At 52.3% G+C, this 60,948-nt stretch overlaps 1 protein-coding gene and 1 long non-coding RNA gene across 4 annotated transcripts; one reads left to right on the top strand and one right to left on the bottom strand.

Moving 5' to 3' along the window:
* The first annotated feature begins 7,540 nt into the window (after positions 1–7,540).
* Positions 7,541–44,812, top strand: CHST3 (carbohydrate sulfotransferase 3). Of its 3 annotated transcripts, none has more exons than XM_053206885.1 (3): positions 7,541–7,670; positions 36,791–37,016; positions 38,531–44,812. In XM_053206885.1, the coding sequence occupies exons 2-3, from the start codon at positions 36,877–36,879 to the stop codon at positions 39,828–39,830; spliced, it is 1,440 nt and encodes a 479-aa protein (XP_053062860.1). In that variant the 5' UTR covers positions 7,541–7,670; positions 36,791–36,876; the 3' UTR covers positions 39,831–44,812. The 3 variants fall into 3 exon arrangements, with proteins under 3 accessions (XP_053062860.1, XP_026918024.2, XP_026918025.2); XM_027062223.2 differs by lacking the exon at positions 7,541–7,670 and adding an exon at positions 8,308–8,448; XM_027062224.2 differs by lacking the exon at positions 7,541–7,670 and adding an exon at positions 8,464–12,668.
* Positions 11,450–19,269, bottom strand: LOC113600178 (uncharacterized). Its single transcript, XR_003421131.2, has 3 exons — positions 18,769–19,269; positions 18,449–18,507; positions 11,450–11,836 (listed from the first exon to the last, which is right to left on the bottom strand). It is a non-coding gene; the product is annotated as an uncharacterized LOC113600178 (long non-coding RNA).
* Positions 44,813–60,948: the final 16,136 nt, after the last annotated feature.

Genomic DNA, 60,948 nt, shown 5'->3' on the forward strand with positions numbered 1-60,948 from the left:
TTATTAAGGGGCCATCTGCAGGGGAGTAGATTTGTAACCCCACCTCCCTTAAGACCACCCAAAAGAAGAATGTTTAAGAGCAGGCATAATAGTCATATCTCCAGGGCAGATCAAGGACGTTATGCCCAGAGGGGAAGGTGTGTTTAGCGAGGTGGTTAAACAAAAGGAAAGAATGTGGGGAGGGGGGCTGTGCTCAAAGTTTCAGATCACAGCCAGGTCATCATGGAGGATTTGTCCAAGGTCTAGTCTGGTGTCACACACCTGGGATATTTCCTAAGACTTAATGCCAATCATTCACCAATCTTTTTTAATTTTCTGCATCTGATCCCTAGTGGATTATCCAGGAAGGGTTCAAGAGAACAGTATTGCTCTGGCTCTCCCATGTTCATAACAGCTTGATTCCCACACTTGATGGTCAGTTTCACTCCATAAAATCAGTGGCTCACAAGTCCTGAAATACTATATTGTTTTATATTAAACATTATATTGGCTTCTGACATAAAGCATTGCTGTTGAAAGTAAGATGACAACTTGTATTTTTTTTCCTTCGCCAGTGATGTGGTCTGTTGGCTAGGATTCCCTCTATTTATTTTATTTTTTAAAATATTTTATTTTATTTTTAAAAATTTTTTAATGTTTATTTTTGAAGGAGAGAGAGACAAGAGTGTGAGGGGGGGGGGGGGCAGAGGGAGAGGGAGACACAGAATCCGAAGCAGGCTCCAGGCTCTGAGCAGTCAGCACAGAGCCTGATGCGGGCTCGAAATCACAAACCGCGAGATCATGACCTGAGCCGAAGTCGGACGCCCAACCAACTGAGCCACCCAAGCGCCCCTAAAGATTTTATTTTTAAGTAATCTCTACATCCAGTGTGGGGCTTGAACCCATAACCCCGAGATCAAGAGTCACATGCTCCACCGACTGAGCCAGCCAGGCACCCTGTTTTCTTAAAGTCCAGCAGTCTTCCTAGACTTGAGTCTCTGGGTTACCTAGCCTAGTTTTTTAACCTAGTTTGTTGTTGTTGTTGTTGTTGTTGTTTTAAGGTGGGGGTGTTGGTGTATTAATCTGTTAGGACTGACATCATAAAACACAACAGGCTGGGTGACTTAAACTTATTTACTCAGGGCGCCTGGTAGCTCAGTTGGTTGAGCATCTGACTCTTGATTTTGTCTCAGGTCATGATCCCAGGGTTATGGGATCGAGCCCTGTGTCAAGCTCTGTGCTAAATGTGGAGCCTGCTTGGGATTCTCCCTCCCTCTCGCTCTCTTTCTCTCTCTCTCTCTCCCTCTGCCCCACACCCCACCCCCCACACTCACACTCTATTTCTCCATAAAATAAAAATTAAAAAAAAACAACTAAAAAAAACCCAAGAAATTTATTTTCTCACAGACATTCTATCTTCTGCCATCTTTCCAGAAGAAGAGAGGCTTTGCTTGGCTGGAGTCCACACTGGCCAGTCCCCCTGGACAGGGAGCAGAATGGAGAAGGGTGGGCAACACTCTTGGCGGTGAAGGGAAGGCATCCAGCAGATGACAAAGGCCCTCAGTGGCTGGGCTTCTACCTATGTCTTCCTGCCCACTCTTGACACCCACTGGTTTTTTTCCCCAGGTGCTCTGGAGACAACAAACTGCTTCTCGGGGTCCCCAAGCACACCATCCTGTTTCTGGCCTCTTTGCCCTTGTTCACCAAGTCACGACTACCTGGAATGCCCTCCCTCACTCCCCCACCCACTTCTCTCGAGTTCAAGAGCTCCTATTTATTTCCACCTGTAGCATTCACCTCACCTCGGGCATCTTCTCTAGAATATCTTCCTAAAAGTCTTGCTGGTGGCAGGGACCCACCTCCATGCTTTCACAGCATGCATGTGGGCACTCACACACTCCCATGCACAGGACGCAAAACACAGACACAGACACATAGTCACATACACACTCCCATGCCACCCACCCACGCCTGCTCCTTGCACCCTACCTGACTGCATTGCAATTGTGTCTCTCTCTGAGTAGTCACAGGTTGCTGTGAGCTCCGGGAAGGTGGGAGGTCTCACCCCGTCACCTGGAATAAGAACAGACCAGTTGTTATTCCCCTGGTCCCAGAATTCACTATCTAGGTCATCACCGTGGCTTCATAGTGGGTATGATGACTTCTTTGCCTTAATGCCTTTAGGTCTGAGCATGGCATTTGCTTTACCCAGTGATGTCAGCAGAGCTTTTAAGAGTGCGGGGGTGGTTTGCTTTGTCTCTTGTACTGCTGTGATCTACCCTGAGAAGTGTCGCAGGTAGCCACTGGACCACGTAGAATGTGGGGACGTGAACAGTAGAGCTGAAGCCAACACAAAGGCTGACCCCAAGCCCAGTCAGCTCGTGGCCTGAAGCAGAAATCCCTGTTCAACTGCTGACCTACTTATGAATGAAGAAAACCAACGCTTGTTGTAAGCTGCTGAGATTTGGAGGATGTTTGTTTTGCAGCATTATTGCAGCAATAGCTGACTAAAACATCATTCATCCTTGTGTTCCCAAGCCCAGGGCAGTCCTGGGGCCAAACCTGTTTGTTGGATAAAAAAGCAAAGACATTCTTTGATTCAATACCTTTGCAGTGTGGGTTGGCTCAAGTCACTGCACCACCCGAGACCTTTGCTATGTCTTCTTTCCAAAGGGCATCGTAATTGTTTCTTTGTGGGGTTGCTACGAGGATAAATGAAATAATGTGGGGAAAGCTCCCGGCACTTGGTGTTCAATAAGTGACATTTTTCTTCCCCCATCTCTGCCCCTTACCATCTTTTTTTTTTTTTTTAATATATAAGGGTTATTTTTTTAAAGTTTGCTTATCTATTTTGAGTGAGAGACGTAGAGTGTGTGTGCAAGCAGCAGAGGGGCAGAGAGAGAGAAAGAATCCCAAGCAGGCACCGAGATGTTAGCACAGAGCCCGATGTGGGACTCGATCCTGTGAAAATTGAGATCATGACCTGAGCTGAAGTCAAGAGATGGACACTTAATCGACTGAGCCACCCAGCCCCCTGCCCCTTATCATCTTTAAGTGAGCTCTTTGGTTAAAATGATCAGGGAGTAGAGGAAGCTGAGATGGGGCAGGGTGGTGGGGAAAGGGGAGAGTTTACTCTCTGTTCTTGAGTCTCTGGGCCCTTTTACTCCAGCTGGGGAACCTCTTTATATTCTTCTTTCCTTCCTCCTTTACCCCCAGAATTCTTCCTTAAGTCACTGCCAACTTGCTCTTCTGGACCCAGAGAGGAAGATTTACCCCAGATCCCAAGAATGGCTCAGCGATTCCCTGGCCCAGCACAGGACTGGGCTGCCTTACGAGGACAGGCAGCTTATGCTTCCTGTCCCAGAAGCCAGCTGCTATGTAGGGTCTGTCTACTCTGAAACTGCCGTAATATGAGGACACCCAGGCTGTGTTGAGGAGCACTGTGCTGAGGTGACACCCTTGGCAGTGAAGCCTTCTTGGGCTTTCCAGCCCAGCCCAGCCCAGCTGCCAGCTGGGGGCAGCAGGGTGAGTAGCCTCAGCTGATGCCAGATGGAGCAGAGGAGCCTTCCAGATGTATCCAGTCAATCCACAAATTTGTGGGAAATAGTACATTTTTGTTGTTTTAAGTCATTAAGTTTTGAGATAAATTCATAGATAAATAGGGGTGACTGGGTGGCTCAGTTAAATGTCCAGCTGCAGCTCAGATCATGATCTCATGGTTTGTGAGTTCAAGCCCCGCATCGGGCTCCGTGCTGACGGCTCAGAGACCAGAGCCTGCTTCGGATTCTGTGTCTCCCCCTCTCTCTGCCCCTCCCCCACTCAGGCTCTGTCTCTCTGTCTCTCAAAAATGAATAAATGTTAAAAATGTTTTTAATTAATAGATAAATGAAACTCTTTCTCTATGACACCTATGTTATATATACTATGTGTAATGTTTATTTTTTTAAGATTTTGTTTTTTAAGTGATCTCCACACCCAACATGGGACTCGAACTCACAACCCCGAGTTCAAGAGTCACACGTGCCACCGCCTGAACCGGCCAAGTGCCCATAATATTTATTTTTATTAGTCTTTCTGAACCATTTGACAGGAAGCAGCAGAAATCATGACCTTAAATATCACAGTGTGTATCTCTAATGAATCAAACATCCTCCCACATAACAGTATAGTTCTCAAATGCAGGAAATTGAACACTGACACAATATTCGCAATCATTTGGCCCCTATTCGTATTTTCTCAATTATCTAAACAATGTCTTTCTTAGTCTCTATTTTTTTATTTTATTTTTATTTTATTTTTTTCAGTTCCAGGATGCAATCAGGATAATGCATTGTACTTTGTGGCTGTTATCGGCTGTATGTAGCTGCATATCAAGTCACTCCAAAGCTTTAGTGGCTTAAAACAACCATTTTTATCATCCCTCAGTTTCTGTGGGTCAAGAATCTGGATGTGGCTTAGCTCTTTCGCTCAGGGTCCCTCAAGGCTGCAGTCAAGGTGCTGGCCAGGGTTACTGCGATCTCAGGGTTCAGCAAGGACAGGGTCCACTCCTAGCTCATTCAGCAGTTGTTGGCAAGATTCAGGTCACAGCAGAATGTTGGCCTGAGGGCCTCACCGCCTTGCCACACGGGGCTTTCCACAGGGAATCTGGTAATTCCAACAGGCTGAGAGGAACCAGAGAGAATGTAGCAAGACAGAAGTCACAGTCTTTTGTAACCTACATTACCGTCTTTTGTAATCCAGAAATGACATTCCATTACCTCTGCTGTAGTCATTAGAAGCAGGTCTAGGCCCACTCAAGGACAGGGATCCCACAAGTGTGTGAATGTCAGGAGGGACGTCTTTGGGACCATCTGAGAAGCCTGCCTACCACAGTGCTCACCTGCTCATACTTCCTTCATCTCTTCTAATTTGGAGTGGTTTCTTAGTCATTTTCTTTGGCTTTTGGGTCACTGACATTTCAAATATTACAGGCCAGCTGTTTTTTTGTTTTTTTTGCTTTGTTTTTGAGGGAGACAGTGTGTGCGTGAGCAGGGAGGGGGCAGAGGGAGAGAGAGAGAGAGAGAGAAAGAGAATTTCCAGCAGTTTCCCTGCTCAGCCCCAATTCAGGGCTGGATCCCATGACCCTGAGATCATTACCTGAACCTAAATCAAGAGTTGAACACTCAAACACCTGAGCCACCCAGGCGCCCCCCAGGCCAGCTGTTTTATAAATGTCCCTCAGTTTGGGTTTGTCTGATGTTTCCTTGTGATTAGATTCCAGTGATGCATTTTTTTGGCAGGAATGCTTCATGCTCAACATTGTAACCTTCCCAAAGTATCCCATCAGGAGGTACAAGATGTTGGTGTGTGCTCTTATTAGTAATTTTTTAAAATGTTTATCTATTTTTTTTTTAATTTTTTAATGTTTATTTTTGAGAGACACAGAGAGACAGAGTGTGAGCAAGGGAGGGGCAGACAGAGAGGAGACACGGAATCTGAAGCAGGCTCCAGGCTCTGAGCTGTCAGCACGGAGTCCAACACGGGGCTCAAACCCACGAACCGGGAGATCATGACCTGAGTGGAAGTCGGACACTTAACTGGACTGAGCCCACCCAGGCGCCCAGGCTCCACATTCTAACCACTCTGCAATTCTGCCTCTGGCCTGGAAAGTTCTTTTTTCAACAGGGTACAATTTTTCAATTTTTCAAACAGGGTAATAAAAAACGAAACAAAACAAACAAACGAAAAACAAGACCAGATCTCTTGGTGGAGCAATTGTGAGAAGAAGTTAAGCCTGGAAACTATTGTACGATGAAAGTTCCTAATGTCCTGTCAGACGTTTACCCTCTCTCTCTCATTTGCAATCAAGACAGCCTCCAACGAAGGCCCAATTATTAGCTGTCATGCCAGCCCAGAGAAACTCGTTTCTTTCAATTGCTGGTCGCTTTACCTAGAAAGCTCTGTCCCATCTCTGACTTCTCTTCTGCCTGCAGAATTCTGGCTCATCTCGGAAGCCCAGGCCTGGGGCCTTCAGCTCTGAGAATAAGGCTGTAGCACTGAATGATTCCCAGGGCTGACAGTCACATCACATTCCACCTGCCCCGGAGCTGTGCAAGCCTGTGATCTTGTTCTGGAGACACCCACTCCCTTACCCCCAGCCCCAGCCTCCCCTCACATAGCACATTGTATCATTAGTATTTATTTAGACTTGGATCTGTCTCCTCTGGACAGAAGGTGGGACCACAACTTATCTACCTCTGTGGGTCCCAGTATCTAGAATGTGCTCAATAAGTATTGGCTGAACACAGGAATTTCCCAGTGGCCACCTGTGCTGCTCCTCCCCATGTCAGTAGCACAATCCGTTCTCTATAATCTGGCGATGACACAGTCCTAGGTTTCAGCCTTTGTATTCCCTGACGTGCTTACAAAGTTCTGGCACTAAAATCCCAGACTCCATGTGTCTGACAGGAAGGCCTGCCTCATAAGGCCAGCAGGTGCAGTTAAACATAGCTTCTTGACAGATCTGTGTGCCTCAAAGGAGGCCCTCCCTTCAGAGAAGAGATGATGGAGTCTGGAGAATCCTCCCCCCCCCCCCCCCCGAAACTGATTGGAGAACATGCAGACGGATTCCAGAGCACAGGTCCTCGCCCTGTGGATGTTGAGGCTAGGGAGATACGGAGAGGGACTCAGGATGCTTACCCAGGAGGTGATTTATGGTCTAAGCTCTCACCAAATTTCCAGTCCCCTGGAGGTCACAGAACTGTTAATAATAGAACTGAAGCACCCAGTCGGGTTTTTCTTCCAAAACAGACACCAAGGTCTCACTTCACAGTCTGGAGCACTTTGCCCAGGTCCCTCCAGCCCACAGTCCTGGTGGAAGCTTGGGCTGGGCTGGACCCAGATAATAAACAGGGCCCTCTGACTTCCGCCACCTGTGAGGATTTCAGCCCAGGTTAGGCCGGGGCCATGCTCCATTCTGTTCAGGTTTCTTTTCTACACATGGTGAAAATGACCAGGGCGGCATAAGTGTAGATGTTCAGGTTGTTGCTTTTTAAAAATTTTTCCTATTTCTTCTTTTCGGGAAATAACCTCTTGTGTCTAAGCCCTGGACTATCCCATTATAATGTCAGAACCACTGTCTTAAAGAGGCCTGAATTAGCTCATGGCGCTAAGCGTTGAGAAGCCTCAGGAGAAAAACCTAGCAAGCCCAGCTCAAAGCCCGGGAGGCCGGGGCACCACAGGATGCAGGCAGCTGACAAGGAGTCTCGGCTTGTGTTCCAATTCCGAGCACTTCACCACGCTCCAGGCTAAGTTGGCCTTGTACCCGTGAGCCGGCGCTGCCCGGCCGGGCACTGCCCGGCGCGTGGGAGGCAACACGCTGCCAGCCCGACGTCCAGCAGCACCCACCCCACCCTCCGCGGGAGGCGCCGATCGCCACCCCCAGGAGGGTCGGAAGATTACGCGAAGCCGCTCTGGCTGGTCCGCGTGGACCCTACTTCCCTCTTGCTTCGCGGGTCTCGTACTAGGGGAGCCCCGGACTGGAGGCGCGAGAAAGCGGTAGGGCGGGAGGGTGACCTGTGACCGCCCAGAGAGGGTGTGCTTTGGTCTTTGGAAGCCCTGGGGACCGTCACTTGGATCCACCACCCCAACCCCCGGCCTAGAACCAGCGCAGCCAGGGGGATGTCTCCGGCGAGGGATAGGATGGGAGGCCGGTAAGGGCTTGGGAGGCTCTGGCAGGGTGAAGCCGCGAAGATCCGCACGCCGCCTCTCCCCCCACCTACCCACCCCGGGGCCGGGAGCTCCTCCCAGTCTCTCTGCGAGGAGGTGGGGGATCCGAGAGGCCCCCAGCGAGTCCCCGGGGAGGGCGGGCCGAGGTGCAGTGCCCGGAACAAAGGCCCACAGAGGGGTCCCGGAGAGCGCGGCTCCCCGGGGGCGGGGGCGGGCCCCCTCCCTCCCCCCTCAGCTCCTCCCTCTCCTTCCCTCCTTTCAGCCAGAGGCCGGGCCGGCGCGCTGCCCAAGCTGCGCCAACTTCGCCAACGGTTCCCAAGTTGCTGGGCGCGCAGGGCTGGGAGCTGGGTGGGGTGAGGAAGGAGAGGAGGAGGAGGAGGAGGGCTCCCCGGGCGCCTTGGACGCGGTTCAGGAATCCGTCGCCGCCGCGGGCCGCTCGCGGGCTCGGGCCCGAGCGGGGAGGGCGCCAGGCAGGACCGCTCGCTCGCTCGCTGCGCAGGACGGCGCCCGCCTGGCGCCGCTTCCCGCTCGGCGTGCGAACCGGCGGGGCTGCGCCTCCCTCCCTCCCCGCCGCCGCCGCCGCCGCCGCCGCCGCCTCCTCCGGGGGGCACAGAGCCCGGGCCGCGAGGGATCGGAGCCGCTGAGCTGCTTCTGCCGGGCTCTACGCAGAGGAGGGCAAAGTTGCGAGCGGATGCTGCAAGCGCCGGACCCCAGCCGCGGACAGTCGGATCCGCCCCCGCCGGAGGAGGCTCGGCGGCCGGGGTAAGTAGGGCGCCGGCGTCCCGGAACCGCCTCCGAGGCCCGGGCAAGGCCGCCCAGCCGTGCGCCCCCCAACCTTCCCCGTCCGGGCGGCCCGCCAAACTTTGGAGGAAGAGGGGGCGAAACGGAGCGTGGGAGAGGGAGTTCCCGGCCCAGGGAAAACTCCACGCAGGCACCCGCAGTCCCTAGACCCAGCCCGCACCCAGATTCACAGCTGCCAGGTACTCGCAGCTCATCATCATGCAAGCCACAGACACATCGCGCACTCGCTCTGAGCACACGCCACACGGACTCCGCACACCGCGCAGGCCGAAATGTACAATTCCGGGGGCGCCAGGGTTTGGATGTTTAGACCAAGCATGCCCTCTTCCCGCCTGCCCTCAAGTAAATCCACGGTCTTTGTCTGCAGCCCCCCCAGTGAGGAGCCCCCACAGCGTGATGGGCCAGGGAAGAGCTGTCTTGTCTTTACAAGTCGTGGCCGGCACCCCGAGGCTAGAAGTGGGGAGGGGGAAACCAGACACTGCAGTTGGATCTCGGGGTTCGGCAGAAGCGAGTCTGGTGTGGAAAGTCCGTGTCTTGGTGATGTGTCTGGGTGTGCGCAGCCCTTCCGGAGGCGAGGCCGGGAGAGAGGAGGGAGTGATTCATAAAACTCAGACCCGGCATGCTGGGCTCTGAGCAGAGTGGAAAAAGCAGCAGGCCAATGCTGCCCTGCGCGGGACAGCTGGGTGGTGGCAGTGACAGGGCTTGTGAGGAAAGCACACAGACCCTCCCCCCACCCCGGGCGGATGTGCTTCCTCAGAGGGACTTCCAGGAGGACCAGCGAGGAGATTCCAGCCCTGGATGGGTGTGTCAACCGGGGTGGGGGACGTTTAAGGCTCCCAAGGTCTTGAAGAAACCAGGGCAGTGCTGGAGCCCTTCTCATTTTCACTGCACCTGAAGCTGTGTTTATTTTCAGGTGCCCTAGTGTGCTGGGGCCCTGGGATATTTCAAGGATTGTCCTGGACCAAGCACAGTGCTTGGCACACAGCTGGTACTCAATGAGTAGTTGTTTGATGATTAATGGCACCAATATTAACGTTCGCTAAGGACTCACTGTGAGCCAAGCCTGGTGGCCTCACCTGGGTTGGATTTGGTGTTCCTGCAGAGGAGGCGGCCCTGAGTGGTTCCAGGGAGCCCTGCCTGAGCTGTCTGGAGAAGCGGCCCCAGCAGTGTCTTCCACTGTGCCCTGTGGGCTGGCCCTGCGGTCTTGAATCTCATCATTGACCTATGCTCCCCTAAGAGGGGCAGCAGGAAAGCCTCCATGTCTATACCTGGCTAAGCAGGGGATGGTGTTGCACGCTTCTTCCTGGCTCCTGCTGGCCTGGCTGGAAATGGGTCTCACAAAAGGTCTAGGGGCTGTGTCCTCCAGCAGGGGCTTGGCTCGGGTGGCAGCAGGTGGAGGGGGGTAGTCGCAGTCCCTGTACCGAATGTTGGGCGGGTTTCTGTGTGCCCGCGGGCGTGCCTTTCCCAGAGGAGCTGAAACATCTCATGTTCCCGGAACTGGGATCGCAAGCAGTCTTGGGAGTGCTTCCCTACCGGCATGGGATTGAGAGGGTGCAAGGGTATGGGACAAGCTGGCCGAGGAATCACAAAGAGATGTGTCATTCCCCTGCCCCTTTGTGAATAGGTTCAGTCTGCATTTCGAGCTTCTACATGGCCTAAATGCTGAAATTAGCAGAGCACGTGGGCAGCACCAGAACTATGTGGGTGGCCCCAGGTGAGAGAGGGAGTGAACTGGACCTGGCCACCTCCTGTTTCGGGTGGCGTGCCACAACCAGTGCTTCCCCGTATCACCTTCCCACCTTGTGTCTTCTGTGAATCAAGAGCCCTGCATACGTTATCTCATTAAGCCTTTCCATCCCTGTGAAGTTAGCATTTTGTGGCCATTTGGCAGATTAGGAAACCGAGGCTCAGAAAGTTACGTAACTTTTTCGAAGTCGCACTGCTGACGAGGCACAAAGCTGGGATTTGAACCTGGACGGTCTAACTCTGGAACTCACGCTGTCTCCACCATGGGAGGCTGTCTCCAAGGTCCCTACTGGTTCTCCATGGCAACAAAGAAGCCACACTGGCTACTTACTTGCTAACGTGGTCCTGGGGCCTCTGACTGCAGTCCTTTTTCCACACTCTCTGCCCAGACTGGGCTACACCATGGGCCATGGGAAATTAAACTCTGGGTGGCTTCAGGCCTCTGGAGCCTTCCGTGTAGAGCTGGAGTTGGGAAATGATGAGAGATTTGGAAGTGAATTGAGGGAGATGTTGCAGTAATTCCAGTGAGAGATGATTTGCTGCTTCTCCGAGAAGACAAAGCTGTCACTTGTGACCATACAACTCATAAGTTTGGGTTTGGGAGAAATTGCCAGGTAGACATCCTCAGATGGTATTTCCTTTTTTTTTTTTTTTTTTTTTTTTTTTTTTTTTTTTCCGGCCCTCACCAGAGTGGAAATCTGTTAACACGGGGAAATCAGTCCTCACCTGCCCCCGCCTGCCTGGTGAAGATAGAGGGACATGTTGTGGCTGTCCTTCCTACACCTACCATGTGCCCCGGGGCAGTTTCTGGTCCCCAAGAGAGATGGGTGGGACAGAGCTGGGGTGGGGAGTGATAATGCATGGCTCACCTGGTCCCTAGCTTATGCTTTCCCACATGGGCCCCACAGGGACAGCGGTTATCAACCCCACTTTACAGATGAGGAAGTGAGGCTCAGAGAGGTGCAGTGGATGCCCAAGGTCACGAAGCTAGGAGCCGGCAAGCTATCTGCCTTCAGGCCCCCCTGCAGGCACTTAGGGGCCGCCATGGTCTCAGTCTGGTTTGTACTGTGTACCCCCCAAGGGCTGAGAGGGCTACCTCTCACTGCTCTGCCCACTCCCATCTCCGGCCAGCATGTCTATGGTACGGGAAAAACTGGCAACCTTAGAAAAAGGAGCAACTACCCAGCTGGCCCCTCCCACCTTCCCCAGCAAGCCCACTGGGGTGAGCTCCGTGAGCCTTGACAGTGTTGAACTGCAGGTATCGGCATCGTCTTCTGGCTCCATTGTGGAGTGGACACGCCGTCCAGGATAGAGGTTGGGAGACTGGGTGTGGGGAGAAACTGCCCCACCCAAGGGACAGGGGCTGTTCGTCTGTGCACCCTGGCTCCATCCCAGTGTCTGAGACGTGGAGGCACTTAGGAACACTGTCAGGTGATGGGTGAAGCCCAGGGAGCGGCTGCGGGCGAGCACCTCTGCTGGGAAGTCATAAAGCAAGGGGAGCCAAGGGAATCTTAGCTGGAATCTTAGCCGTGAGGAAACCCAGAAGTCTCTGCGCGTCATGAAGTCACGTAGGAGGAAAAGAAAACAGCTCTCCTTTTCATTCCTTAAATAGAAATAAGAAATAATGTCACCTTTTCTTCCCTGACGACTAACTAGATGATAGAATGCTGCTTGTCCTGCCCTGAGCACGTGGCTTCCTCAGCTGGGTGTGGGGTGGTCCCTGTTGGGCTGGACAGTCTGTTCTGCGCTTGGAGGGGGACACACTCAGTCTTTGGCTCCATTGCCCCAAATCTGGCTGCTTGCTCCCCCTGCCCTTATCCACCACCATGGAGAGAGAGGTGGCAGGCAGGCCATGGGAGCGCCCGGCCACCCGTAGCTTCATATCCACCCTCCATTCCTCACCCTCTTGTCTCTCCCCTCCATGTTTCCCTCCCTCCCCTCCTCTCCCCTGCTCCACAAAGATGTCTGTGTGCTGAAGGACTGTGGGTTTCTCTAGGCCCTGGGAAATTTATCACTGGGGTTCTAGAGGACTCTGAAAAGGATTTGGAGGAAAGTGTGGAAAATAAATAAGCCAGGTCCTAGTTCAGCGTCTCCTAAATACCACAAGTAAACAGCCATCTCGAAGGCCAGCCTGGGAAGCACTGTTCTGGCCTCCCGTGGTTACACCTGGCTTACTGGCTGCTTTCACCAGCCCCCTCCTCCCTATCCCCTCCCTGTCCAGCCCCTCCTCCTTGACTTTGGGAGCCTCAAAAGTCAGGGAACACACCGGGCCACCGGGCTGTCCTTATGCTGCGGGAGGCTGGCACACTGGCCACCGGGACCAGGAGGAACATGTGGGAGAAAAGTCCGCCTAGGGTTCCAGCTCAACCCTGTGCCATCTGAGCAAGTCTCGGCCTTGGTCCCACTCAGCGAGGCAGAAGGTGGTCTCTCTGTTGGTGAGTTTTACTTTGATGGTGGAGAATGGTGGGGCTTTTTCCAGCTTTGTGGCACCTGATGAAGCTTTGTGTCTTAAATGTCAGTTTCGAGTGGATGGACCAAAGCTAACTTCCCTCTCTTATGTCCATCCAAGGTGGGGCTCACTTGTGAAGAAACCTTCAAAACCCATACATTTAGCTTGAAGGGCTTTCTGGACTAACTAGAATGTCAAGGCTCTTTGCTTTTGGCCGGAGTCATATCAGATTAGGCCATATCAGCTTAGGGTGCTGGTGGTCTAAAAGGTTTCAAGAAGTCCCAGCACTGTTGTAAGTTACTATGCCTATAGGGCAGGAAGCAAATTCATGATCGCTTCAGAACTTCAGTGCATTTAATTGACCGCTCTAAAACCCAGCACCTAGTGAGGAGAGCGAGCTGGGGCTCTCTGTGGGGGCAGTTGCTGGCTGGGACCTAGAGAGTGGCTGAGGGGCCTTTCCAGTGGATGTGAGCTGGGTCAGCAAACGCAAACCTCCGGGATCTGGGGAGCAGGCACTGCCGGAAGGCTCTGGGTCCTGCCTCTGGCCAGGGAGTCCCTTTCTCATGCTGCTGCCAGGCTGCAACAGAGAGAGTACTTGGGTGTGAGCCCCATAACTTGCAGCCTTGGTGGGTTGATAGGAGAGAGAATGCATACCCATGTACTCACAGACCATCACACGTATCATCATGGGCATTTCAACACACACACACACACACAACACACACACACATTCAGATATGTCCCCCTTCCCCGCCAAACACAAATATTTCAGTAAACAGCTAGACATAGTATATACCAAAACATTTGTAGGCCAAGTGCATGCATACACAAATACACAAACACAGGGACACACTCATTCCAAAAGGCAAATTATGTAATGGTTAAGAGCACATAACCTAAAGCTGGAGTGCCTGCAGTACTGCTTAGTGACTGTGTGACCTTGGGCAAGTTGCTTAACCTCTCTGGGCCTTAGTTTCTTAATCGGTAAGAGATTAGTTCACTGACCGCTCTCGGTCCTAGGTGATAGGGCTCTCAGTGAATTAATATCTGTGAGGAGTTTAGAAACGTGCCTGTACGTTGAACTAGGCCTGTGTTATAAGTATTATTCACCACATACTCTCTGCCCCAGATACTCAGTCCTGCATTTACAAGACTTCCCAGAGAGGTGTTCAAAAGCTTGTTAGTGAATGGAATCAATCACTTTGCACATTCTGAGCCCCGATTTCTCAGAATGTGTGGCATTTGCTATACTAGACACAAATTAGAATTTATTAGGAAAATAATTTCATCTTCCCTCAGAAAGCTCATTATTTTAACAGTGTTGGTCCTAACTCCCCCAGAGAAGGCCAAGATTCCTTTAGCAGCAGAGGTTTTCAAACTAGGTGCCACGGAGCCCCAGAATTCAGTGGGGACCCCTCCGGGGCCTGACGGGAGGGGGCTCCAGGCCTCTCCCCGCCGTGTCTGTGGTATGCATCGGGCTTCTGAGGGAAGTTCTGGTTCAGAAGTCTCCACAGCTCAGCCATTTGAAAGCCCCCCTCTACAGGCAGACCTGCTTCCCTTCTTGTGTGTGTGCATGCCTGTTCACACACGCCGAGCCGGTGCCGGTGTGAGCCCACACAGCCACCTGAGGTGGGGCCCCGGGGCCTCCCCGATCTCCTTCCCTCTTCCCTCTTCTCCCTTGCCCTCCAGCTGCCTCACCATCTGCAGAATTCTGGGAAGTGCTAACAAGTCTGAGCCAAAGCAGCGCTATCTGAGGAAATATTTTGAAAACAAACTGGGCCACCTCCCCTGGCTGAGACTACACCAGTTTTCAGCAAGAAATTTCACAACTCGAATCATGCCTGGGGCACGTGGGCCTGGCTCCCCTCCGGACAAGGCCTGGGGCCTGTAGGGTTAAGGACAGACATACCTGAAAGAGGCCCCAGATAGAAAGCTATAGCACCTGTGAGGAAGGGGAAGTCAGCCTCACAGGGGGGATGAAGAACCGAAACACCCATGACCGTGAAGGTCAGGCGCCCTATCTTATTTTTGCTCTGAGGAGCTGTTTTCCTCTGACGGTTCCTCCATACACATCTGGGTGCAGGTGTCCAGGGGTCAGGGGCACGGGAGGCGTTAGTAATGGCAGCTAGCATGCACAGCACCGTGCTCTTAGAACCTTCCGGGCCTGCGACCGTGTTCTCACAGGAAGCTCTTAAGGGAGGTTTCTTGTTATTGCCATATTACAGACAGGCAGACAGAACCACAGAGGCAGAATGCGTTGCCCACATCCCCCGGCTCGAAAGTGCACAGCGGGGTCTGAGCCCTGTGGCCTGGCTCCCGTAACCAGTACCCGGAACCCTGCCACAACCCTGCCGTGTGTGAACCTGCGTGCTGCCGTGGCTGCGGCCCGAGGAGGGACAGAGAGAGTGCACGCAAGAGCAGGCATTTCATAACTGGCCAGGGCGTGCCGCTGCTCTCTGGCCAGGAAGCTCTGGGGAGGCTGGCTTCAGGGGCAGCTCCGTGAAGGCACTGCGGGTGGGAGTTCGAGCCCTCGGCCTTCCCCAGGCTGACCCGGACGGGGCATTTGTGATGGTCCGTCAGCCTCTTTTGCGAGGCCGGCCATGTGCTTCCCCTTGGCAATGATCTGGCTTCAGGAACTGGCATAGATGGCAGGAGAAGGGATTTACTTTTTTTTTTTTAATTTTTTTTTTAACATTTATTTATTTTTGAGACAGAGAGAGACAGAGCATGAATGGGGGAGGGGCAGAGAGAGAGGGAGACACAGAATGGGAAGCAGGCTCCAGGCTCTGAGCCATCAGCCCAGAGCCCGATGCGGGGCTCGAACTCACGGACCGCGAGATCGTGACCTGAGCTGAAGTCGGCCACTTAACCGACTGAGCCACCCAGGCGCCCCAAGAGAAGGGATTTAAACAAGTAAGGAGGAACTGGCAGATCAGGGCGGTCCAAAAAGATAGGAGGAGCCCCACCCTGGGGTAGGTGCCGAGCTGCTTGGGATGCCAGCGGCTTCCGTGGGCCCTGAGATCTTCCCGCTGGATAGCATGCCCCAGTTTCCCCTTCCCCAGCCCTCACCTTATCTTCACTCGTCCACCTTCCAAATTATCCTCTTTCCCCAGACAGTGCATCCAGCTCTGCCTCTCCAGCTGCCAAGAACATTCTCCTTCCTTCTTTTCTGGTGGCCAGCTCCCATTCAGCCCCAGGCCTCAGCTTAGGTGTCACCTCTGGAAGCCTAGGTCAGCTGCCGGCATGTCTCCCCCTTGTCACACTTTACCCCACTGTGTGGCCATTGCTGGTTTCATGGTCTGTGGTCTCCTATGGGTAGTGAGCTCTGTGAGGCAGGACAGCGTCTGTCTCGTCCCCCTTGGTGTCCCCAGTGCTTCCACAGCTTCAGTGAGTCCCCACCTGACTGTGGAACTGTGAGTGGTGGATAGGACACAAAGCCACACCGTGCAGGAGAGGACAGTGCTCAGCCTCCCGGATGGGATGCGCTTGTTAGGAAGTGGTCTGAGTCTGCCCCCTCCAACTCACCATGACTCCCACCATGACCCAGCCCCAGCCCCATCAGCAAGTGCTTCTCAGTCCTGTCCCCTTGTGGACGGATGTCCGTTCAGCCCCTTCAGCCCCTCCGGGGCTCAGTCCCACCCCCAGGTAACGCAGATCTCCTGTGGCTGAGTCCTTTCCCCTGAGCCCAGAGAAGGAAGCCCAACTGGCAAGCTGCCTGGGGGTGGGGGTGGGGGTTCCGGCTGAAGCCCTCAAGTTACTCTTGCAGAAGTAGTGGAGCCCTGAGTGCTAAGTTCTCCTCTAGGCCACCCAGGGAGACACATTAGGTGCTTCAGCCCTGGCATCGCCTGTCCAGATACTACATGCCTGCTCATGCCTGACACTGTGCAGGGTAGCCTGGGGGTAGTAGCAGAAAGTGCCCTCGGGCCAGACGGGGAGAGGAAACTTGGGCACAGATAACCACCCTGGAGTCCAACTGTGATGAGCCCACAAAGGTGGACATGAGGGAGGACTTGGGGAGGGCTTCATGGATGAGGTGGGCATTCAGGCGCAAGGAGGGAACTTGGGCAAAGGCAGGGATGGGAGAGTTCAGATCGAATGCAGAGAATGGCAAGGAGTCCATTTGGACTGAACTGTAATTTGAAGGATGCACGAAGAGAGATGAGGCAGGACGGAGTTGTGGTTGCAGGTGCAGCCTGTAGAGCCAGGCTGCTTGCAAGGGAAGGGAACCCTGCTCCCCACATGCTGTGTGACCATGCCAAGTTGCTTAACCTCTCTGTGCCTCAGTTTTCTCATTTGTAAAATGGAGATGCTAATAGTACCCACCATATGGGGGTGATAGAATAAAATGTGTCCCTGTGCGAGTGTTTACAGCAGTGCCTCACACAACGGTAAGCATCAAGAAGAATGAGCTATTATTTTTTTAATAAATGCAGCTAGAAAAGTAAATTGAGGTCAGATCATAGAGGCCCTTGAATGTCATACTTTACATTTGCTAAGCACCTGCTGTGTGCCAAGTATTTCACAGACCATCTCACTAAGCCCCATACAACCCAGCAAGGTTGATAGCAATGTTTCCATTTTATAGATGAGGAAACAGGTTCAGAGAGGCAGGTCAACCAACCCAAGATCACTTGGCCAGGAGGAGTCAGGAGCAGTAATGAAATCCAGGTCTTTCTGGCAGTTAGGTCTTCCCTCAATGTGGAGTTTGGAGAGACATGACAGGGAGCACGGGGGTCACAGCTAGGAGCAGAGCACCAATGCTATAGCCGTGGGTCCCGGGGGCAGGGAGGACAGGAGGTGCCAGGGGAAGGAGAGATACCATGCAAGCCTGAAGGGCAAGGAGACAGGGAGGGCGCAAGGCCCAGTACACAGCTCCCATTCACAGCCCAGGGGTACCACTGAGTCATCCTGGGAAAGCATGACATCACTGAGTCTCACGGTCTGCTGCCTACCTGCCAGCCTGCCCTCTGGAGTTCTCTGGTGTCCTTGTGCCCAGAGTCCTGCAAGGGACCTTTGGGTAGCAGAGCCAGGTCTGCCTTCTGGCTTCCTGTCCTGAGTTCTCCTCTCCGGCTGCTGTCTCCCACCTTCCCCGCGTTCTCTTCCCTGCCTGGGGTCTCCCGTACCCCCACTCATAAGCTCAGCTTTGGCAGGAGCTTCTGGAAGTGGTGATGGACATGAAGAGCTTCCAAAAGTACATCCTTGCCAGGCCTCGGATTGTAATTCTGGGAATCTCAGTGTTGGAATCGCTTTTAAAAAGTAAAGTCTGGTTGAGCTGTGTGCCCAGCACTCTGACAGGTCCCAAAGGCCTCTGCCTTCCTTGTAGGTACAGTTGAGTATCTGAGAGCTCTGTGTGTACTAAGCATCCTCAGGTTGAGTGATTTATTTGCATCTGTCTGATTGCATGAGGTAGCCCCATTTTACAGATGCCAACACTGAGGCCCAGAGAGGTTAGGTGACTTGTCCAAGGTCACACAGCCAAGATTCAAACCCTCAGCTGTCCAACTAAAGCTGTGCCTATGCTCTTAGCCACTGCACCATCCAGCTGCACGACAAAGCCATCAGAGAATCATAGATAAGGCGTATGAACCTATGTCTGCCAAATAGTGTGGTGCAGACAGGAAGTGCCATGAAGAGTTTTCATCCTTCAGTGTGGATCACTCCCCAGAGTTTCTTGGAGATTGTGGATCCATTTAGGAGGCGGCAGAGAGCACCCAGCTTCTTGGCCATGCAAACCCTGCTGACATGGCCATTTAGGGGGAGACTCACCTCTCTGGAAGGAGCACGGGGCTTCAGAGGATGCCTGTTCTGTTTTTGGTGGGCCAGACCTGGAAAAGGAGTGTGAGTCAAGAGAGGGGCCGAGTGCCAGCTTCCTCGGCCCGGTCTGCAGGCGCAGGATGCCAGGCTGACGCAGCTGCTGCTGGGACTCCCAGCCCCGTCCCACCCCAGCCGCTCCAGCTGGGAGGAGGGGCCCATGGCCAGCCCTGTGCTGAACGGTGTCCTCCCCCTCCACAACCTCACAAGGGAGGCATGGTCACCCCCATCTTCCAGGCGAGGACACTGAGGCCTAGAGAGGTTTTCTGGCTCACCTGAATTCCCTGGGCTGGAAAGGGGAGAAACGGACACTCTTAAGTCTTCTTTTCTGCGGAGACAGAGGAGGGAGGAGTTCAGCTGCCCTCTGACACCGAGAGTACAGGCCAGCTCTGTTCTCAGGCTTGCATTTCTGCTTCATTCTGCCGTCACTGCGTCCCTGTGTTGCGGAGAGAATGGCCCTCTGGGTGAGAGAGAAAAGCTCGGATTTCCCTTGGGCTGTGAGTTAACCATTTTTCCAGGAGTACTTTTGAAGCCACAGGGCCTCCTCAGGCCTCCAGCACTGGCTCCTTCTACACCAGATAGCCAGCCCCGCCCGAGTCCAGCCCTGGAAACTAAGGGCTTCCACCTGGCTTAGGTGATTACCTAGCATGTGACTCAACCGACCGGTGCTGGATTCTCAGGGGTCCCTAGCCCCTTTTTAATGCCCAAGTCCCAGGTTAGCACAAGTCCAATGGCCCTCCCCACAGCTATGTGGGGATCCCCCAGGATTCCACAGCCTGCAGGGTGGGTCCTCCTGACACTGTCCCCCCCGCCAGCCTCCAGGACCCCTTGGGCTTCAGGGGTGGCCACGCCCCCCCTCACACCTAGAAGGGAGGGGACCCAAACCAGTGACCCCCCCCCCCCCAACATAGTAACAATTTCTGGAGAGTTGTTGCTTTTCTTGCGGGGAACGTAGACTGTTAAGTTTGACTGTAGGGACAATTCTGTTTCCCGTTGCCTCTAAATTTTCCTTCCGGGCTTTGCCTCTGCTTAAATTTTCATACAGAGGCCTGTTAAAATGACTTCTAAAATGGGAGTCTCACCTCAAAAGAACTCTGCCTCTACCTCTACAGGTAGAAAACTGGTACCTGCTTTTAATTTTTTTTTTTTTTTTAGTTTTAAGTTTTATGAATTCAGTAATACATGCCCATGGTCCGAAATTGGAAAGGTAGAAAAGGATATATGGTGAAATGTCTTTCAAACCGAGGCGCTACCCAGAGAATAGCTGCCCCCAGACAGTGTGATCACCGTCCTGGGTCACTGCTAGGCCAGTGAGTGCTCCCTCCCAAGCTGTGCTGGCTGCCGCATCCCAGCCTCCCGCCACCCCTCCTCCCCCAGCAGTCACCTTCGGCTCTTCCACCCACGAGACACAAAGGCTCCCACGTCCTTCATCCCCTCCAACCCCAGCATGGCCCCTCAGCTTCCAGGGGAGCATTCTTCTGTGCCCCCAGCTGCCGCCTCTCCATTTTCCCCTCTTGCCTGGCTGGGCTGGGGTCTGCAGCTGTGGCCTGTGGGGTCAGGGCCTGACCATGGTGATCGGACCGGACATGCTGCCTCTTGGCCAGACTGCATGTTCAGAGTCCCCTGGGTGTGGGGGCTCACATAGACAGGTCGGCCCTTCTCCACTGCCATTTGGAGTGTGACTGAGGGTGACCTAGGCCTCCCTTGCTCCCCTCCCCTCCTCTCCCCCCTTCCTTCCCTTCATCCCTCCTCCTTTCCTTACATGTTTATGTGGTGCTGTATAGCGAACGTTAACTTCAATATGTATGAATGGAGCAAGGCAGAGAAATAAATAGTGCCAGGAGAGCAACGTGCGTGCTAGAGATTTGCTGTAAGCCGACCCCGCCTTTCACTTCGTGGCCTTACATCTCTAGCTGGGTGACCTTGGGCAAGTTGTTTACCTTCTCTGAACCTTCCTTTCTCACCTGGATGATGAAGGCAAGGATGGCGGTAAGGATCCAGACTGTGCACAGGGCTGGCATGAGGACCAGGAGTAGCAGAAAGGCTTTCTAAGGAGGAGAAGGTGACATATGTGTGGGGGTGGGAGGGGGCAGTGCTTTTACTCTGGGGGACTGATGATGGCTGATGGCTGTGGGGGCTGGATCAAGGAGGGCTCTGGGGACAGGTGGGGTTTGGCCTCAGCCTTAGGATAGACTTTGGCCAGACACAATGAGGGAGGGGATGACCCCTGGGTTCTGCCTGCCTTCCCGTGGGAATGCCTTTTCTCTGTTTCCACCCAGTAATGGACCCTCAGCTTTGTTATTTTTTAAGTACTGACTTTATAGTTTTTATAATAGTGTGCAAAATAGATGCTTAGTGTGCAAAATTCAAGTAAAATGGACAAATGCAGAGAAGAAAGCAACAAATCCACCCCCCCCCCCACCGCCAGTCCAACCACCCAGATGTAACCAGCTAGTTATTTCATCCACACACTTCTCCGGGCACATGTACATGGAAGAGGGGGCGGTGGAGAGAAGGTTTTACAAACAAGGGGAAATGCACAGTTTAGTTTAAGTTTTAGGCCAGTGTTGTAAGGAGGCCGTGTTCCAAAGCAGCCCCTCTTATTGTTCAAGGCCTCCGGAGGGCATTGTGTGGGGGAAGGGAACTCACACGCTGTGATCTTTAAAGCCTCCTAATTCAGACCCCTTACAAAAGGGGAGCCAGCTGAAATAGGTACATACCGGCTCCAGAGGAGTGCTTATTAACCTTCAGACCAAAACCTCAAAGATACGCAGAACTGAAACAAAACTCTTACGAAACCCGTGTGTATCTTTATGACACGTGCACTCTGATATTTTTGGTTCTATACAGTTCTATTTTATTTTTTACAAAAAAGTTTGCCGACCTACCAAAGTGATGGCAGGCTGGAGTTTTCAAAGTATTGCTCTAGAAGAGTGATTTTCAAACTTTACAGCAGACTCACCTGCAGAACTTGTTGGACTCCCCCCCAGAAATTCTGATTGAAGAGGTCTGGGGAAGGGCCCGAGAATGTGCATTTCCACCAAGTTCCCAGCTGCTGCCGCCACTGGCCCCAGACCCCACTTTGAGATCCGACCAGCCTAGATTATTTTTTAAAGCAAGGTACTTCCTGGCAGAGACTTCCAGAAGACTTGCTTTATTCAGCAGATGAGAATTGCCGATGGCTAACACGAGAATTAGGTCTCTGGCATTTTTGAAGGTGCTGGTCAGGCACTATCTTTGGGATCTTAAATGCCACCCTCCTGAAATCCAGCTTACTCTATTAATGTCAAGTGCTGCATGCAGAAAAGGTCTGCTAAGCAAAGGGACATTTTTGCCCAGCCCTGGTTGAATTACCTGCCTCTTAAATCCCAAACCCACAGAACATAAAACCCTCCCAGCCCTTTTGAAAACACTGTTCTTCTATGGGGAATGAAAGGTGCCATTTACTATGCAGAATTCACCTTTCTGGTTTTTTAAAGGGAAGAAGGTAAGTCAAGCATGACCACCCCATGGGGAAAGCTGTTCCTCCCACTCCGGTTGGGGTCTGGTGGGTTTCACTGGCTGTCGCTGGGTTCCCAACTTTCACCAGAACCTCGTCCTGACTCTAACTGAGCGCGCATCAGCACTGGGGTTTCCCAGCCCTGCTGACTTGTGAGACTGGCCTAATGTTTTACGCTGCTTCTGCTCCTCCAACCAGGGAACTCTCAGCCCCCACTCCTAATCCTCCCCCTTCACAGCCTTGGGGCCCCCTCCCCAGTCTTGCAATCCTCTAGAAGCCAGCCCTCAGCTGGGAGCAGCCTCGTGAGGGAGGGAAGTGTTAAATGGGCACAGAGCCCCTCTGTTCCATTAACAATGGCCCGTTGATGACTGGATTCAGCCCAGGACGGCCCCCTTGACTGGACTTTGGGGAGGAGGAAGGACTCCAGGCCCCCCCCCCCCACCCCAGGCAGCCATTTCTGGGTGTGAAGTTGATTCCAGTGCTGGCCTCTGCCCACAGAACCTCATTCTTCAGGCCCTGATGCAGCAGTGAGAGACTCCCTCACCCTTCCTATCCCTTCCCAGGGGCAGTTTGGGGCCCCAGGAGTGATTTAGTTCAGTGTGATTCAACAAACATCTATTGAACAGCTGCTGGGCAGGAAGGCTCAGTGCTAAGTAGCTGTGGGGAGTGAGACTAGCTGCTGACACGGGTTCAATGCTTATTATGGTCAACCCCATCCCTGGCTGCCGAGCAGAGTCACCAAGGAGCTTATAAACATTTCAGTGTGCAGCTCACTCCACCCCGGATTTTCAAGAGTGAATCTTAGGCCCTGATGTTTTATAAAAGCTCTCAGTGATTCTCATTCCCAGTGGAGCCTCCTATTGGTTAGACACTGTGCTAAGCATTGAACTTGTAGTACCCATTTTATGAGTTAGTTGCTTGTGGGAGGCTGAATAATGGCTCCCCAAAGATGTCTACACATGAACCCCACTCTGGATGTGTTACTTCCCCATGGTAAAGGGACTTCGCAGTGTGACGAAGTTAAGGATTTTGTGATAGGGAGATTATCTGGGAGATACCCTGGATTATCCAGTGGGCCCAATGTAAGCATAAGGGTCCTGATAAAAGGGAGATTTGAGGGCCACCTGGGTAGTTCAGTTGGTTAAGTGTCCGAATTGAGCTCAGGTCATGATTTCACAGTTTATGGGTTTGAGCCCCATGTCAGCTTATGCTGCCAGCTCAGAGCCTGAAGCCTGCTTTGGATTCTGTGTCTCCCCTCTCTCTCTGCCCCTCCCCCACTCATGCTCTGTCTATCTGTCTGTTTCTTTCTCAAAAATAAATGAACATTAAAAATTTTTTTTTTAGAAAGGGAGATTTGACTATAGAAGAGGAAGTCAGAGTGATGCCTCAAGAAAAAAAGACTCAACCAGCCATTGCTGGCTTTGAAGATGGATGAGGGGGCCATGGGCCATGGAAAGCAGGAAGCCTCTAGAAGCTAAGCTGGAAAAGGCAAGGAAGCAGATTCTTCCCTCAGGCCTCTAGAAGGAATGAAAGCCTGTTGACACCTTGATTTTAGTCCAAACTGACCTTGGAATTCTGACATTCAGAACTCTTTTTTTTTTTTTTAACATTTATTTATATTTGAAAGAGCACGCATTCGTGAGCGGGGGGAGGGGCAGAGAGAGGAGGAGACAGAATCTGAAGCAGGCTCCGTGCTCTCAGTGCAAAGCGAGACAATGGGGCTCGAGCCCATGAACTGTGAGATCATGACCTGAGCTGAAGTCAGATGCTCAACTGACTGAGCCACCCAGGCACCCCTGACATTCAGAACTCTTAAGGTAATACGTACGTGTTGTTTGAAGCCACCGAGTTGATGGTGGGGTGTTACAACAGCTATAGGAAATGAATACAGGGCTATTACTACCTGTTGTACAGGTGAGACACAGGGAGGTGAGACAGTCACCTGGGGTCACACAGCTGGTGGGTGACAGAGCTGGAACAGGAAGAGCTCAGGTGTGTCGGACCCCTCACTCAGTGTTCTCTCCACCTCACTGCACTGCCCCTCTTTGCAGCCAGACAGACATGGGTCTGAATCCAAGCTGCGACCCATTCTTTCCGGTGTCCTTTGCTAATGGTGGGGTCCATTTGGCCAGGGAGAATATATGCAGGGGTGGGCGGGCGGGTGGAGGAAAGCTAGGGTGGGCCAGGTTGTCCCCCAGTGGAATGCCCTGTTTGAACTTCGTTCGATTCTGGAGGAATGGTGCCCATGGGCACTGTCCCCGGTCTCCTCTGCTGCGTGTCATGACGCCATCTTTCAAGGTCACGCAGTCTCTAGGATCTGGCACTACTACAGCAGACCAGCCCCTGTTCAGAACCACAGGGTTGGTCAGGAGCAGCTTCCGCTCAATGTCACCCGCAGCCAGCACCAGCTGCTTATCTGGGACAGCCAGCAGGCTCCTATTTCCTGGGAGGCCGGCAGTGGCCTTGTGCCTTCAAAGGATGTTTCTTCCAAGACTCTAAGAACCTTGTATTTGAGGTCGCGTGTGTCTCTTTGAGGAGTGTGAGACAGAGGGTCTAGAGGGTTGTCTAGAGTCACACAGCAAGTAGGTGACAGGTCCTGGTAGACCAGTCCCAGCCAGAACTCTCAGCTGCCCGCTGCTATATGGCGCCCACCTTTTGGCTAAACCGGTTTGTTCAGTGATTCAGCATAGTGGTTGCATTCATGAACTGTGGAGCCAGACTGCCTGGGTTCAAACCCCAGCTCTCCCTTGTGCCTGAGGGCAGGTTGTTTGGCCTCTCCTGGCCTAGGTGGGGGTGGTGATCAGTACCTAGAAAGGTACTGCCCTACCTTCCTGTAGGGTTGTCCTGAGGACTAAACACATATGTGTGAGGTGCCTTGTTTCTGGTCAGGGTTAACTTGTTAGTATTCAGCTCCCCTGGGGCGCAGGCTGTCTCTTCCCCACTCTGTTCCCAGTGCCTCAGCCCCTGCTTGGCCCAGAGCAAGTACTCTGCAAATGAATTAACTTGTCCAATGTGAGCCTTTATCATCCAGAGAGGTTTCCTAGGTGTTTTCCCCAGACTTTTAACTTTTTACAAGTTCTACCTTAGTTCTTCAAACCCTTCTCCTGCTCCTTCTTGCCTGGGAGCTGCAGAATGGCCCTAAAGCAGCCAGGGGCGTGCCCAATTCTCACAAACCGTGAGTGCCCGTGTTACACAGTTGGGAAGGCCCTGCCGAGCTCTCCCGGGGGTCCGGGCCCTGTGGCAGCACTCTTTGCACACCGAGTCTTGTGTGGCCTCTCCTGGACCCTGTGCCTGTTCCCAGCGTCTCTTCCACTGGGAAGCCAGGCCTTCCAGCTGATGGGGGGGGTGGGGTGGGGGTGGTCACAGACCATGTCAATCCCTCCAGTCCTGCCTCCCTCTTCTGCTTTCTCCTTCTGTAAGGATGGGGCTTCCTCATCAGGTTCTACTTCCTCACTCAGCCTGCCCCACAAAAAGCCCCCAAGGTTTATCCTTGCACCTGAATAGATCCCAGGGGGGTCACCAGTTCATGGTTCTACAAAAAGCCAGACTCAGAGTTCCAGTTTGGATTCAACTGGCTCACTCTCCTGCCCCCAGGAAGACCGTTTCTGCTCAGGCTTCTTGCCCACCTCTAGCAGTATTTTCAAAGACCTCTTTCAACCCTGCCTCTGTGGTGAGAGCCCGTTTCCTTTCTTTTGCTGTTCAGTTAAACTTTTTAAATTGTCTAAGTTTTAAAGTCTAGTTAGTTGACACACAGTGTTATATTCGTTTCAGGTGTACAATACAGTGATTCTATAATTCCGTGTATCACCCAGTGCTCATCGTGACAAGTCTACTCCTTAGTCCCCAATTTTTAAATTTTTTGAGGTTTGAGACAATTATAGGTATACATGCAATTTTAGGAAGTAAAACAGAAAGATCCCATGAACCATTACCCAGTTCCCCTTACGGTAACATCGTACAAAAGTCTTACACAAGATCACGACCAGGACAGTGACGCTGACAGTCGAGACAGAGCCCCGCAAGGATCCCTCATGTTGCCTTTTTTTTTTTTTTTTTTTAACGTTTATTTATCTTCGAGACAGAGACAGAGCATGAATAGGGGAGGGGCAGAGAGAGAGGGAGACACAGAAGCCGAACAGGCTCCAGGCTCCAAGCTGTCAGCACAGAGCCCGACGCGGGGCTCGAACTCACGGACTGCGAGACCATGACCTGAGCCGAAGTCGGACGCCCAACCGACTGAGCCACCCAGGCACCCCTCATGTTGCCTTTTATAGCCCTAACCACGTCCCTCCCGCCCCCACCCCTAACTTAGCTCCTGACAATACTAATCTGTTCTTCCGTCTTTACAGTTTTGTCATTTCTAGAATTTTATATAAATGGAATTATGCAGTACGTAACCTCTTGAGACTGGCTTTTTTTCGCTCAGTGCCCCTGGAATGCATCCAAGTTGTGTGTAGTTATAGTTCATGCCTTTTTTTTTTTTTAAGTTTATTTATTTTGAGGGGAAGTGGGAGGGGCAGAGGGAGCGGGAAATAGAGAATCCCAAGCAGGTTCCACACTCAGCATGGAGCCCAACTTGGGGCTCGAAGTCATGACTGTGAAATCATGACCTGAGCCGAAATCAAGAGTCTGTTGCTTAACCCACCGAGCCATCCAGGAACCCCAGTTCGTGCCTTTTTATGGCTGAGTAGTATCCCATGGTTTAGGGGAGCTGGTTTTAAATGGACTGCTCCAACACAGACCTAGACGTTCCCCCAAGTGCTTGTGTCCTGAGTGAAACAAGGAACACAGACCTGTTCACCTGGCATGGCCATCTGTCCCTGGTCAGCAAGGGATCAGCAGCCCTCCCTCCCCGCCCCCCGCCTCCCCTCCCCCACAACCACCAGTCTGGTCTTGCTCCTGAGCTGGTGCCACAGGCAGGTGCTCCTTAAGCAAGCTGGATGGGCTAAAGCCTGGCTTTCAGTCCTTGCCCATTCTAGGTTAGAATCACCCGCAGAGCTTTAAACAATCAATGCCCAAGCCATACCCAGACTAATTTACTCATAATCTCTGGGGGGGGGGGGGGACCCAGGCCTCAGTAACTTCTGAACACCCCCTCCCCCAAACCCCTGCCCCAGCCAGGTGACTGTCACCTACTACCAAGCAGAGCGCAGGCTGACTCTTAGCAAAGGCACAAGAGCCATGCTGTCTCTCTAGCCATGGCAGACGTCACCAAGCAATCACAGATAGCACTCTTCTCCTGTGAGACGTACTTTTTCAGATACAGCGCGCTGGGCAGCCACTTCCAATTGATCAGCCTTGGCCCAGGAGTTGAAATTGACTTGCCCTCCCAGTTGGGAAGCCTGAAACTATTTGGCGATGGCCATGTTCAGGCCTGAGGCCTGGTGCATTGCATGAGTGTCCCTCCCAATAATGCTTTCTAGTGACCAGTAGTCATAGGGGCAGCAACGGCTACAGTAGGCAAGGATTGTCTGGGCTGGTCCCACAGGAAAAGCAATGAATCCACCCGCACCCTTCTGCAGCAGCCCACACCCGAGCTGAGCGAGAGATGCTCAAGGGGAGTGCACACCAACAGCACTCCTAGCATGGTAGGCTCTGGCTTATAAAGACCAGCCTGTATGCAGAGCCTCCCACAAGCTTATCCGATGCTTGCAACAGCTCAGAACAGTTAAATACCTTGCCCACGGTCACCAGAGTGAATGGGAGAATAGGGACCCGATCCAACTCGGATTCTAAGTCCAGGGTCCTCTGTCCAGTGCTCAGAGTAGGCAGCTGACTACCTGGACCTCTCCCCACCCTCAGACTCTCCTTTCCCAGGGCCGGGTACAGATAGGCTCCGTCGTGGCCATAGATCAGCTCAGACCATAGCAGAAGTCAGTGTGGGCTAGGACCCCTCTGCCCCTCTCTCTCCTACCCCTGGCTGCCCCCCACAGATGCAGTAATGGTTGCATGGTGGGCAGAACTCCCTGGTGAAAAAGAGAAGAGGCTGGGTCCCTTTTTTTTGGTCACAAGGAATAAAGCCCCTTCCTACTGCTAATGCACCATTATATGGGGGCTTGAGGAAACTGTAGGACTACAAGTACCCCAGAGGATCCAAACTCTGTTTCTTCTGCACAAAAGCCAGGAGGGTTGGAAGAATAGGGAGCAAAAGAAATTCTGTCCATCCTGTCCTGTACTTGGAGGTTTTCTGGGCACAGAACGTTCCGGAGTCCCCTTAGGAAGTTCAGTAAGTAGGATAGAGCAGGAAGGGGGTCCTGGGCTTATGTATTGAGAGTTTTTCCTCCCCGGTGATCTCAGAAATGCTGTTGTGGACTTCTCTTCACAAAGGCACAGAGTGAGGTGGGAAAGCTGTGTGACCATATTGAGGGGCACCCCCGCTCCCCCCCGCAGCAGCCACAGGCTTCTCCTGAGCGTGTTCACCTACGACGTGCCCGTATGCGTGTATACATACTGGCACACGTTTCTGGTTGAAAGGTTGCTGATCAATAAAACTAACAAAAGCCCCCAAACCCGCAAATGAACACAGCCCTTTGTAGTAATGAGCACGACCAAAAACAGAAATCAAAGGGCACATAAGGAATGAGGGAGGAAAAGAACTCCACGGCCCAGAAGATTCCTAGCCTTCTTAGGCTGCTCCTCCTGAAGTAAGAATGGCAAATATGTGACACACGTGTCACCCCGTTCCCCTCTTACACACGTGGCAGACATCACTAATCAACCACCACATTCCTTCTCATGGAAAACAAGCTTGACCTCAGTCTTCTCACAGGGCTCTAGGCAGTCAACACCAGTCTTCGGCTCATGGCTTTGGCTCGTGGGTTGAGAATTATTTGCTGTCCTCAGCTTCACAGCATTCTTCGGTTTAAGATACTGGAAACCCGGTATGGTCACCATCTTTGTCAGGGCTCCCTCTTCCTCATGCTGGGTTCAGTTTCTCCCAGAGCTTCTTAGACACACTTGGTCGATCAAGTAAATATTAAGCACTAACTGTGTAGCAGGCAGTGGATTAGAACACAATTCCATATACTCTTTTTTAGTCCAGTTTATTTCATAACCACTTCCTTTTATTCAAGCAATACAAGAAGGTATCCGTGAAAAGTGGGTCCCCATTCCCGCCCCTGTTTCCCAGTTTCCCTCAGCCACTCTTGCCAGTTTCTCGTTTTTCTCTCTTAGAGGCATTCTGTGTACCAGCATTTGTGCACGTCCACCCCCGATTTTCCACAGATGGTAGTAAGACCTCACACGTTCTTGCTCCTTGCTTGTATCACTCATATCTTGAACAGCATTTCACATCAGCCCATAGAGAGCTGTCTCTTTCTTTTTAATCAGCATAGAGTATTGTGCTGATAAAGGTACCATCATTTATCTAACTAGTTTTTTGTTTTGGGGGTGGGTCTTTCTTTCTTTCTTTTTTTTTTTTTTTTTTTTTTGCCTATTAACACACACTAAGGTTATGTTCAGCCTTTTGCCATTAGAAACAGTTTACTGTTGTAGGTATCCTTGTAACTGTGACAGTGTATCTGCAAGTGTTATCTGCAGGATTAATTTCTAGAAGTGGTATTGCTGGGTCAAAAGGAGTGCGTATTTAAAATTGTAATGGTTTGGGGCGCCTGGGTGGCTCAGTCAGTTGAGCACCCGACTCTTGATTTCGGCTCAGGTCATGATCCCAAGGTCGTGAGATTGAGCCCTGCATTGGGCTCTGTGCTGAGAATAGAGGCTGCTTAAGGGTCTCTCTCTCTCCCTCCCCCCTGCCCCTCTCCCCCTGTTTTCTCTCTCTCTCTCTCTCCCCCTACCTTTCTCTCCCATTCTCTCCCTCTCAAATAAATTAAATTTTTAAAAATTGGTGATGGTTTTGCCAAATTGTCCTTCAAAAAGGATACTCCCCAGGGGCGCCTGGGTGGCTCAGTCAGCTAAGCGTCCGACTTCAGCTCAGGTCACGGTCTCACGGTCCGTGAGTTCGAGCCCCACGTCAGGCTCTGGGCTGATGGCTCAGAGCCTGGAGCCTGCTTCCGATTCTGTGTCTCCCTCTCTCTCTGCCCCTCCCCCATTCATGCTCTGTCTCTCTCTCTCTCAAAAATAAATAAACGTTAAAAAAAAATTAAAAGAAAAAGGATACTCCTATCAACAAGAGGGTCCTACGTATCAGGACAGAACAGCTTGTGCTGCAGTAACAGTCAGACCCCCTGATCTCAGTGGCTACACCCAACAAAGGCTTATTTTTCACTTACGCCACATCTGGCTCAGGTTGGGGGGCTCTCCAGGCAGCAGCTCAGGATCTGTACTCAGCCAGCTGGAACATGTGGCCTCCAGTGTTGCCACAGCAAGAGAAGAGAGGGCCTGAGGAATGTGTGGGATCATCTGGAGGACCAGGCCTTGACGCGGCTCACGTCACTTTAACCTACGTCCCACTGATCCGATCTGGGTCATGTGCCTCGACGGGCTGGTGAAGGTGGAGGGCACGTGGGCACGTGATGAGCACCAGGTCCTTGCTAGTCGTTTCCCCATCCTTTGACCTGCACAGTATATTCCAGAATACGTTGTCCTCTGATCTGATATGTGAGAAAACGGGCACCATGCGTTATTCTGATTTGCCCTTATATGCTTTAGGCAATTGGCCTCAGCCTTTCTCTGCCGTTGTTCCCCTAGCAGATTATGTTCACACTCAAGACGCACTCCAGTGGGCTTGCCCCAATTTTCCCAGAACCCAAAAAAACATTTTGTGGGGAAGCCCTAAGACTTTTAAAATTTTGGCTCTTATTCATAAAAACATATAAAGGCATGCGAGTAATAATATAAAATTAGCCGTGTAAAGATCTTTGCCAGCTGTGGTATGGAATGGATTGGCAGTGGTTCTGTGCAATTTCCTAGGCTCTCTGTAACTCCGCCTCCACTCTCGTTCATGGAAGCACAAGCCAAGTGAGGGAGAAAGGTGGAATTATAAGAACCTTGTGTCCATTCCAGTTCTTTTCAAAAGGCCTTTTTTTTTTTTTTTTTTTTTTTTTGCAAATTTTGGTGCCTTAACTATTCTTAGTAACCTCACCATTAATTATAACCTGTGGTGTTTTGTTCAGTAAAGGGCTTTATGGACTAAATCAAAGGCTTGGAGAATAGATACACAAGGCACATGTGCTTGAATAGAAGGTTTATGTAAGAGGAGACCTGGAATTTGGGCTGGCATTGCAGGGTGATGTCAGATCATGGCATGCCAAACAAAGGGGTGGTGAGGAATTCTGTTTGGTAGCCAGTAAGGATCCTGTAAAGTTGGGAGGGCAGATTGGTTTTATCTCACATGATGACCCGAATGGATTGGCATTGCAGTGAGAAGTGAGGCTACATTCAGTCTTAGCTGAAAAGGGGACGTTGATTGATTAGTGATGTCTGCTTCGGGCGCAGGGCTGCTGAGTGGTGACGTGTGCCACGTATTGCCATCCCTGTACAGACGCTTCTTAAGTGGGCTGAGCTGTGAGCGTCAGACCGATGACGCGGGGCAGGGCCAGCACTAGCCGGCGAGACAGGAGACCTACGCAGTCGAGTTTTGTCACCATCCACTTTGTATGCCTTGGTCTCTCTGAGCCTGAATTTCTACAGATGAAAAATGAGGAAGGGTGGATAAGAAAATCACCAAGTCCTGACATTCTGCAGTTTTAGGGCAAGAGCCATGTTCTTTCATGATCCATGGGGTGGTATGCAGGACAGATTTCTTTTGGACATCCGGGACACCAGCTTCCCCTGGAGCCCCTGTCTGGGCAAGTGCAGCAAAGCCCAGAGCAGGACTCCGCTCCGACCCAGCCCAGGCCCCAGGTTCAGTGTGAGAGGTGCTGGAAGTGTCTTTGCTGACAGAGAGGCCTGGGACCATTCTCTGGGGCCCTGTATTTCACGAACCCGTTTTACACAGGCTCTGGGGTTTTACACAGGATGTTTTGCCCACAGGCTGAGCAGGCCCTGATGAAGCGACTCTCAAATGGGGGTAGAGCGTGTGTTCCCCCTCATCCCCACAGAGCGAAACAGGGCAGGCTCCCCGAGAGTCTGTGGCAGCCCTGCCCCCACCAGGCTGGCCCTCAGCCCCCAGGTCCACCTCGTGGCTGTGGCCCTCAGCTTCTCACAAGTTCTTGGCTGTCCATGGCCGCTCAGGTGATACACACCTTCACCGTTGGCTGCTTCTACTGTCTCTGTCTTGGCTGAGGCGGAGCGCACGCCCGTAAGGAAGTCACAGAGGGGTCTGTTCCTGGGAGAGGAAGCTGGAGCCCTGGAATGTGAGCAAGCCCGAGGAGTAATGACAGCCCCAAGCTGCAGCAGGGGGCATCAGCCAGACGTTCGTTCGTTCACTTCATTCTTTTATTCCTTCCCTTCTTTCTTCACTCACTGATGCATCTAACAGCCCCCCTAGGCATCTACTCTCCTGTTAGACACTAAGCTTGAGATGCAGGGGGGCCTTGGTTCTTCCCAAGCCATCCTTGCTGATGTGGAATGGAACCTAGCTTGGACAGGCCCCTGGCTGGGCTTCTGCATTCTCTAAGCAAAGATCGCCTACCTCATGGGCAGGCCGGCGTTTGAACTCCTCCTCCCTGCCCTGCCCTCTGTTCTGCTCTCTGGGGGATTCCGAGACAACTCACAGAAACCCTCCTTATGGGCTTTGGTGGCATGGCACACTTGGGGCACCTCCTGGCCCCCCAGGGCTGTGGCCCACGGGTTGTTGGTGTAGAGTTCCCCACAGTGGGCTTCACGGCTCCCACGGAGCGCCCTCCCCCCCCATCCCCCCCCAGCTTCTCTTCTCTGGGTGGCTCTTCCTCTGATGAGGCAGCTGTGGGATCGGGGCCTGTGACCGCTGCGGCCCAGCCCCCACTGCGCTTCTGGGCCCAGCAAGTGAGGGGAGTGGAGTTTTGCTGCCTGATGCAATGCCTGGCAGGGCCCGTCCCTTATCAGAGCTCCATTCACAGCAGACTCTAGGACCCCACCTCCCCCTAGGGGAGGCAGGGGGAGGCTGGGAGGCATCCAAGTAGACAACTGTTGTCTAGTGAGGGCCCCTGGCCAGGCAGGAGGGAGGCCTGATTAGAAAGGCCCCTGAGGAAAGAGGAGGGCAGGAAAGCCGGTGCCTAGAGTTAGGGCCTCAGCTCAGCCCACTTCCTTTTCGGTGTTCCCTCACGAAGCTTTGCCTGGGCTACCCGTGGCGGGTTTCTGCCCTCCCATCATTAGCACATAGCTATACAGGCTTGAACTGAAAGCCCCGGGGCTCAGTTTCTTCATCCCCAAATGACATCCCGGATTGATAATGATAATTCCAGAGACTGATGTATGTGAAACCCCAAAGCTTGAAGTTTTGCCCATAGTACGCACTTGAAGTATTGGCCTCCAGTACACACTCAGCACATCCTTCTAGTACACACTCAGAGCACACACTCAGCACACACATGCACATGCTCTTCTCTTCTCCATACTTCCCATCCACGTAGTGTTATGGAGCACCTGTCCTGTGCCCAGTACACACCCAGACTAGGCACTGGGATTCTGGGCACAGAATAACGAAGGTGGAACAGACCGACAAAGCTCTCTTCTCATGGAACCCACTCCAGGGGCTGAAATAGGCAAGAAACAAGCACATTTCGGTCCAGGAAGGAAATAAAGCAGGATGCTGAGAAGGGAAATGATGGGGGAGGGGAGATGGTCAGCGTGAGGTCGGTGGTCAGGGAAGGGCTCCGGAGGAGGACTCCAGAGCTGAGCACTGGGTATAACGGGGCCAAGGGCAGCTGTCCTACCACCTGCTGCATCCAGGCAGAGCTGGGCTGGCCCGTGCTTCTGGCCTCCTTCACTCTTGGCCCTGGTGCCCTGGAAACGGGACCTTGGCTGGCATCCCACCTTTGCCTTTGGCTGTCACATCACTTGCTGGGTGTTGGGGGCGGTGGGGGGAGGGTATCAAGTACTCCCCTGGGGGGTGGCATCTCCCAAGAGGAGGAAAAGCTGCTTCGTTCTTCCCACGAGCTAAGCAAGGGTGCAGCACGGGTTTGGGGAGGGAGGCAGCACCAAGGTTTGACTAGCGTTCACAGCTGTCACAGACCTACTTCTTACCGAGGGCCTCTGCCTGGAGCTTTGTCAGGTGGCCGCCATCCTGGCCCCGTCTTCCTCCTTCATGACCCTATGACCTCCTGGCCTCTCTGGGGGTCTGGGGACCTCCTCTCCTGACTCCTGGGTCTGGGGACCTCCCACATTCCCCCTGGGACCGCCAAACCTCTCTCACCTGCGTGCCCACCATCCACGGGGCCTCCAAAGCTAAAGCTAGGGCCAGCCTGCTGGGACAGGGCAAAGGAGCCAACAGTCTGCCTTGTGTGTCGTGTGGGAGAGAGTCTTCACCATTGCTTCTTCCTTTTAGGGCAATGCCGAGAAGGTTCTTGAGAACCCTGTATTTTTCGGCGGGGGGGGGTGAGGGGACTGGGATGTCAACTCAGAAATAGAAACCGTGCTTGGTAGGGAGGGGAGGAGAAGGTGCAGGAGCTTTGTCATCAAGGCAGCCAAACTTCTAATCTTACCAAAGACCCAGAAGGGAGACGACAGTGAAGGCAAGTCCCCCCACTCCACCCCTCCTTTTCTCCCCTCTTGGATTTAATGAACGCTTACCATGCCCCAGATACCATTCCCCACAGCAGCCTTATGTACAGGTTTTTCATGCTATAGGTGAAGAACCCGAGGCCCAGAGAGGTTAAGTCATTCCTACAAGGTTGCACAGCATGGCAGACATGCAGGAACGACTAAAATCCAGGACTTCTGGTCTCAGCTCCTTCTGCTTCCCTCACATCATCAGACACAGGCAACTGTCAGCCAAGAGATGAGAGGGCAGAAAGTCAGATTTCAGTCCCTTTTGCCCTGCAGACTCTGTTGGGTCTCACCCTTCCAGAGCGACAGGCGGCCTGACACCCCACCCTGGGCTAAACAGGGTGTATGAGGAACCTGGCTCTGTCATTCTGCACTCATGCTGACAGCCTGCCAGGCACTGAGCCAGGCATCAACTTTGAAAGGTTTGATCAGTAGTGGGGGTTTTTTGGCAGCTGATATATTCTGGGTACCATTCTAGATGCTAGTCTCTACTTCAAGGGGCACGGGGTCTGGGAAAGGAGGACAGACAGACCATCTGCTGGAAAGCCCAACCATATGGGCTACAGTGGGGGTGACTGGGGAGCACTGAGAGGCTCGAGTGACCTGGATCTCGGGTGGGTGATGAGGGCGGCTGCTGGAAGAATCTTCGACAAGTTATTTAACCTCTCTCAACCCCAGTTTCCTCATCTGTAAAATGGGATAGCTGCTACCTAATAGGACTTCTGTAAGGATCTGATGAGGAAACGCAAATCAAGTGCTTAACACGGCACCTGGCAGAGTGGTAAGCACTCAATAAATTTCAGCTACCACATCATTCCAGATGGCCCTTCCAACCAGAGCGTAAGCCCCATGAGGGCTGTGGGCCAGGTCTGCTTGTTCACTGCTTGTATCCCCAGTGCTTAGACCGGAGGCTGGCACATAGTGGGTGCTCAGGAAATAGTTGTTTAATGAGTGTGTGGGGAAAGGCCCAGAAGAATTAGGAAGACGCAGGAGTATTCCACGTGCTCTGGAGCTGACCCCACACCACTCTTCCCCCCTGGGCCCCTCTCCACCCAACCACATCCAGGAAGCCTCAGCACCACTCTACCCTGTGCAGCCAGGGCCCTCCACTCGGCTGCCAGGTTACACATCTGCCTCCTCGTATTGCAGAGCCCCTGTCCCACTGTTTTCCCCAAAGGACAGATGGTTTGGCTGTCCCTCTAGCCACTTCCATTATGTGATGAAGGTCAACCCTAGGACCTGCCTTCCTGCCCTCCTTCTCCCTCACGTCAATGTCAGCTGCTTCTGTGGGAAAATCTACCTTTTCCAGAGAGAGAGAGAGAGAGAGGGAGAGGGAGAGAGATGATCCTGGGTGCACTGCACCAGGTCATAAGATTTTTCCAAACTTGGAGCAGATAGTATCCCATGGATGAAGGTCCTTAAGGAGAAGGGATAGATTTTGGGATGGAGGGTGTTATGCTGGAATCGGGCTCATGATGCAGGACAGGTGTGTGTGTGTGTGTGTGTGTGTGTGTGTGTGTGTGTAGAAATGTATATACATCTTCTGCTGAGGGTCATTTGTTCATTTATCCACTCTGTCATTTGGCAACCATGCATAAGTAGGTCCTGTGTGCCTGGCCCAGTGCTAAGGGATAATGAGGGGCCTGGACAAACTCCCTGCACTCCACGAAGGACGATCAGCATTGAACAAGTCATTACAAGTGGGCTCACCTTACGACAGTCTCAGGCACTAATAGGAGTCTGCATGGCAGTGGGGCCAGGGGACCCCTAACCTAGTCAGGGGGAGGCTGCTCCTGGAAGCTGAGATGTGAAAGGCTGAGGCCACGAGAAAGATTTTGGAAGAACCCAAGTGAAGGATCTAATATATATATTAGGTTATTAACATCAGCGTTTATAGGTCCACCTCCATCATTTTTTTTTTTTTTGGTATTTGTAGTCTTTTGTTTCAAACATTTATAGTACATGGAACACTCTTCCATGCACTTGCCCTTGAGTTATGTGTGAGGTCAAAGGATAAATTCATGGAAGTGGGAGGAATTAATCAAAGGGCTGATTAGCGTTTTAAATGACTTGATTTGCTCTCTCATCTATGGGAGAGTGGCTCTGGGGTTCTGGCTGCCAAGCAGGGCCACGACCTTCAGAAGTTGGTGGGAAAACCCCTCTCCATTCCTCATCTCCAGACAAGGGTGTCCTGACCACCTGTCTCTTCACAGGACAAGGGTGTCCCCCACCTGAAGACGCGGAGCCAGGTCCTGAGCGATGCTCCTGAGCTGAGCGCCCACGGGCCCCCTCTTTCCCCATGGAGAAAGGACTCGCTTTCCCCCAGGACTGCCGGGACTTATTGCACAGCCTGAGGATGAAGAGCAAATATGCCCTTTTCCTGGCTTTTGTGGTGGTGGTTTTTGTCTTCATTGAAAAGGAAAATAAAATCATATCAAGGTGAGGGGTGCCAGCACACGTCTTCCTTATCAGGGAGGGGTGGGTGGAGGCTCTATGTCTTACAAAGGCAGCTCTTCAACCAGTCATCACCAGGCCCCTCCTCTGCCCTGCCCAGGCAGTGGGTCACGCACACGTCCTCATCACTGCTCAGGCGTAACACTTGGGCTCTGGATTCAAGCAACTTGGGTTGGAATCCCGATTCCGGCCCTCACTAGCTGTGACAGCTTGGACAAAATCACTTTCTCTGTCTTAAGTTCCTCTTCTGTAAAATATGGGTAACAATGGGGCACCTGGGTGGCTCCGTCCGACTCTTGATTTGGGCTCAGGTCTTGATCTCATGGTTCGTGGGATCGAGCCCCACATTGGGCTCTATGCTGACAGCTCAGAGCTTGGGATTCTCTCTCTGTCTCTCTCTGCCTTTCCCCACTTGTTCTCTCTCTCTCTCTCTCTCTCTCTCACACACACACACACACACAAAGTAAATAAATATTTTAAAAATATGGCTAACAATGGGGTCTTCCTGGTAAAGATTAAATGAGGAAATGTAAAACATTAACTCAGCGCCTGGTGCGCAGTTGGTTTCTAGTATTTGCTGACCATGGTTATTACTAATTTACTTGTTGGCTAGGATAAAGCCTCACGTTATCAGCACACCTCCTATACCAGCCTGAAGCCATGGATGAGGGTGAGTCCATGGAAAGGCAGGGTTCTGGTACACATACCTGGTAGGTGGGGCTGCCTACCATGTGCTGCCTCCCATGTGCAGTTGTTCAGGTTGTGTATTGCTAAACGCCAGGGGTGTGCACTCACCTCAGCTACACTGGGAATGCTGCCGCATGGAGTTGGCAGTGTACCTTTGTGTGCAGTAAGTGCCTCTGCTGGTGAGCCTGCAGATTACAAAGCAGGCTGGTGAGCCTGCAGAGTACAAAGATTTCTTAGACCTGCTCTCCCAGCACAACCCCTGCAAGAAAGCATCAGCCACATGGATAGATTAGGAACTGGACTGTGCAGCAGGCAGTCACTGCCCCACCTGAGTTTCTCAGCATGAACTGTTCCAGTTCGTGCCCACGGGATCCTGCTGCAAGCCTCTGCAGCTCTCCACCAGAGAACTTTCTCTCCACCTGTACATCGGCAAGCCAGGAATGCAGGGAGTAAATGCCTCTGGGAGCAGCCCTCAGCCAAGGCCAGCTGGGAGCTTCATATCCCTTAGGCAAGAGAATCCTCAGGTGCGTCCTCCCAGGTGCCCCAGTGGGATTGGTTTGCTCACGGGGACAGCCCGCTCACCCTAGACCGACTTTTTTCTTCCCACCCCTCTTCTCTGCCTCTCTGCCGTTTCTTTTTGTGATCATGTTCTAAATAAACTACTCACACCCAAACCCTTGCCTCACGGTCTGCTTCAGGGGAAACCCAGCTAAGACAGGCTTTGGGTGATCAGCCCTGCAGGCTGCTTAGGGGTGCCCAAGGGATGGAGTTCCCCGTCACTCACTGACTCCGATTTCCCTCTGTCCCCCCAGGGTGTCAGACAGGCTGAAGCAGATCCCACAACCCCTGGCAGACGCCAACAGCACCGACCCAGCCCTCATCTTGGCCGACAATGCGTCCCTTCTATCCCTGAGCGAGCTCGATTCAGCCTTCACCCAGCTGCAGGGCCGCCTGCGAAACCTCAGTCTGCAGCTGGGTGTAGAGCCAGCAGCGGAGGCCGCCGCCGGAGCCCAGGGGGAGGTGGAGGCCAAGGCCAAGGAGCCACCCCGACCCCGCGAGGCCCGGCCGCGGCGCCACGTGCTCCTCATGGCCACCACCCGCACCGGCTCCTCGTTCGTGGGCGAGTTCTTCAACCAGCAGGGCAACATCTTCTACCTCTTCGAGCCGCTGTGGCACATCGAGCGCACCGTGTCCTTCGAGTCGGGAGGCGCCAACGCCGCGGGCTCGGCGCTCGTCTACCGCGACGTGCTCAAGCAGCTGTTCCTGTGCGACCTGTACGTGCTGGAGCACTTCATCAGCCCCCTGCCGGAGGACCACCTGACCCAGTTCATGTTCCGCCGCGGCTCCAGCCGCTCCCTGTGCGAGGACCCCGTGTGCACGCCCTTCGTCAAGAAGGTCTTCGAGAAGTACCATTGCAAGAACCGTCGCTGCGGGCCCCTCAACGTGACGCTGGCGGCCGAGGCCTGCCGCCGCAAGGAGCACATGGCCCTCAAGGCCGTGCGCATCCGGCAGCTGGAGTTCCTGCAGCCGCTGGCCGAGGACCCCCGGCTGGACCTGCGCGTCATCCAGCTGGTGCGCGACCCGCGCGCCGTGCTGGCCTCCCGCATGGTGGCCTTCGCCGGCAAGTACGAGGGCTGGAAGAAGTGGCTGGCCGAGGGGCAGGCGCGGCTGGGGGAGGAGGAGGTGCAGCGGCTGAGGGGCAACTGCGAGAGCATCCGGCTGTCGGCCGAGCTGGGCCTCCGGCAGCCGGCCTGGCTGCGCGGCCGCTACATGCTGGTGCGCTACGAGGACGTGGCGCGCTGGCCGCTGCAGAAAGCGCGCGAGATGTACCGCTTCGCCGGCATCCCCCTGACGGCGCAGGTGGAGGACTGGATCCGCAGGAACACGCAGGCGGCCCAGGACGGCAGCGGCATCTACTCCACGCAGAAGAACTCCTCGGAGCAGTTCGAGAAGTGGCGCTTCAGCATGCCCTTCAAGCTGGCGCAGGTGGTGCAGGCCGCCTGCGCCCCGGCCATGCACCTGTTCGGCTACCGGCTGGCGCGGGACGCCGCCTCCCTCACCAACCGCTCCGTCAGCCTGCTGGAGGAGCGCGGAACCTTCTGGGTCACGTAGGGGGGCCGGCGGCCGCGCGCGCCCCTCCTTGTGAAAGGCCCGCCCTGCCTTCCTCGCACCACCCCCTAGCGCCCCGCGGGCGGTGACACGGTGGCTCTCGCCGCCGAGGGCGGGCGGGCGGCGGCCACGCGCGGGGCAGGCCGCCCTTCCGCCGTAGAAGTAGGCCCCCCGCCAGCTAGCTCCCCCACTGCAGCCTTGGGCCCGGGGTCTCTCACCGAGAACAGGACAGTGCCCGTCCGTGAGGGCCGCCAGACCCAGACCTGAGGGGCTGCGTCTCCTGAGCAGGCTCCCCGCAGGCCTGGAACTTTTGACAAGCCTTTTTTTCTCTGTCACTGTCTCTGTGTCTCTCTCTCTCTCTCACACACACACAGACACACACACACACACACACACACACACACACACACAAGCATACACCCAAAACTACATAAATGCCTGTAGACCCCGTGGGCCAGAGTCCAGATGTTTAACCCAAAGGGGCTTTGGGCACCCACCAGCCACAGTCAGACCTTCTGCTGTACTCACTGTTCACATGTCAGTCTCTGGATTTCTACACAATCCAGTGTGGAATCTGCATGGGTCTGAGGGGAGGGGCTGGAACAGCCCAGAATGTCAGAGGATGACAGCTAGGGCTTATCAACGAAGAATGATTCAGTATTTTCATGAATGGAATCGCTGTGCGGGTCACTGACACCAGCCCTGCGTAGAGCTACAAAGCACACATACACGTGTAAAAGACAGGTACCTACATATACCAGACACGGACACAGAAACATCATAGAAACACAAGTCCACACACCTACGCACATACCCACCACAGGCTTCCCTGTTGCTTTATGCCCACGGAATTGAACTATCACACACCTAAAGAGCAGCCTTTAATTACATTTTTAGAATTACTTAGGGACATGGAAGGAAACACAGTCATGGGCCATGACCCTGTTCTGACCAGGTTTAGGACTGAGCGGTGGATACAGAACCTCCGAGTCTGCGGCCCCTGCCTGCCTTAGATTCTCCTGGCTACCTCCTCTGGCCCATGCACATCCTCTCTGCTGGCAGGCAGGATGTTTTGAAATGATGTGGCCAGTCCTCACATGACTGCAGCCCAAAGGCCCCGTCCCGTCTCCACTGGCTCCCTGAGAGCGAGTCCATATTTGAAGGCTGCCTCAGGTCTGACTGGAGGCAAAAGGCAGCTGAGGAGTCCTGCCATTTCCAGCCAGGCCTCGTGTGGGGCAGGGCCCAGAAGAGTGCAGAGTGCCCTTGGGGGAGAAGTCACATCAGGATACCCCTCCCCCGAGAAGACAGGGGACAGAGGTCAGCCTCATGGTTGGTCACCATGGTTACATGTTCGTATCTGTAATTCCACCTTTTAGGGCCCTGGGAAAAGTGTTGCTCAACTTGGGGTAGGCTGGGTATTTTATCTGGGTGTTTTTTTTTTTTTTAAAGTTATTTATAGTTTGGTATCTTGTTTTGTGGCTATGTTTTTTTATTTTGTTTCTACAGAAGTGCTGCGTGACAGCAATCTGGGCTTTAGGGGGCTGGGAGGACCAGCAGGGAGCACTCTGGCTCTTGCTGGAGGGAGAAGAGGAGGAGGAAGAGCCTTTTCCCAGAAGGACCAGAGCCTGGGCGGCCACATGGCAACCCACAGTGCCCCACGGGCGTTTCTGTTTGAACCCCATGTGGAACGAATCTCAGAAACCACCAGTGTTCTTTGCTGTGTGTCCAGAAGCAACATAAATTAGCCCTCATCCTCTCCCTGAGACGAGGCCAGATTTGAACATCTCTTTCAGGTCCAAATGCATTTCCTGGGGGGGGGCAGGGCCTAGGCCAAGCAGCAGATGCCCCCACAGTGGAGGTCCTTTTCTACCCCCAGCCCAAACTGGGGAGCAGAGCTCAGTCCACCCCAGAACTCGAAGAGCTGCCCCAGTTCACTAGGGCTGTTTCTGATTTCCTGGACAACTTCTATGTCAGATCTATCCTGTTGTCAAACCCAGAGGGCTGAGTTTTGGATTGAGTAATATGGACATGAGGGAAAGAGAGGATCTGAGTCCAGCTGGTGCTGCCGTGGGGAAGGGAGGAGTGTGTCTGCCCAGCAGCTAGAAGCTGCTGTTTGAGACGGTGAGGACTGTAGCCATTTTGTGGGGTCTCTCACAATCACCACATTTGAGCTGCTGGGTTTCCATGAACTTCAAGTCGTTCAAGGAGGCCTCCAGTCTAGGCTCTCCAGTCCCGAAATAAGTTGTGCAGGGAGCTGGCTCTGATTTGGGGTCCAAAGGGACTCCAGCTCTGAAAACTTGACCCTGGGGCAGAGAGAGACCAGGATGTTTCTGGAAGCCCGGAAGCACTAGCTGTTTTTCCCCTCCCCACACTGTTCCCCACACGGTTCCCCACCTGTGGTTGGTGGGGGCTGGGGCAGGGATGGAGGCAGGTACCTCCATCTGGGGCTCTTCTTGGGGCCCTCCTGGTGTGGACAGCAAACTTCTTCCTTCCTTCCTATGCCTCTGAGGCCAAGGTCTCCACCCCTGAGCTCCGAGGACTGTGCGGAGAATGGACCTTTGGGACTTCTCAGGACATTGACAATTTGTACACTGCAAGTTGACTTAATTTATTTATTTTGTGACAAAGAAGAGACATAAAATACCTTATTTTTTGCAGGGACGCAAAGCTGTACCCAAATCAAGAAAGACAAAATAATACTAGAAACCGTTGACTCACTCCATACACACAAGGACACTCGAAGACGATTCAGAGCACAAGACTAAAACCAAGGGCACAGAGTTGTGCTGGCCCCAGGGTGTTGTTTAGGGAGGTACCTTGGTTTCTTCTTGTTGATTTGAAGATGCGGCATTTAAGGCCCTTTCTGCTGTATTACCTTTGCCCTGGTGTCTGAAACAGGGCACAACTCAAGCGAGTGTTGCCTTGGGACTCGGCAATGCTCCCGGGAACCCTCGGGGTTTGGGGAAGGACGGGGTGGGGGCGACTACTGACTTTATTCTATGGGGGGCCTGGTTGGAGTTACGCACTTGTGGTTTTCAGCAGGCAGCTGGGCTGAGGAAGGTGGTCCAGCTGGGCCAGTGCCTCCTTTTCCAGTGAGGCCAGTCCGGGCTTCTCTACTCTTACTGCTCCATCAGGAGCCTCTCCCCTGTATGGTGTCCACCTGCCCGCAGACAGAGGGAGCAGCTGAGGCCTCACCTCTGGGGCTGCCGGCTTCCCCAGAACAAGAGGCCCATTCAGCAATGAGTGTTTACTCATTTTCTTTTTCTTGATGAAGACCTCTTTAGCCCGGCCTATATAAATAGTTCAGAACATTCCAGGCCTTGGTGAGACAGGGTAGTGTCTAACACCCACAGGCTGTCACCACTGCTGCCTATTCCTGGCTTCTCCTCTGGCCTTGTTTGTAAACCTCGGAGAGGATGAGGGCACCAGGTTGGGGGCAGGGGTCTTTGGGAACAGTCGGTGGGGAGCAGGGTTCCTGAGTCCCCACAGAGAGGAAAGAAAGCAGATTCACAACTCTGTGGCACACCCCCACCTCCCGCAGTGGGTTATCACCAAGTTATTACTGAGATTGAGAGACACGAACAAATTCTAGCCTTTGGTCCCTTTATGTGATACACACACTTGAAAATAAATAACTAAATGAATAGAAAAAAAAAAAAAAGTTTACTGAAGAGTTTACTCCCCGTCTGCCAGTATGCTCAGCCTGGAAGCTACTGCCAAAGGCCGGTCTAATGGGGCAGCTGCCGACCGGACCCCTGAGAGCAGAGGGCCCACCCAACCCATTCCAGTGACATCTTTCCCCACCACCTCTGTCTTGTCCTTTGCCCTGTCTGATGATGAGTGAGATCCAACAGGAGGTCAGGGGATCCCTGTCCCAGAAGAAGGGGGCCTGGTCTAGAGACGGAAGCATCAGGTGGTCTGGTCCCGACCCGGAAGGTCTCTTCCAGCCCTGGTGGTCCTCTCGCACATTAGGGCCTATTTTAATTGCCTGTAGGGCCTGGATTATGGAGGACAGGAGCAGAAGACCAGACGGCTGCATCTCTGAGGCCATCCCTCGCTCCCAATCCCATGGCTGAGAACAAAGGCAGGTCCTGGGGGGATGGATTCCTGGGTTGGGGAGAGGTGGGGTGGGGAAGCATGTCTGCAGAAACCAAGTAGGCCTTGCTGATCTGTACTAAGTGAAAGGAGCACCCGCTGAAATCCAGGGGTCCCAGGTTGGTGGGTTTGCTAGTGAAAACTCCCAGGACGTGGTCCGGCTGGACAAGAGGCAGAGGGCCCAGGGCTTCCCGAATGCAACCATATCGCCTCTCAGCTGCCCACAGTTTCAGGAATACTGGAAGCTGCTCTTTACCTCAAAAGGACAAAGCAGAATTGGCAAATTCAGATGTCTTAAGAGCTTTGAGATCCTTTGGTCTCCGTGTCCTCTGTCATTCCAGGACTATATGCCTGGGGGACGAATTGGTTGTATGTGTTTCCACGGATATGAATGTGGTGCCAGCCCCATGGACCCAGCTCATACTGTAGACCAGGTATTTCATTTGGGAAAATACCCTGCTTCCTCTACCATTGGGCTTGAACTGGGCACCCCTGGAGTCTCCATCTCGTCTGTATGTTCCAGGCCAGGTTCACCTGGCTCCCCTGCTCCCTCCTGGATCCTGCAAACTCTGTCTTTTTTGCCAAGACCTCGACCCTGTGTCCTGTTTCATGGCCACGTGGTACGGGACACTCCCTTCGTGGCCATGTGTGGCCAAGGTGTGTACATAATGGTGTGTACGTTGCTCCCGCCCCCTTGCCATCAGTGTCCCAGATGTCCTTGCCGTGGCTACAATCTGCCATCTCCTGGAAACGCAGGGGCTGCCCTTCAGAGAGCTGGCGGCCACCGCCGGTCAGGGTCTGCTTTGCGGAACAGAATGTGAACCCATCACTTGATGGCTTACTTGACTTATTTAATTAAAAACGAAAACATGCAATGAGCAAAATCTGAAGTGTGTCTCCGCCTTTCTTTTGCACTTGTTCTCAGCAGCAATCAAAAATTAACAAGAAAAAATTAGCAGCAGTAGGAAAAGGGGTGACTTCTCACATGAAGCAGGGTAGAGGTAGGCCCCCAAGAGTGACAGACAGAGGGAAGCCTGGCGAAGCGCAGGGGGCGGTTGATGATGGTCGTTTATGTTACCAGGATGGCAGAGCCGGTGAGGACTGCTCGGAGCCAGCTGCAAGGGTGAGGTCCGAGTCATGAATACCCAGGAATTACAGGCCAGAGACAGGAGCATTGGCTAGAGGCCAGGGGACCTGGGGACAGGTCCCAGATTTGCCACTTCTGGCCCCATGACCTTGGACAGGTCACTTTCCTTATCTGAGCCCTAGTTTCCTTGAGAATGGGGAGTGTAATCAGTGGTTTACAGCAACGGTTCCAAAATTCAGCTGAAAGAGTAGACTGCCCTTTCACCCAGAGCACCTGCGTGTTGACCCGCTTCACATGTTGAAATGGCACCTAAGATTCCCTTGACCTTCACAAGGTCTCAAAACCCACACGAGGACATTACTAAAGACCCTTTCAGCTCAGAAATGTAATGAAGTCCTTGGAAATTGTTATTCCGTTGCTCTATCAGTCATGATAACTTCGGTGCGAATTAGACTTTGGCCCTTGTGTCTTCTAACGGCCACCTGGTAGGCATTTCCCCAAGGAGAAGGGAGAAGGTTCATTTTGGAGCCCAGGAAGACAGAGCTGGTAAAGCTGTGTGGGTTTGGGGGGGACAGGAGCAACCATGAAGAAGCAGAGAAGGGCTGAGCATTGGTGAGCAAAGAGGAGGGGAATGAGGGGGGTCACAACAGAATGAGGCATAATATGAAGGAACGGGACCCTTTCCCCCAAACTCAGACATGTACCTCTACTATTTCACCCAGGCCAGGCCTTGGCGGGGGGGGGGGGGGGGGGGGGAACCTCAAACCATTTTCCTCCCAATCCTTAAAATACAGGCCTGTACCATGACATTCCAACCTCAGTATCTCCGCCCCCCTGCGCCCCCCCACCCCCACCCCAGCCAGGTGCCATTGCTGTCTCCAGTTTTCTGGGCACTGGGTATATTTAGTTTAATTTCTGGGCTATGTTTCCTACCACAAATGACCTCCTGGAGAAACAAATTACCATAATCATAGAGCAGAGAAGCCTGGAGACCTCTCCACCCACTCACCCCCTGAGTCACCAGTCAGGCTTGGAACCATCTTTCCTCTCCACTCTCAGACCCTTTTTGAGCTCCCGAATCTTCCTCCAATACGTCCCAATTTACCCAACCCTGGGAAGGAGCCAAATACCCAGGGAGTCTCTGAGGGAGTGACAGTCAGCTGGATCCATCCGGGAAGCAGTGGGATCACCAGCAGGGACCCGTGTCATCTGCCTACAGCAGGCCCAGCACTGGAGTCTGCATCCGTGTGTCCCCAAGTATGTTTGGAGGAACCGTGATCACCTAGAGGCTCTTAGGAAGTTACAGTGCCCATTAACATATTAAAGGCTCTGAGAAGTCCTGCTTTCCTTTGCCCCAGCTTACCAGACTTCACTCAGAACAATTTTTATGGGTGGAATTCTTTCATCATGGAAACTTTTTTTTTTTTTACCAAACAACATTTTCAAGACTCTGGCATTCTACAGAACACTTTGTAGCCATTGGAAACCTGCAAATGTATGCATATAGGACTAAAAGCCATGATAAGCAGATGAGAAGGTCGTGGGTGAAGAGGGTGGGAAGAAAACGTTCAGGAACAAGCTTCAGGGCCCCAGCCCACCTTCGGTACCATTCTCACGGAGCTGCAGGGCGGCGGAAGCAAAAGAGTTGGTCTGTGGAGATCATAGCAGCCTCCAGGGCACTGTGGGTCAAAGTTCACGCCCTAAGGCATCTACGCTACTGTTGTAAAACCTCCTGGTCACCTGAAACCCTTAGCCCTTGGCTTCCTTAACTCAGCCCACACCTGCAGGGCCTCTGCAGCATTATCCAAAAGGTGTGGTGACCCCCACAGAGAGTGGGGACCCTGCGGGAGCAGGCCACGCATAAACACCACAGGACACTCTTGATCTGAGCTTGGAGGTAAGTCTTAAAGGAGCCGTTTCTGAAACAGCTGGACAAAGGTTACCAACAGTAAACAGGTTCCCTGGAGATGTAATCCTCTAGTAGCTAGTAAACCCCTCGCTAAACGCTGCTGCGCAGTTTATTGGAAGAACAAGCAAGTAGTAAAGGCCCAGCAGGAGAGGCTTGCCCAGGAAAATCAGGCCGTGAGAAAGAAGGGAGGAAGGAAGGGGCGTGGGGAGAGTGACAACAAGGAGGGCACATCCTCATGAGGTACAGGGGGGGAAGACAGCCAAGTTGCTAAAGAGAATACCCATGAGGATAACCACGGCCACGGCGTCCAAGAACTCAGGGGGCGTGCAGGCTCAGGCCAGGCCTGGTGCACGCATCGCCTTGCACACTGCTGACCACGGACCGAATCTACCCTGCGGACAAGTGGCTCATGCAGTGTCTGGTTTTGGTTTTAACAATTGACATTAGAAGCCAACACTTAAAAAGTAAGGGGTTTTATTTAAAAACAAAAAACAAAAACAAACGAAAAACTCCCACCAGATTTCTAGCTCCTCTTGAAAATCAGGTGTCCTGGTTTGAGTAACGCCTGGAGTTGATGTTGAGACAAGCGTTAGCGAGCCAAGGGTTTATTCGGGACCTGCTGACAGCCGGCAGGGGAGGAGGAGAGCGAGACAGCCAGTGAAGGGTGCACTGTTAGGCCAGCTACTCCCCTGGGCTATTGGAGCAGAATCCCTCTGGGAAACGGTATAAAGCAGGTGCCTAATTCCACCAGAGGGGGGAGGGTAAGGGAGCCTGAACTATTCCTACACCAATGCTTGTCAGTCTTTGGCTGAAGGCTGCTTTGGGGAAGTATTCATTCCCCAGCACAGCCCTGCTGGCGGAAGAGCAGTCCAGAATTCTGGAACATGCCTGTCAGGCCCAGAGATGCAGGCAGTTGGAGGTCTCCAGAGCATAGTGTAAGTATGCAGAGCGAGGTGTGTGGGGGTGGGGAGGGATCTGACAGCACCTGCTCCAGGGTGATGTGGGGCCCTCGCTCCCACAGGGACACAGGGCTACAGCTGGGGGAAGGCAGGCACCCCCTCCAAGGAGAGAAGAGCCAGGGCCCACGCCCCGCCCCCCGCCCCCAGTCTCTCCAACGCCGAGGCAGCATTTAGCACAGCACGTGCTCTATTTTACCTCCAACTGGGACATCTCTGTGTATCCATGTCTGTCCAAAGTGAGAAAGCAGCAGGCCAACAGGGCCACTGCTGTGACTCCATTCATTATAATTGCTCCCCGGGACCCATAGGCCTTTGCGTTTTCAACCTCCAGCTTGAAGTCCCGGTTGCATGCTGGGGTCTGAGCTGCATTTCCCAGCAATGCCTGCCCCGGGCTCCTTAACACTCCTTACACCTGAGGAATAAGCTGGTTATTCTGGAAACCACGGGCTTGGCCTCTGTCTGCCTGGTCAGAACCCTGAAATCAACCACCTGGTGGCCTTCTCTCTCTGCACCCACCTGGATTTCTCCTGTCCACCCGGCCCGGGGGCAGCTGCTCCCCACCTGAACAGGGGCCAGACTAAGCAGTGAGGAAGAAGACAGGTGGTTCTGCCCACCTAGAGGGCAGATGGGGCCACCCGTGTCCAGTCCACACCAGAGCTGCCCTCCCGGGCAAGGTTTCAACTTTTTTTGTCTCAGATGTGCACGGTGGGCGATGCTCACCTGTGGGGTACACGGGTCCCCTGGGCGTGCTCTTGCAACGATCAGCGTGGCAATCCCCAGTGCCTGGGTTCAAATGCCACCCCGTTCTCTCTCACCCAGGAAAGCTCAACAGAGTGACTAACCCAGGAGGCAGCACATGCAAGGGGCCCGGAGGACAAAGAGGATTTGGAGTGTTTGTGGCCCAAGAGACAGCTTGCTTCTGATGAGACAGGCAGCTGAGGAGAAGAGCAGGGTCTGAATGCACAGGAGCCTCTAGGCCAACAGTAAGAAGGGATTGGACTTGATCCTTCAAGCTAGGGAATCACTGAAAGCCAGAGTGAAGCAGAGGGGCTGGCTGTGATCACTGTATCCCATTTTACAGATGAGAAGAGGGAGGCCCAGACAGCTGACATTACCGGCAGTGTCAGGATGTGTGTGAATCCATGCCTTCACCCTCACAAACCCTTCTGTCCCATCCTTTGCCTCAAGTCTGCTTCTATCCATTGAGACCCCACAGGCCACGTAAATGCCAGGGACACACAAGCACAGAACCAAAGACTTCCCCTTGGGGTCATACAGAACAAGCCCGACCCCTCTTCTAAGTGCCCACTTTTCCAAGTCTGCCCCCTGAGTCTGCTCTCCAGGCTTGAATAGCAGCGTTGTGTCCTGCCTGTGTGACCTTGGACCAGTGCATTGTCCTCTCTGGGCCTTAGGTTGCTCACATGTAAAATGGGGACAATATCAACATGAGAGACAGGGATGCATGTCATGTGCCTGGTTCATGACGAGCACTGAACAAACAGCTACTGCGTTTACTTGAGGCCATTCACCCCATGCCCGCCCTCTGCTGAGTGCCTCAGTTAGTCAGTGAATAGACCGATGTTATGAAGGCTGGAAGGGAGCCCTAAGTAGAGATTATCATTTGTCCGCAGGATGAATCCTGAAAACCAGAGCTGAGCTTCAGAGACTGACCCCGAGATGCCCCATGGAGCACCTCTCAGAGTTTGGGTAAGTGAACAGGGGTGGGTCCTGTTTCCTCTTGTAAGTTTTCACGAATTCCCCTTCTGCGCCTTAACATTCTCTTTTCCCTGCTCGGTGGTGACTTCTTCAAGCAGCGTCCCTTCCAGGAGAACATAGCCTCAGCCTTCCGTCTGGGTGAGTGGAGAGACTGAGGCTAGGGAACCAAGAAGATCTGGGCTTCAGTCAATGCCTTCAGAACAGTGCCTGGTGGGTGCTGCTCCCCACTGCCCCGGCCCCAAATAGAGGCGTGCTCACCCTCGGCTTGGAGCCCACTGCTCCTGACACGTGTCCCGCCTGGCTGGGGAGCAGAGGAACAGTTGGGAAGACGTGTGTCAAGCCTGGCCCATGGAAGCAGAGTCCAAGGAACCCATTACAGGGCAGCGCTCCGGATAGCTTACTTATAGATGTCAGTGTGCCGCCCGCTTCCTGTCCTTCACGGGTGATGAAGCCTCAGCGAAAGGCTTCATTCAGCATCGGCTCCCACTGGGCCTGACCCTGCGCAAGTGACTGCGGAATGAATGAATGAATGGTGATGAAGTTTAAGAAGCACTTAGAATAAACGCCTCCATTTTTTTTTTATTGTGGCAAAATACACATGACATCAAACTTACTATTAGTGGCACTTAGTACATGCCTAAGGTACAGCCATCGCCACTCTTTCACTCCAGAACGTTTTCATCACCCCAGAAGGAAGCCCCATATTCCCTGGTAACCACGGCTCTGCTTTCTGTCCCTATGGATTTGCCTGCTCTGGGCATGTCGTGTAAATGAAACCACACAGTATGAGGCCTTCGGTATCTGGCTTCTTTCACTGAGCATCATGTTTCCAAGGTTCATCCAAGTAGGATGCGTGAGGACTGCCTTCCTTTTTAAGGCTGAAGAATAGTCCGCTGTGTGGATGGACCCCGTTTTGTTTATCCGTCCATCCGTCGATGGCCCCCTCGGGTCGTTTCCAACTTTTGGTAGCACTGCCATTTGATAAACGTTTCCTGCACACCTGCTATGACCCAGGCCCTGTTCTGGGTGTCTGCTCATGATCTCCTTTTGAGCCCTCCTAAGTGCTCTCAACTACATGGTAATTATCTCCCCATTTCACCGATAAAGGAACTGAGGCTCGGCAAGGTTTAAGGACCTTGCTGAGATAGAGATAGCGGAGCCCAACAAACGTGGGCTGCGTGCCCGCCGTGTGCCAGACCCCATGTCGAACTGCAGGGTAGAAAATTGAAAGCACAGTCCCCATCCCCACGGGGACAGACGTCCCACGTCCGACTTCTCAGGGCAGACTCGGTGTTACCTACTTTTCTTTTCTTTTTTTTTTTTTTTAATTTTTTATTATTTTGAGAGAGAGAGCAAGCAAGGGAGGGGCAGAGAGACAGGCAGAGAGAGAATCCCAAGCAGGCTCCATCCATGCTGTCAGTGGAGCCTGACCCAGGGCTTGAACTCCCAGACCACGAGATCATGACTTGAACTGAAACTAAGACTCAGATGCTTCGCTGACTGAACCACCCAGGCGCCCCAGTATGACTTGCTTTCATACTTTCCAATAAAAGAAATTCATTGACAGCTCCAATGAGGCTTTGTAACCATCTGTACCCAAAAATTCCCAGTCAGGGACAAATAAAACCCACCATCAATACTCCATGTCTGTGTCAGTACCTCCCCCACCCCGCTGCCTATGACTGACGGGAATGTCCAAGTTGAAGTGGCCGGGCCTTGCCGGCTCAAGTGTAACTCACCAGCAACTTTCTGCCATTGACAGCAGTAAGTTACTCAGTCCATATCTGTACCAACGGCTCCCGAGGGAGCTTTACAGGTCTTCTCAAGAGGTCCAGGACCGCCCCTGCAGGGCACTTTATCTCAGACACAGAAGCAGAGTAACCAGACCCCAGTCCTGTGGCTGGCTTAGTGATTTCTCAGCACTGTGCCTGGAGAGCCCCGTGGTCATGTGGCTGTGGGGACAGAGTGGCATCCTGAGGACATAAGCAGGAGAAGGCTCATGCAGGACCCTGCCAAAACTTCTGGTCACTGAAACCCCCTCCCCCCCCCCCCCCCCCCCCCCCCCCGGGCAGGACCCAGCAGAGAGGCACAAAGTGGTAGGAGCTGGAGGGCTCAGAGCCCATCCCTGTGTGTCTTTTCTCAGGCTGCGGGAGGTTTAGTGCCTGTCCCAGGAGCTACCGGCAGGGCCCCGGCAGGTACACGTGTGAACTCTGGAAGCATATGCTGAAGTGGAATTTAAGTGAGATTGGGCACTTTTTCCCAAAGAGTCAGAGATGCCACCATCTTTGCAAATATCAGCATCTGTTTAGCCTGGAGGACAAGAGTATAATCTGGAGCCAACCTGCTTGTCCGCAAATCCTGGCTCCGCCATGCTGTGTGACCTCAGGCAAAGCGCTCAACCTGTCTGTGCTGCAGCTTCCTCATCTGTAAAATGGGGAAAGGGATGGTATGTACCTCATGGGGTTACTGTAAGGATTAAGTCAAGTCCTCTGGGTAAGGGGCCAGGCACATAGGAAGGCCTCGTAAATGTCACCCATTATGTTAAGAGCCTGGTCACAGGTGGGAATAAAGAGAATAAAATGGACTTCTGATGAGTTCTCTTCCCAGAAATGACAAGGTTGATTGAGTGTCCGTGAACATGCCAAGCAAGTGAACATTCGTATTATTGTTTCTCACCCAAAAACCTCCCTCGAAGCTCCCCCTCCCCCGCCCCCCGCAAATACTCACAACTGACTGAGAATCATAACAATGAAGATTTTGGAGCATGTTCTCTCTGCTAGCACTGTGCCCGGTGCCTACTTTGCGGGATCTCACTGGCCACCCCTCCCAACCTGTGAAACGGGCACTCGATTATCACCCGTTTTACTGCTGAATGAATTTAAGGCTCGCGGGGGTGAAGCGACGGCACGTCCAGGTTGCAGACCCGGGTCTTGCTGCGTCTAGAGCCTGACCTCAGAATAGCTGTGCCGCACCGTTGTGGGGACATCTGTGAGTGCAGGGCCGTCAGCCCGCTCGTCCCTCTCTTTGGTGACAGGATGAATAAAGGGACTCATTCATTGGCCCGGTTGTCTAGGGCCTTGGGCAATCCCTGCAGATGTTGTCTGCCTGTGTGAACAGTGCTCATGGGATCCTGACGTGGGCAAGAAAGAGGCAGTGGGACCAGAGTCTCTAGAATTCGGCTTTTCATGCCAGCGGCATGGAGCTGACACAGGGAAATAGCACGTGCAGTTTTCCTAGATGAAAGGTCACTGTTGCCCTCCAGAAACCAGCCCATAACAAACACAGGAGTAAATCTCAAACAGCAGAGCCAAGAAATGTGAACCAAAACAACACTGACCTCTTACATTGGCAACAATGTTTTTTATTTTCTTTCTTCTTTTTTTTTTTTTTAAGTTTTTTTATTTATTTTGAGAGAGAGAGAAAGCACAAGTCAGGAAGGGACAGGGAGAGAGGGAGAGAGAGAATCCCAAGCAGGCTCCACACTGTCAGCACAGAGCCCGACGTTGGGCTCGAACCCCACGAACCCTGAGATCATGACCTAAGCCGAAGTTGGACATTCAAAAGACTGAGCCACCAGGGCACCCCAGCAACAGTGTTTTTTAAATAGTAAAAACCCAGTGCTGGAGAAGGTGGGGAGAAACCTCCGTTCATCCTATGGGAGACTGTAGGAGGAAAGTTTGGAGATATGTATCAAACACCTTAACCTTTTTTCTTACACTTTCATCCAGCAGATTCAGTACAGGAGTTTATCTTAAGGCAATAATTATGGCTGAATGCTAAGATTTAATGTTGTTGGACATTAAGCATTGCTTACCATGGTGAAAACCCGGAAAACCACTTAAGTGTTGAATAAGAGAGAATTGGTCAAATAAACTGTGGTTGCACATAAAATGGGATTCTCTGCAGCCACTAAAATGAGCATGCAGAAGATTTTTTTTTTTTATGACAAAGATGTTTAGGAAAATTACATGACAAAAGTAATCTGTAAAACAGCAAGTACCAACTATATGACTCGACTTACAGAAAATATTCTCTATAACATGAACACGTTTGCATAGAGAAATGATTGGAAACACATAAACCAAACTGTGGACAGTAAATTACTTATCTGAGTTTTCAACAATTACTTTAACAAGCATGTATTCCTCACATCTGTCACTTGACCTTTAAGAGTGTGGCCTCTGGGGGCACCTGGGTGGCTCTCGGTTGGTTAAACGTTGGACTTGCGCTGACTACACGGAGCCTGCTTAGGACTCTCTCTCTCTCTCTCTGCCCCCCCCCCCCCGTCTCTCTCTGTCTCTCTCTCTCTAAAAAAAAAAAAAAAAAAAAAAAAAAAAAAGCTGTCTCTCACTGTCTCAAAAATAAATACAACGTTAAAAAAAAAAATTTTAAAAAGGGGCTCCTGGGTGGCTCAGTCCGTTAAGCGGCCGACTTCAGCTCAGGTCATGATCTCTTGGTCCGTGAGTTTGAGCCCCGTGTCGGGCTCTGTGCTGACAGCTCAGAGCCTGGAGCCCGTTTCAGATTCTGTGTCTCCCTCTCTCTGACCCTCCCTTGTTCATGCTCTGTCTCTCCCTGTCTCAAAAATAAATAAAACGTTAAAAAAAAAAATTAAAAAAAAAAAAAAAGGCTGTAGCCTCTGGAATCAGGCTGCCCAAGCTCAAATTCCATTTCTGTCTCTGGTTCATGGACACATCTCTAGATTTCTATATTCAAGTACACATGGGGATAATAGTAATAACGCCAAAGCACCTGATCAGGGGATGTTGGGAAGCTCTAAGTGAGATGGTAATACAATTCCTCACGTGATTTATCATTACCATTACTGTGATTACCATGACTAAATACTGTTATGATTATTTTTAAATTTTTTGTTTTTAATTTTAATTGTAATTTTTTTTAAACTTTATTGAGAGAGAGGGTGAGTAGGGGAGGGGCAGAGAAAGAGAGAGGGTGAGAGAGACCCCTGAGTTGACTCCACCCTGTCAGCACAGTCTGTCGCGGGGCTCAAACCCATGAACCATGAGATCATGACCTGAGCAGAAACCAAGAGTTGGACGCTTACTGACTGAGCCACCCAGGCGCCCTGTTCTGATTATTCGTATAACTTTTGCCGTTAGGAAGGAGCAAAGCCTGAGTGTTTGCCCGCTTCCTCTGCCCCCTACCAGGTCCACCCTGCCCCCCGTGGCCGGCACTTGTTTTGTGACCTACAGCGAGGCCTTCGGCTCGCCCTTGCCAGGACTCCGGTGTTCTGTCTGCCTTGCCCCCGTCCACAGAGAGGGCTTGGAAGAAACAGCCCAGCAAACATCGGTCTGCTGGTCTCAGAGTGAGACGCGGAAGTTTACAAAAATGCGTAAGCAAATGTTTTATTTGGGAGGAGAGAAGGAGCAAGAAAGGAGACTTTTCAGTAAGGCCCAGGAAGAGACTGTCATTGGTCGCTGGAGCCTCCGTGTTTGCCCCGCTTGTTTCTTCACTTCATCCCGACCACAGCATTTGCTGTGAAGCATCTGGCTCCAATGTGGGGCTGATTTTAATAAATCCAAGACATCTCCCTTAGCCCAGCAGACTTGGAAGAAGCCACGGACAAACCCCACGGTGTTGCCAGCAGGAGCCCTGAAAGGCAGAGATGGATAAGAATGGGGAGGGTAGTTAATAACCTAGTGAGGACCAGAGCGCATCTGGGGTGGGGGGGAGGGGAGGCATGTACATGTGACTGATGTATTTAGAAATCAAGAGGGATGGGCCAGAGAGAGACATGCCCATTGGAGCTGACAGCAGCCTCTGGCAAGCATCCACCTGCCCTTGATTTCTATCCTCTTCTGTGGCCCCTCATGAGGCAGGAGCTGGCTCATATGGGTCCCAGATTTCTCCAGATGGAGAGAAGAATAGGATCATGGGACATGTTGTAGTTGTTTACACACACACACACACACACACACACACACACACCTCTCCTTCCAGACAGGGTAGACAAAAGGGTTATGGGGTTTTCCATCCGGACTCTATCCTCTGGTTCGTTTAACCCGGAAGGATGCTGCAGTGTTCAGGTTTAATCTGGAAGGACACGGGTGTTAATTGTGTTGACCCAAGACAAAGCAGATTACCCGTTGTTGGAGACAGCATCCGGGAGGGTGAACAGAAGCATTAGGTTGAAAATGAGAGAAAGTGCATTAAAAAAAAGCTGTGATTCCTAGAAATTCCCACTCCACCCACTTCCCACAACTATTCTATTACTCCAAAATGAGAAATTAATTCCTCCAGGATTAGGATTGTGAAGAATGGGCCAAGACCCAAGGAAAAGGCCTTATGTTTGCAGGGCATCAACTTGGCTTAGATGGAGCTCACAAAGCAGTGGCGAGGGGAGACTGTGCCTGACTTCTGTGCCCATCAGTAAAGTCTCAAAATACAGTTGGTCAAGGATGCCCAGACCAGGTTTGGGGGCTGGTCTCTTCTGATATTGCTGTTAGCAATAGGACAGATTGTGAAGGGATATTAATTGTGACAATATTTGCCTTGTTCTCCCTTCTGTATGTAGATGTGCAAAGAATGGGCAAGGTCATGTTCCCTTCCCAGACAGGAAGTAGAGACCAGATACCTTCAACCCGAACTCTGGGTCTCAGCAGGGAAGAGATAAGCCACCATTGATGAAGCCACTAAACTCAACAATCACCTTTTTACTACTTAGGTAACAACAACAAAAATAGAGCTCCCTAAACTAACCCAGTGGTTTTCAACTCTGGGCACACATTAAAATCACCCACTGGTTCTCAAACTTTCATATGCATTAGAATCTCCTGGACAGCTTGCTAAAAAACACAGCTTTCTGGACCTAACCCGAGTTTCTGACTCAGAGGGTCAGGGCATGTCAACTAAAAAAAAAAAAAAAAAAAAAGCGAACCTCAGAATAGGTTAGTAAGTGCTTTATTGGCTGTCTGAGGTTACGCATGCTTGCAAACAATCCTCCAAAAATGCAATTGCACATCACAATGCAATTGTTCAGTTGTAAAAATTAAGATTTACTGATTTCCATATAGTCACATACATTTTCCATAATCTTTAAATTTTTTTAATGTTTAAGGCTTATTCATTTTTTTTTTGAGAGAGAGAGCACGCACAAGTGGGGGAGGGGCAGAGAAAGAGGGAGACACAGAATCCGAAGCGGGCTTCAGGCCCTGAGCTGTCAGCACAGAGCCCGACGCGGGGCTTGAACCCCACAAACTGTGAGATCATGACCCGACCTGGAGTCAGATGCTTAACTGACTGAGCCAGCCAGGCATCCCTCCATAATATATCTTAATACATTATGTTTCTAACAGACCTGATTGGTAAAAAATGTTGCCTGCATGCCTCTGCTTAACTGGTTTTCTGGTCCTTCTTGGTTTGGTTTCTCCTCGAGGTCACTTGAGATGGGCATAGTCGGCTAACATAGGTCGCCTATTTTCAGGCACTGCGGTTAGTGCCCAACTCAGGCCTGAGAATTTGCATTTTACCAAGTGCTGCTGGTGCTGCTCATCCCTGGGCCACACTTTGAGAAGCACTGCCCTCCCCCTGTCCTCAGAGACTGACTCAACTGGTCTGGGGTGGGGCCTGGGCATCTGTTATTTAAAAGTTCCCAGAGTGGGGCGCCTGGCTGGCTCAGTCATGTGGAGCATGAGACTCTTGACCTTGGGGTCGTGAGTTCAAGCCCCAGGTTTGGCATAAAGTTTACTTATAAATAACTGAATAAAGGAAGGGAGGAAGGAAGGAGAAAAGGAAGGAAGGAAGGGCCCAGAGGATTCTGGGAGAACCTCCGTCACCTGCAGGGTCAATTAAGGTACGATGGGCTACAAGACGACATTATAAAAATAAGTACAAACATCCAGTTATCAGTTAAGTACTAATGAAAACCCAGCTGTTCTTAATCATGGCCTTATCTCTCTCTCTCTCTCTCTCTCTCTCCTATTCCTTTTTTACATCAAAGAGAAATCTTGACACCTGACCGGGCCTGTCTGCAGCTTCCCAGAGGCCTTCGCTGCATGTCTCTGCTTTGCTCTGGATTCTGGCTGAGTGCTAACATCAGCACTGGTCACAGCCCTTAGCTCTCAGTCTGCAGGTTCCCCGATGTCTTCCTGCCCTCCCTGCTGCGTTGTTCCAAGAGAAACGCTCCCTCACCTTGCACATGGGGCAGACGTCCCCTAGGCCTCGCCTTCCTTACGACAAGGAAAGCTGATTTGCCTTGATCAGGGCAAGAGCCAAGGTCCTGTGAGCCCACGTCTACAGCCTGGGCGGGCTGGCTCGGCTCAGGGGAGGCAGCAGCTGAGCACGCAGCTGACAGTCTGATCCCTGGTCTGCAAGGGCATAAATCCCCATCTGAGGCCTGGCAGAAGGGGAGCTGTGGGAAGATTTACAAAACAAGGAACAGATGCTCTGAACAATGACTCCCCCAAGAATGGAGCCCAATACATTCACATCAGGAAGGGAAGGGTCATTGGAGGCTGGCCCATTCCTGCTACGGGAGCCTCAGATAGACACAGATGGGCAAGCGGACTGACCAGGCAGCCCTGAAGAGCAGGGCTGGAATGAACACACTCCACCCCCTGGCCCAAGTTCTTATAAGCAGTATCTTTTTTTTCTAAATGTTTTATTTGTTTCAAGAGAGAGAGAGAAAAAACGTGAGTGGGGGAGGGGCAGAGGGAGAGAGAGGGAGAAAGAATCTTAAACAGGCTCCACACCCAGTGCAGAGCTCAACGCGGTACTTGATCCCACGACCATGAGATCGCGACCTGAGCGGAGATCAAGGGTCCAACGCTTAACCAACTGAGCCACTCAGGTGTCCCTACAAATAGTATCTTATTTCATCCTTACAACAATCCCCACAGGCGATGCTGTCATTGCTACTGTTTTGAAGATGAGGAAACAAGCTCAGAGATGTCGAGCACCTGCCTGAAGTCACACAGCTAGTATGTTGGCTAACATGTATCAAGTCATTACTACAGGCCAGGCACTGCTTTAGTTTTTTGTTTGTTTGTTTGTTTGTTTTTTACACATAGTGACCTATGCAAACCCCACAATAATTCTAGAAGTGGTGTATGAGTCAGCATAGGTTAGGTCGTAGTGTGGTAATCCCCAATGTCTCAAGGACTGACATAACAAAGGTTTATTTCTCCACCTGTGCAAAGCCTGCTATGTGTCCATGTGACTTTCCAGGGCAACTTTCCTTCATTCAGCGACCAAGCAAGCTTTGATCTTGTGGCTTGGCCAACTGAGCTGGAGGCCACCTGGATGCTGAGGCAGAGAAAAAGATGGTTGGAGGGTCACGTGCTGGCCTTTCTCCGTCGCTTTGGCTCACAGGCCACTGGCAAATGCGAGTCACGTGGCACCCACCAAACTGCAGGGGGCGCTCGGAAATGCAGGGGAACAAATAAAAAGTTCGGGGACCATCACTTTCTCTGCCACAGGTAGGTATTACTATTATCCGCATTCCCATTTTACAGACAAGAAGACTCAAACCAAGAGGTGAGGTGACTTGGGCTGCCACCACAAAGTATCACCAGCTGGGGGGCTCAAACAACAGACACATGTTGTCGCACTGTTCTGGAGGCCAGGGGTCTGAGACCAAGGGGTCGCAGGCTCAGGTCTTTCTGCAGACGGTGGGGAAGAATCTGTTCCATGCCTCCTTCCTCCTTTCTGGCAGTCTGTGGACATCCTTGGGGTTCTTTGGCTTGTAGAAGCATAACCCCGACCTCTGCCTTTGTCTTCACACAGCGTTCTTCCTGGAGGCAGCTGCCTCCAAATTTCTCCCGTTTATGAGGACCCCAGTCATACTGGATTACGGGCCCACCCTACTCCAGCGTGACCTCATCTTAACTCACTTCGTCTGCAGCAGCCCCAGTTCCAAGTAAGATCTCGTTCTGAAGTACTACAAGTTAGGAGTTCAACATCTAAATCTGGGGGAGCACAATTCCACCCATACTACTCAAGATCACACGTGGCCAGCAAGTAAAAATCACTTGAATCCCAGCCTATCTCGTTGAACGCTCCATCCAAGGTAATAATGACTTCCTCTGAGGCGGAAGGCTAGGAAACACTTGGAGCCACAGTGATGATGAGAATGAATCGTGTTTTTCTTGTCAGTCCCTGGAGGCAGGGATCAGACCTCATAAAACCACCCTTGCACTTGATGTGACTCTATAAACACAAAATCCTCTTGAACTCTTCAACAAGGATGTTGAAAACCTCGAAGAAATTAAAATTCCTCTCCGTTCTTACTCCCTCCACACAAACGGGGTGCGGTGTTCTCCTCACAACAAACAGCCATGGGGCTCTCTTAGGGTCCCACCTGCAAGGCTGGTCTGGAAGGCAGACCATCTCTAACTTTCCCATTTTTACCAACTGGTGATGTGGCCCCGACAGAATGAGCGGGCATCACAGCCGACCTCAGTCTGGAAGGTGTGACAGATGACCTCTGCTCCACCTTCTCTGTCTGCTATTAAGCAAGTGGGGAAACAGGAAAGGGTGTGTGTGCACATATATTAATCCATATACCTTCCTGTACTCTTCCCCGGGTTCCTACCCATTACTCCACCAGCCCCAGGGCACAGAGACCCCATCTTTATTTTTTTAAGTCTCCATCTTTGCCCATAACCTCCCCCGGGGGTCTCCTGTTGGACTGAGGCAGGATTCCCCTTAGCCCAGATGGGAAGGAAACAATACAAAGGTTTTAGAGTTTGGATGTCATAGTTTTACATCGATGCTTTGAATGAAGGCTCCCAGGTTCCAGAAATACAGCAATAATGAGCAAAATATGTTGGTAAAAATTAAAAAGCTCCCTTTCCCCAAAAAAGACAAAGTCACAGTCAAAAACATGATCAGCATTTGTGCGGTGCAGAAATGGAATGAAAACCCCAAGCTGTGAGAGGGGCAGAAGCCCTGGGGTCAGAGGCAGAAGCCAGCAAAGCTGGTGAGAAGCTGCACTTTGGGGGGCAGGATGCAATGGGGCACAGGCATGACTTTTCCTCCAGGACCCAAAGGAGAACCCTCTCTGCACAGGAACCTGTGTCTGACCTCCCCCGTATAAGCTTGGAGCAGGCCCCCAAAATGCCCACCTAAGTTCCAGACTGTGGGCTCAGAGGGCAAAGCCTGAGACAGGCATGGTGAGCAGGAGAGATAGAAGAAAGAAAACAGAAACATGAACCAGCTTCTCACTTGCAATTGACCTCAAAACTAACCTTCCAAATCCGAGTCCATTGTGCTAACCATTATTCTATGGGACCCTAACATTCCAAATCAAGTGAAGACATTTAATGTTAAGAAAACGGACAAACTCAACAATAAGGAGTAAACTCACTGCAGACGAATTTGAAAAAATTCTTTAAAAGA

Source organism: Acinonyx jubatus, chromosome D2, assembly GCF_027475565.1.
Source record: "Acinonyx jubatus isolate Ajub_Pintada_27869175 chromosome D2, VMU_Ajub_asm_v1.0, whole genome shotgun sequence".
NCBI lineage: Eukaryota > Metazoa > Chordata > Mammalia > Carnivora > Felidae > Acinonyx > Acinonyx jubatus.

What these genes read in the sequence shown, in the direction of transcription:
- CHST3 (XM_053206885.1), top strand. Translation starts at nt 36,877, where the DNA reads ATGGAGAAAGGACTCGCTTTCCCCCAGGACTGCCGGGACTTATTGCAC. An exon ending in GAAAATAAAATCATATCAAG is followed by an intron (nt 37,017 to 38,530) that starts GTGAGGGGTGCC and finishes CTGTCCCCCCAG; the next exon opens with GGTGTCAGACAGGCTGAAGC.